Raw genomic sequence first — 72,089 nt, 5'->3', positions numbered from 1 at the left:
GAGAGGAGCCCTCGCTCACCACAACTAAAGAATCCAGAGAAAGCCAGCACAGCAACAAAGACCCAGTGTGGCCAAAAAAATAAATAAAAGCTTTAAAAATGTATATAAATATTAATAAAAGAATTAATCATGCTTCCATAGCATTCTTTATCCTAAATAAAGATCTTTTGCATATCTGAGTGAATGTTTAAAACTTTTAATTATGGAAATTGTCAGACCTACATAAAAACAGGGAGATTCGTGTAAGGAAGCATATGTGTCCAGACCCACCTTCCACAAGGAGCAACATACCATCTTATTTTTAACTGAGCACATTCAATCCGATGTCCCATGTCCCCAGCACCTCTGGTCATGTGATAGTCAGGACAGCACAGAGCCAGTCCTTCTGCAAAATCAGACTTCTTAAGGAGCAAAAGCTTTTACTTTATCTGAGGAGGTAGGAATCTAGCCCTTACAGCAAATATTTACTCTCAAGTATCATTTTTCACATTTTTAAATTTAAAATATATTCTGCCTCTTGATAATTAAAGAGACATAAGTCACTTCAGTTGTTTTTGGTCTTGGCTGTGCTCCCAAGTGTCAAATACTTCTGCTCCCAACAGATCAAATAAAAGTTCAAAAACCTCTGATGTCAATAGATCAAGTACAGACTTCTTTTAAAAAAATTTTTGGCTGCACCCCACAGCATGTGGGATGTTAGCTCTTCAACCATGGATTGAACCTGCTCCCCCTGCATTAAAAGGCGAAGTTTTATCCACTGAACCACCGAGGAAGTCCCCAAGCACAAACTTGTAATGGTGGCCTTGTATTTCTTCACCAGTGCGTTTGTCACTAGTCACCAAGACACCCACATCCTCAGGGACAGAGAACCAGACCTAATAGAGGCCTCAGGCTTTGTCATCTCATGACCATCATAGAAAATGTAATGTTTCAAGCACACTGGGAAACAGATGGGGATGCTCATACCCAGGTGTTGTTCAGTCACTCAATCATGTCTGACTCTTTGCAACCCCAGGACCTCAGGCTTCCGTGTCCTTCACTATCTCTCAGAGTTTGCTCAAATTCATGTCCATTGAATCAATGATGCCATCCAACTATCTCATCCTCTCCAGCCCCTTTCTCCTCATGACTTTAATCTTTCCCAGCATCAGGGTCTTTTCCAGTGAGTCAGCTCTTCCCATCACGTGGCCAAAGTATTGGAGCTTCAGCTTCAGAATCAGTCTTTCCAAAGAATCAGTTCAGTTCAATTTAGTCACTCAGTCCAACTCTTTGCAACCCCATGGACTGCAGCACACCAGGCTTCCCTGTCCTTCACCAACTCCCAGAGCTTGCTCAAACTCATGTCCATGTGTGATGACATCCAACCAGCTCATCCTCTGTCATCCCCTTCTACTCCTGCCTTCAGTCTTGCCCAGCATCATGGTCTTTTCCAATGAGTCACTTCACATCAGGTGGCCAAAATATTGGAGCTTAAGCTTCAGTCCTTCCAATGAATATTCAGGACTGACTTCCTTTAGGATTGACGGTTTGATCTCCTTGCTGTCCAAGGGACTCTCAAGAGTCTTCTCCAACACCACAGTTCAAAAGCATCAATTCTTTGGTGCTCAGCTTTCTTTGTGGTCCAACTCTCACAACCATACAAGACTACTGGAAAAACCATAGCTTTGACTACATGCACCTTTGTTGGCAAAGTGACATCTGTGCTTTTTAATACACTGTGTAGGTTTGCCATAGCTTTCCTTCCAAGAAGCGAGTGTCTTTTAATTTCATGGCTACAGTCACCATCTGCAGTGATTTTGGAGCCCAAGAAAATAAAGTCTGTAACCAGGTACCTGGAACCAGTAGTTCTGTCACTCATGTGAAGTCTATATATCTGCAAATATGTTGGGAAGTTGTAGACCACAGCAAGTGCTTTATAGGTACGGACTCATTTAATCCTTACAACTGCCCTATGAAGAAGGCATGATCGGTCTGTATTCAGGGTTGAAGAGCCTGAGTCACAAAGGTGTACAGCAGCTTGCCCAAGATCACACAGCCACAAAGTGGCAGTCAGCATTGGGAGGAGATTCTGTATAGCCTCTCGAGTAAGCCTTCTCTGATTATCTCGTGTTTCCTCCTTAGCCAAACCATGACACGCACGAAAAACGCAAATGTATAAGCATAGTTTTTGTGTGCATTTTCACACTTCCTCTGTGTCATCTTCCTTATGAGATTTCATGCTAGATTCCAAACTGCTGGAGAGCATGAACAAAAACAAAACAAAAAATGAAAACCTGAGCACAGAGCGATACTCAAATACCTTCCAGCCAAATGGCAATCACATCAAAACTATGTAACACTTACGGACACTCAAAAATTTGATGATGATAAAAATGTGGGAAAAGAAACAAGTCAAGGTTTGTGACAGGTAATTAATATCCTGTTTTATCAGCATCTGATGGGTCAAAGGAGCCTAGAAAAGAGTGATGTCTAAGCTCCTTACTTTTACAAAATGCCAACTTTGAGTGTTTTCACTTTCTTGTACTTTTCTACTCTTACACACTGGGAACTTCTTATTCCTTCTGGCACCTTTCAAATCTGTGTTTTGATCTCTGTGAATACCTGAGAATACAATCACATTACCTAAGTCACACTTTAACTGCCTTCAGACAAATATGCAAACAAACAGCTTCAGAAAGCTCAGTAATTACCTGAAATCTATGCCAGTGTAGACTGACATCGTGATCAACACAGAACAGGCTGCTGAAATGAGGCAGTTACCGTTTTGCTCAAATCTTTCTTTTAGTTGAAATGAATCACCTAAGTCAGAAAGCAAAGTGATTTTAATAAGTAATAATCACAGTGACACATCTTATTGTAATATTTACAAAATGTCCTTGACATCATTAAGGCCACGCCCTTGGAAAGAGGAAGGAGGAACATAGAGAGTGAAAACATAGTCTGGGCCCTTGCTCTATGACAGGCAATCCCATCCACAGGCAGAGAATCTTGGGGAAACTGGTGTGGTGATTTTTGATTTCCAGCTGAAGAAAGAGACTCAGAGCAATTCAGGAATGTGCCTCAAATCACACAGCTAGAAAGGGAGCATGCAAAGATTAGCAGGCAGTTCTGCCCAGCACTCAACCCTCTGCTGCCTCTCAGAGTTTCCTGGGAAATCTTTTGAGAAATTATGTGGATTAATTAATTTCCCAAAGATTTGATTCCATTCCTATGCCTAATCAGAAAGTAACATTTTCTCAAGATTCAAAACTTAATAGAGGCCCTATTGAGGAAAAGTGGAAGGCAATCAACAGGTCTGAGTTGTCAGATCGTTCGCTTTAATGACTGGTGAAGATGTATGACCTCAAGATTCTCATTCTCTTCTGCACCCTCATTTAGATGGTGGAAGTTTATATTCACAGTAGTCCTTTCCTCCCAGATATAAATGGATTAAACTCATAAGTTAAAAGGCAGTCATACTGGGAGAAGCTCTGCCTAAGAGACAACTAAAACTAAAGGATGTGGAAAAGTTGAGATTAAAAGGACGAAAAAAGATACACCAGAAAAATAGTAACCAGAGGAGAATTGGCACACCTTCATCAAAATCACACACACAAAAATGAACTTTAAGACAAAAACTGTTACTAAATCATGGAAAAAATTTCAATTTACCAGGAAGACATAAGAATTCTAAATGGATACACACCCAATAAAGTCTCACACCATATAAATCAAAAATTTATATGTACTACTATAAATTAGTAGTATAGGGAGAAATTGACAAATCAAACAACATCTCTCTCTCAATTATTGGTCAGTCAAGCAGCAAAAAAGAATCAATAAATAGACAATTTAGACAATTTGATTAAAAACCTTGATATAATGGACACAGGTAAAATCCTGAATATAACAACCATTTAGAGGAGATCCGTTTTCTCTAAGTACATATGAAACAGGTACAGAAATTAATCAGGGGACTTCCCTAGCAATCCAGAGGTTGTTAATCTGTGCTTCCACTGCAGGGGGGTCAGTTGTAATCTCTGGACAGAGAATTAAGATCCCACATGCCAAATGGTGTGGCAAAAAAATAAAGTAAAGCACATCTCCACAAATTTCCAAAAACAAATCACATACCCATCACATTCTTTGAACACAACGTAATTAAGTAGTGAAAGCGTGAATGTGTTAACTGCTCAGTTGTGTCCAAGACTCTGCAACCACGTGGACCATAGCCCACTAGGTTTCTCTGTTTATGGAATTTTCCAGGCAAGAATACTGGAGTGGGTAGCTATTCCCTTCTTCAGGGGATCTTCCCGACCCAGGGATCAAACCCAGGTCTCCTACATTGCTGCCAGATTCTTTACCATCTGAGTCACAAGGGAAGCCAAGACCTAATTAAGTAGAGTCAATAACAAAATGATAAGACGTTTTATACACTAGAACTTAAAAAACAGAATTCTAAATAATTCATGACTCCAAAAAGAAATTAGAATGAAAATTTAGAAATGGTTGGAATAATCATAAAAACTCATACTGCCCATGAGGTTCTCTAAAACTTGTGTATTATAGTAAAAACTGCACCCAGAGGGAGTTGCATGGTCTTAAATACTTATATTTGCAAAGAATAAAGGCTGACATTTAATGAGGAAACTCCTAACTAAAAATGTTATGGCAAAAATCACAGCGAAGATCTAAAGGAAACAAAAAGAGAAGATCATAAAGAAAAGAGCAGGAATCAATGAGTAGAAGAAATATCATACAGTAGAAAGAATCAAGAAAGCCTAATGCTGGTCCTTTGAAAAGACTAATAAAATAGACCAATCTCTGGTGATATTGATCAAGAAAAAAGAAAAGACACAAATATTTAATCACCAGTCGAGAGTATTTAACTACAAATACAGCAGAGATGAAAAACATGAGAGACTCTTTCTTGGTGGTCCAGTGGCTGAGAATCCTCCTGCCAGCACAGGGGACACAGGTTCAATCCTTGATGGAGGAAGTTCCCACATGCCTCGAAGAACAACTAACCACTGCAACTGCTGAAGTCTGCATGCCTAGAGCCTACGCACCACAATGAAGGGTGGCTCTGGTTCACCGCAACTAGAGAGAAAGCCTGAGTGCAGCAACGAAAACCCACCACTGCCATTAACTAATTAATTTAGAAAAAAGCAAAACTTGAGAATACAATGAAGTTTTATGCTGATTTATTTGACAATTAGATGAAACAGACAAATTTCTAGAAAAATATAATTTATTAATTGTGACTCAAGAAGAAATATTAATAGAAAGCTTGAAGAATCCTATCATTTTTTCTTTTTTAAATTGAAGTGGTATTAAAACACCTTCCACAGAAAAACACCAGACAGTGTTTTACAGGCTTGTTCCTCAAAATTTCAGGAGACTCATCATTCCAACCCAACAAAAATTCTTTTAGCACACAGAAAGAATGAAAACATGCTCTCCAACTTATTCTATGAGCTCAGTATAACATCAATTTTAAAAATCAGGCAAAGTCAGTAAGAGAAAAGAAAAATACACTAATCTCATTCATAAACATTGGTGTAAAATTCTTTTAAAAATTATCAAAATGTATCCAACCATGTTTAAAACAGATGATGTTTTATTTTTCCAGGAATGCAAGGTTGGATTGAAATGAGGAAATCTGTGAATGTCATTGTGTAGTGAAAAATTAACTTCGCCCAAAGACAGATCTGGCTTCTGTCCCAGATCCTGGGAGGTAACCTTTAAACTCTTGAAATTTCCTGAGTAACAGGAGTGTCTTTGTTATTCATGGTGGGCCCCTTGTGACACACCTGAGAGTTTATGCTAATAAGATGACTCAGGGTGGGGACTGGCTGCACCAGAAAGACCAACTAGATGATTAGAGAGTTGGGACTTTGGGGCACTTGAATCCAGCCTGACCTGGGGAGAGGGAGAAAGTTGCTGGAAATTGAAGTTAACCACACAGGCAATAATTTAATCAGCAGAACTTCCCTGATGGCTCAGTGGTGAAAAATCCGCCTGCCAGTGCAGGAGACACAGGTTTGATCTCCGATCCAGGAAAATTCCACATGTCGCGGAGCAACTGAGCCAAATTTGTGCTACAAATTTGAGCCTGTTGTCCTAGAGCCCAGGAACCACAACTACGGAACCTACATGCTGCAACTGCTAAACCCCTGCTAAACCCCTAGAGCCTATCCCCTGCAACAAGAGAAGCCACAAAAATGAGAAGCCATGTACTACAACTGGAGAATGGCCCCTACTCGATGCAACTAGGGAGGGCCTGCACAGCAACAAAGACCCAGCACAACCAAAAATAAATAAAAAAATAAAATTGGGAAAAGAAATATGGACAGCAAAACTTAGGGGAGCTGTGTGGGTTGACAACACTCTGTGTATTGCCATGCACTGATGCTGAAAGGGCTGTGCATCCCTGAGGACACAGAAGCTTTGTGTCTGAAACCCTCCCAGTTTCATATTCTGCCTTCTGTATCTCTTCCCTTGTCTGGCTCTGTTTATATCCTTGAGTTTGAGTGAACTCCGGGAGTTGGTGATGGACAGAGAGGCCTGGCGTGCTGTGATTCATGGGGTCGCGGAGAGTCGGACACGACTGAGCGACTGAAATGAACTGAACTGAACTGAACTATAGTAAGACTAACCGTTACATATGTCATGTCCCTGAGCCTAATGAATTATTCTAGTGACCCTGAGAGAGTTCAGGCCCCTGAATTTGTAGCCAGATGCTCTGAGCAGAGGTGGCCTTGGAGACCCCGCCACTTGAGAATGGTGTCAGAAGTCTCAGGCCAACTTGGTAGTCTGGAGGACTGTGCCCATCACCTTGAGTTTGGCTAACTTTTAGTAGTCGAATGAATGAAAAAAAAATTGGGTAAACTCAATGGAAGCAAAAAAAATTAATAAAATTATCTAATTATTTAGATTAAAAAAAAGACTTTAGTAAACTAGGATTAGGATAAAACTTCTGTAGCCTGATACGGAGAATATAAATAAACACTATAAACATAGAAATGTTCAAAGTTTTTTTTTAAAGTCAGGAGCAAATCACAAATGTCACTATTTACTGCTCTTTCTCTAAATTTACTGGCATTCTAGAGGATATAATAAGAAAAATAAGTTTAAGGCATAAATCATTGCTGCTGCTGTTGCTGCTAAGTCGCTTCAGTCGTAACCGACTCTGTGCAACGCCATAGACGGCAGCCCACCAGGCGCCCCCGTCTCTGGGATTCTCAATTTACTGGCATTCTAGAGGATATAATAAGAAAAATAAATTCAAGGCATAAACATTAGAAAGGAAGAATTAGGACAGTTATTATTTGCAGATTATATGATTTTCTACAAATATAACTCAAAAGATAGATAAATATTTTAAAATAGTAAGATAATTTAGCACAATGGCTACCTGTAAGAAATCAGTTGCCTGTCATATGATAGATTAACCCTAGAGACAAAATTCTAAGGGAAAAATAAGTCCCAGAAGACCTACTGAAACATAATGCCATTTCTAAAGAGCTTAAATGCCAGCAAAACTAAATAATAAACTATCATAAATACACTGGAGACAAATGTCTTTATATTTTAAAAAACAATAAGATACACAAAAAAGAATACCTAGTATCATTTGTAACAACCTCAAACTGGAAGCAAACTAAATATTCATCAACAAATAAATGAGTAAGCAAAGCATCATATTGTTACTGTTCAGTCGCTAAGTAGTGTTTGCGACTCGAGAACTGCAGCATGCCAGGCTTCCCTGTCCTTTATCATCTTCTGGAGTTCGTTCAGATTCATGTTCACTGAGTCAGTGATGCCATCCAACCATCTTGTCTTCTGTTGTCCCCTGTTGTTGTCATACAATAAAATATTCCACAAGAAAAACAAATATATTACTGTAAATACTCTCAAAACCATGGGTGAAACTCAAAAACTTTATGCTGAACAATAATTTTTTTAAAACTGTCTACAAAAAAGTAAACATTGCACGATTCCATTGATAAGGAATTCTGAAACACGCAAAACTAATTTATGGAGAGAGAAGAAAGAATAGTGGCAGCCTTTGGCAGGGAGAGATTATCGGTTGGAAGAAGATACAAGGGACTTTCTGGGGAAATGGAAATATATTTTTTGAATGGGATAGTGGTTCCACGGGTGTAAACATTTTCCAAATCTCATCAAACTGTACCCTTAAAATCTGCACACTTTTCATATAAATATTATATTTCAAATTTTTAAAAAACAGAATATAGAGTGAAATTTTATAACCTAAAAAATAAGCAAAGACTTGGGACTTCCCTGGTGGTCCAGTGGCTCAGACTCTTGTGTTCCAAATGCAGGGGACCCAGATTTGAATCCTGGTCAGGGAACTAGATCCCACATGCCACAACCAAGACCACAGCCAAATAAATAAAAATTATTTTTTTTAAGTAAAATATACAACTCCTAAGCATTTTGTTTTGTTTTTTGAATTAGAGCTTTTATTTATATTAGGGTTTCATGACCAAACTTATTCATATGTAAAAGAATTCTTTCCCATTAGAAATGAATTCATATAATTCATCTCAATGAGAGATTAACAGAATTTGAACTAAGTGAAAAAGTATATAACCAATCCAACATGCATAAAGGCATTTGATAAAAATCAAATATCTACATTAAGGAGGAAGAGAACAGATTTGATTTGTTCTCATTGACGTGCATTGTACTCTTTCATATGAACCTATCACATACACTGATCTTTTGAAGAATATTAAGAAGCAATGGTTACACAAGTTGTGAATATGTTCAAGACTACTGAGTTGCATATTTTTTTTAAGATTTTTTTATGTGGACCAGTTTTAAAGTGTTTATTGAATTCATTACAAAAAAGAAGTTTCTGTATTAAAAAAAAAAGCAATGATTAGAGTATGTCCCCTACCTATGAGTGAGCTCCGATCCGAGAGTGTGTTCCTTAGCCCAGTTTCTTCGTAAGTTAGCCAAGGTACCCAACTAAAACAACTGGCTATACAGTACTGTACTGTTCAGTTCAGTTCAATCACTCAGTCGTGTCTAACTCTGTGACCCCATGGACTGCAGCACGCCAGGCTGACCTGTCTGGCACCAACCCCCGAAGCTTGCTCAAACTCATGTCCCTCCAGTCAGTGATGCCATCCAACATCTCATCCTCTGTTGTCCCCTTCTCCTCCTGTCTTCAATCTTTCCCAGCATCTGGGTCTTTACCAGTGAGTCACTTCTCCACATCAGGTAACCAAAGTATTAGAGCTTCAGCTTCAGCATTAGTCCTTCTAATGAATATTCAGGACTGATTTTCTTTAGGATTGACTGGTTTGATCTCCTTGCTGTCCAAGGGACTCTCAAGAGTCTTCTAAACACCACAATTCAAAAGCATCAATTATTTGGCATTCAGCTTTCTTTGTGGTCCAACTCTCACATCCATACCTGACTATGGGAAAAACCATAGCCTTGACTAGATGGACCTTTGTCAGCAAAGTAATGTCTCTGCTTTTTAATATGCTGCCTAGGTTTGTCATAGCTTTTCTTCCAAGGAGGGAGTGTCTTTTAATTTCATGGGTGCAGTCACCATCTGCAGTGATTTTGGAGCCCAAGAAAAGAAAGTCTGTTACTGTTTCCATTGTTTCCCCATCTATTTGCCATGAAGTGATGGGACTGGATGCCATGATCTTCATTTTTTGAACGTTGAGTTTTAAGCCAGCTTTTTCACTCTCCTCTTTCACTTTTGTCAAGAGGCTCTTCAGTTCCTCTTTGCTTTCTGCCATAAGGGTGGTGTAACCTGCATATCTGAGGTTATTGATATTTCCCCCGGCAATCTTGACTCCAGCTTGTGCTTCATCCAGCCTGGCATTTTGCATGATGTACTCTGCATATAAGTTAAATAAGCAGGGTGACAATATATAGCCTTCACGTTCTCCTTTCCCAGTTTGGAATCAGTCTGTTGTTCCATGTCCGGTTCTAACTGTTGCTTCTTGACCTTCATACAGATTTCTCAGGAGGCAGGTCAGGTGGTCTGGTATTCCCATCTCTTGAAGAATTTTCCAGTTTGTTGTGATTCACACAGTCAAAGGCTTTGGCCTAGTCAATGAAGCAGAAGTAGATGTTTTTTCTGGAATTCTCTTGCTTTTTCGATGATCCAACAGATGTTGGCAATTTGATCTCTGGTTCCTCTGCCTTTTCTAAATCCAACTTGAACATCTGGTAGTTCTTGGTTCACATACCGTTGAAACCTCACTTGGAGAATTTTGAGCATCATTTTACTAGCATGTGAGATGAGTGCAATTGTGTGGTAGTTTGAACATTCTTTGGCATTGTCTTTCTTTTGGATTGTAATGAAAACTGACCTTTTCCAGTCCTGTGACCACCACCGAGTTTTCCAAATTTGCTGGCATATTGAGTGCAGCACTTTTATAGCATCATCTTTTAGGATTTAAAATTGCTCAACTTCAATTCCATCACCTCCACTAGCTTAGTTCTTAGTGATGCTTCCTAGGGCCCACCGGACTTTGCAATCCAGGATGTCTGACTATAGGTGAGTGATCACACCATTGTGGTTATCTGGGTCATTAAAATCTTTTCTGTATAGCTCCTTTGTGTATTCTTGCCACCTCTTCTTAATATCTTCTGCTTCTGTTAGGTACTGTACTGTAGTAGGTTTGTAATAATTTTCACACAAATAATACATAAAAAACAAGCCAACAAACAAAAATATCCATTTTAATCCTACCCAGTATAGTACCTTGAAAAGGTATACAGTAGTATAGTCCAACAGCTGGCACACAGGGGCTGGCATCAAGTAACCAGGCAAAAGTGTTACTGGACTGGAGGAGGGAGCGGAGGTGGGAGATGGTAGAGTTGAAGGATCATCAGCAGTAGGAGTTGGAGGGCAAGCTGCAATGTCCCTCACAACTGACATTGATGAAATGTATGTTCACATCTTTGAAAGTTTGCAACTTGGGGGTTCGTATGTAGGGGGCTTACCGTACTGTTGTGTGTGGGTTTTAGGATAATGTATATTTTCAGTTTTGAGGTAATCACTAAATTGTTTTCCAAAGTGGAGTAGTTCTATAATCCCAAAGTTAAGCATAAAGTTTATTTAGATAATAATGCCAAGGGGATTATGTTCTAAACATTTTTTATTACAACTTAAAGCTTGTGAGTGAATGTAGAGTTGTTTGACCTTCTTTTAATGCAGGGCCAAATCAAGCTTTCTCTCTGCACATGGATCTGTTATTAAAGGTCAGTTGGGTTTTGCATGGACCCCCAGTGCTGTATCATCTACAGAGTCCCTGTGGCTACACGTCTCCGATGGACATCCATTCAGTCTAGAAATGCCCCTGGGTCTGCTTTCCCAGGTGGCACTAGTGGTAAAGAACCCACCTGCCAATGCAGGAGACATAGGGACTTGGGTTCAATCCCTGGGTTTTGAAGATCCCCTGAAGGAGGGCATAGCAACCCACTCCAGTATTCTTGTCTGGAGAATCCCATGGACAGAGGAGCCCAGTGGGCAACAGTCCGTAGAGTAGCAAAGAATCGGACACAGCTGAAGTGACTTAGCACACACCACGGTGCTTTCCCAGTCTTCAAGACAAGCCTCCTGCACTCTCCTTAATCAACTCCATTCTTTCTCCAAGAGGAGCCCAGGAAGCCAGCTTCAGCATCACCTGAGAACATGTTAAAAATGCTCAGGCTCCGCCCCAGACCTGCTGAATCAGGAACTCGAGGCGGGGTGGGCAGGAGGGCAGACTGTGTGGCTCAGCTGGTAAAGAATCCACCCACAATGCAGGTGACCTGGATTCGATCCCTGGGTTGGGAAGATACCCTGGAGAAGGAAAAGGCTACCCACTCCAGTATTCTGGCCTGGAAAATTCCGTGGACTGTAGAGTCCATGAGGTGGCAAAGAGTCGGACACGACTGAGTGACTTCCACTCACTCCACTCACTCCTGTGATTCTGAGTCACCCTAATATTTGAGAACCACAGTTCTCTACTCCAAACTCTCCCTCCCTTCCAACAGAGCATCCTTTCTCAATCTTCCCTGAGAAAACAAAAACAAGTGAAAAAAAAAAAACCAGAAGTAAATGAACTTCCCACAGCAGGAATCACCACCTTCCCACGTACCACACTCTCAATTCACACTCACATTGTGAGGATAGAAATGATCCTTTCATTTTCAACTTCCAACCCTCAATAGAGTCCTGTTAGTCTGAAGCCTGTCCCAGTCACCCACATCTGCGGACCTCCTTGCCTGCACTCCAGTGGGAGCCAAGATTCTTTTTTTTTTTTAATATTTACTTATTTATTTGGCTGCATCAAGTCTTAGTTTCGGCATTCAGGATTTTCAGTTGTGGCATGTGAAGTCTTAGTTTCAGCATGTGGGATCTAGATCCCTGGTCAAGAAGTGAACCTGGGCCCCCTGCACTGAGAGTGTGGAGTCTTAGCCACTGGACCACCAGGGAAGCCCTGAAGCCAGGATTCTGTAATAATCTCCTCCCTGCTCTCACCATACCTACCACCAACACTCAGACTCCATCCTTCACCAGTATCTAGGATACTCTCTTAAAGTGTAAATTGAGGGACTTCCCTGGTGGTCCAGTGGTTAAGACTTCATCTTCCAAGGCAGGGGGTTCAGGCTTGATCCCTCCCATGTGCCTCAGGACCAAAATCCAAGAAAAACAAACACAGAAGAAGTATTGTAATAAATTCAACAAAGACAAAAAAAAATAAAGGGTAAATTGGATCAATCTCCCTTCTGATGGCTATTTCACATACTGGGAGTAAAAGTCAGACTCTTTATCTAACCCTAAAGGTCCTCTGTGACCTGGCGCCTTCCCATCTCCCCACATCCCTTGTGTCTGGTCTTGGCACTCCTACTTCCCAACCTCCAGCTACATTGGCTTTCCAGAAACATGTCAGGCTCATTTCCACCTCAGGGCCTTTGCACAAGCTATTCCTTCTCCCTTAAAGACTCCCCCTCAGCTCTCTGTGTGACTGGATTCTTTTGGTTATTCAGATCACAGTTTAAAAAACGCAGAGCCCGGAGACCTTCAGGGTCCAGTTGGCCAGCTCAGCATCTAGAGCAGAGCATGTATTGTGCGCTCAGAGTAAATGATGAACAAATTTGAGGGGAGAGGTGGGAAACCTGATTCAAAATGGTTCACTGTGTAGGTTGTGTTGTCTGATGCTCTCTGCCATCTGTTCAAAAAGAGCTTGAATGTAACAGATGAGTGTTTCTCTTGAAAGCCTCGTGACCTTAGGTTTGTGCTTCTTCTAGATGCATCCCTGGGCTAAAAGGTTTATCCACGTTACATTTTATTGAGAATTTCTAGAAAGCTATTGCTCTCCACGGCTTCTCTGGGGGCTCAGTGGTAAAGAATCTGCCTGCTAATGCACGAGATGCGGGTTCAATCCTTCGGTCGGGAAGATTCCCCCAGAGAAGGAAATGGCCACTCCAGCATTCTTGCCTGGGAAATCTCATAGACAGAGGAGCCTGGCAGGCTCCAGTCCATGGGGTTGCAAAAGAGAGGGACACAACTTGGTGACTAAACAACAACTGCTCTCCACAGATACTGACATACAAACAAGCCCTCCAAACTCTTTGGATCTGGATGGACTTAGGATTAAAAGGAATTCTTTCATTTGCATTCTCAGAGGCCCACAATTATATGCCCTTCTAAAAACCTCTACGTCCTTGCTTATAGATTCCTGCCCTGTCCCTAGCTCCCTTCAACCTCTCCCTGTCTCTGCTCTGAGGCTCTTTTGCCTTGGTGCAGCCCGACACCACTGCTGGACAGGAGTTCCCCATGACTGCAAAGGAGCCTTTGAAAACACGCATCCATCACATCAGGTTCCCAAAGAAGAGCTCCAGCAGCACCTCTGCCTGGAGACAAGTCTTGGAGCCACACAACTCTGTGCCCGCTGGTGCCTTTGCAAACCTGCTAGAGCTCCACACCGTGCCCCCGCCAGCCGGCTCCAGGGAACTCCTGGCTGCTCTTTCCTCCCTCCCTGTCCCTGTCTGTCACTTCCCTTCCTTTTTATTGTTTTTGGCTGTGCTGGATCTTTGTTCCTGCATGGGCTTTTCTCTAGTTTCAGTGAGTGGGGGCTACTCTCTAGTTGTGGTTGTGCGGTCTTTTCTCATGGCAGCGTCTTCTCTTGTTGCAGAGCACGGGCTCTAGGCATGAGGGCTTCAGTAGTTGTGTCTCCTGGGCTCTAGAGCACAGGCGTAGTTGCTCAGTGGCATGTGGTATCTTCCCAGACCAGGGATCCAATGCATGTCTTCTGCATTGGCAGGCAGATTCTTTACCCCTGAGCCACCAGGGAAGCCCTCCCTTTCTTTGCTGATGCTACCTACAGAGCCCCATCCACCTGTGAGGCTGGCGTGTCCTGGCTCAACTTGGCTCTGGTGGTTAAGGCAGCCTCCGTGCAAGGAGCCAGATTCAGGATAGCCACCATGCCAGGCACAGTCCTGGGCCTTTATCTGCTCTTCTCATGGAGTCTCCCAAGAAAGAACGCTGCCATGATGCTTCAGGTGAGAACACCGAGGCTTGCTTCAATAAGGTGCCCACCACTGGGGGATGGTGGAGCCTGAGGTACACAACCCTGACATCATCACCTTAGGCTGCCTACAGCAGAGTTGGGCATTGGATGCCAACTCTTGGTTGAGCCCACCTGGAGCCTGCATCCCAGTACCAAGGTGACACCTGCTTGTGTGGACTCAAGGTTCACCATATGCACCACCTGATCATCTCTGCAGCTTGCCATTCTGACTCTGGAGGAGAAAGTAGGGGACAAGTCCCTGTCCTGGAGCCCCTCCCTCTGCTCTGAGCTAGAACAAAGATTGGATGACATGGATGGGACAAGGCAGACTGGCCACCTTTCATAGAGGGCCGGATGTGCAGGCCTGCATGGCAGGCAGCCACTCCACGTGCTTGGCAAGGTTGAATCTGAACAGGATGAAACTTTGGCCTTTGTCACTTTTTATTTTATTTTTTTATGTTTTTAATTAAATTGCCTGGGTCACTGACACCCTGCAGAGATGGTGAAACGCAGCCTTGCATTTTGTTAATGATACACCATCTGTTTGTTCACACTGTGTGATCACATGATCTTTGCTCTGTAGAACACCCCGTCCCACTGGCCTAAACCAGTTTGTGGGTGAAATGCCTGGGAAGAGTGCCAGACTCTTCCTTCCTTCCTTTCCTTCTTTCTTTTTTCTTTCTTCCCCCTCCTCCCCTCCCTACCTCTCTCTCTTCCTCATACCCTCTCTTCCTTTCTTTTCTTCCTCTCCTTCCCTTGCTCTTCCTCTTCACTCCCCGCTCCCTCCCTCTCTTTCTCTCACCCATTTTAAGACTGCCCACTGACCCCATTGGTGTTACTGCTTACAGCACCTGATCCCCCACTTCCACTGCAGTATTTTATCCTGACTTCTGGAAGGGGCCAGTGGAGACCAGATAAGGTGGAGACAGCTCAGACATGAGGGGGGAAGGCCCACAGGGGCATTTGAAGGCAGTACAACCTGCCTATAGCTCAGAGGTTGCAGAGGAATCAGCCGGGTCCCCCACACCTCGCCCCAGGGTAGTAAAGCCTGAAGCTGGAGAGCCCCTCTGAACTTACCAGCAAGTGCCACCGCCTACTCACCTTCACCTGTTAGATTCGTGCTAACTCATCACACACGGTAATTATATCAAGTCCCTGAAGAGGGTGGAATCCCAGGTATTTTAAAGAGCTTTAAATTTTCTGTCTTTCCATGAAGACTGGCCCTCACAAAGAAAAAGGAACGGAGGCACAGACTCTGATCAGCTGGTGGCAGTTCCATCAGAGAGACAGAGAGAGCCAGAGGATTTGAACGTGTGGTTCATGGGCACACGGGGAGCCCCCGTAAGACTCAGACACTGACCTCGAAGAATTTGGTGTTCCTGGGACAGAAGATGAATGGCCATGAAGTATGACTTATAAAACATTCAGAACTTTGGCAGCTGCAAAGCGTTGCAATGTCTGCTCTCAGACACGCACCTTTGTATCCTAACTCTGAAAAGCCATGGCTGTGTGAGATTGTGTGACCAGGGGACCCACCACCCCGGTAAGGGAACTTGTCCTGTAAGAGGGTCACCTCTGAAGGGCCCAGGTGACAGGAGCAGCAGGGAGGCTGTGGGGAGGGAAACCAGAGGTGGTTCACCCCCCTGGCACTTAAATCCTGGGATGTACACACACATACAGAATCACAGCTACACATCTGCCGATGATTCCTGTCACATACCCTCCATGTCTTGGCTCCTTCTGATGAGTCCCTTGGGGCTGCCTTCTTTCCTCCCTTCTATCAGATCTCACTTTCTGATTGTAACTTGAGTTGGGGTAGAGGGTGGCACACACTAACTGTCTGATTGCACCACTTCCTCAGGGGCCCTGACTACCAGGTTGAAGGTGTGCGTGTGTGTGTATGTGTGTGTGTGTGTGTGCACACGTGTTTACATCAGTTGTTGTTGCTATTCAGTCAACAAGTCATGTCTGACTCTTTTTGACCCCATGAACTGCAGAATATCAGGCTTCCCTGTCCTCCACTATCTCCCAGAGTTTGCTCAAATTCATGGCCATTGAGTCAGTGATGCCATCCAAACATCTCATCCTCTGTCATCCCCTTCTTCTCCTGCCTTCAATCTTTCCCAGCATCAGGGTCTTTTCCAATGAGTCAGTTCTTCACATCAGGTGGCCAAAGTATTGGAGCTTCAGCTTCAGCATCAGTCCTTCCAATGAATACTCAGAGTTGATTTCCTTATGATTGACTGGTTTGATCTCCTTGCAGTCGAAGGGACTCAGAAGAGTCTTCTCCAGCAGCATAGTTCAAAAGCATCAGTTCATTATCGTTCAGCTTTCTTTATGGCCCAACTCTCACATCCATACATGACTACTGGGGAAACCATAGCTTTGACTAGATGGACCTTTGTTGGCAATAGATAGATTTTTTTGTGCAGAACATGGCTCATGAGGATGATTCATCCTCAGCTGTTTCACACTTGGGGCTTAGGAAATCCATGTCCAATCAGCGGAGAACCAATGACCCAGAAGTTCTCTTATCAACTTCTGATAGGAGTTTGCAGCCCATAAAACTCAGCTCGCACACTCCCTGCAGAGAAAACACCTGCACCTGGGCTTCTTGGCCCAGCAGTTTGTTATTTAGTCACTGGTGAGTAAAGGGCACTATTGTTCCTCCCCTCCCCTGTCACTGAAGAAAAACAATCCAGCTCTAGCAGCGGGCAACTTGCTGGGGACCCTCACTGGATGCTCCTCTGATAGATCTTACAGCCCATGAGAAAAGGAGTGATGACAGGTTTCCTGGACGAGCAAGGAGTGAGGCTGTTATGGTGTTTCCCTGAAATCCCATCAACACCTGTATGCTGACACCGTTTTGGTAAATTAACTCTTCCCAGCACTAAAATCATTCATGTCATTATTTCTAAATAACAAGACTCATGAAAGTGACAGAAAACAGTGATGTATGACCTGCAACAAGAAAGCAAACATGGAACACTTTTCAAACTGCAGTTAAGAATTCCAGCCCGGATTTGAGTCTGTTGTAGTGAGGTGGATGAACCTAGAGCCTGTTATACAGTTAAGTAAGTCAGGAAGAGAAAAACAAATATAATATGTTAATGCACATACTCCTCGGAGAAGGCAATGGCAAGCCACTCCAGTACTATTGCCTAGAAAATCCCATGGATGGAGGAGCCTGGTAGGCTGCAGTCCGTGGGGTTGCTAAGGGTCGGACACGACTGAGCGACTTCACTTTCACTTTTCACTTTCCACTTTCACACATTGGAGAAGGAAATGGCAACCCACTCCAGTGTTCTTGCCTGGAGAATCCCAGGGACGGGGGAGCCTGGTGGGCTTCCGTCTATGGGGTCACACAGAGTCGGACACGACTGAAGTGACTTAGCAGCAGCAGCAGCAGCACATACTCCTATCCCCTATCATGCTGAAGCTGAAGCTCTAATACTTCGGCCACCTGATGTGAAGAGTCGACTCATTGGAAAAGACCCTGATGCTGGGAGAGATTGAGGGCAGGAGGAGAAGGGGGAGACAGAGGATGGGATGGTTGGGATGCATCACTGACTGAATGGACATGATCTTGGGCAAACTCTGAGAGACAGTGAAGGACAGGGAAGCCTGGAGTGCTGCTGTCCATGGGGTCGCAAAGAGTTGGACATGTCTTAGTGACTAACCAGCAACAACAACAGCACATATATACGGAATCTAGAAAAAAAATATGGTGCTGATGAATCTATTTGCAGGAGAGCAATAGAAATGCAGAAGTTAGAGAACAGCTTGTGGACATAGTGAGACAAGAAGAAGGTGGGACAAACTGAGAGAGTAGCATTGAAACATATACGTTACCACATGTAAAATAAATAGCTGGTGGGAAGTTGCTGTATAACACAGGGAGCTCAACCCAGGGCTCTGTGACAACCGAGAGGGGTGGGAGGGAGGCTCAAGAGGGAGGGAACACATATACTTATGAGTAATTCACACTGTTGTACAGCAGAAACAGCACAGCATTGTAAAACAATTATCATCCAATCAAAAAAAAAAAAAAAAAAAAGAATTCCAGCCCAGCTTCACCAGTGAGTCCTTGATTTTAGAAATAAAACAGACCATATGCCACCATCACCCAGACTCATGAATGGTGCTTTGGACCACAGCACGATCCCGTAAGAGAGGTCCTGACTCTTGCTACACTGGCTGCAAACACTCCTGCTGTTTCATCTCTCCTTTGACCTGCATGCCAGAATTGGATAACTTTGTGAGCCAAAGAGAGCAGAAATATTTTACTGACGCCTCTGCTCTGAAGTAAAATAAGATGCAGAAGGAAGGATCGGTGTGTATTCACCCACAAAGTATAAATGTGCACTGATGGAATCTCTTCCGAGGAAGGGACGTCGACAAAGTGGCTCTAACCCTGGTTGGAAAACAAGGTGTTGGTGGCGGCGGGGGAACAGAGTCTTTGTGAGCAGCAGTCTCAGCTGAAACCGTCCAGGGGCAGCACATCCCTCCTCGAGTCCTCTCTGGCACTCTGCCCACCCCTGCCCCACTCATCCTGTATGACCTGGATCAGCACCACCTCTGACAGCAGCCACTCCAGACACTCCTGTGGGGGAACTCCCATGGACGTGGGATTTGTGTCAGATAGGAGAGGCTAGGTCAGGCCATAGTCCTGTGCGACCTCCAAGTCCTATGAGACATGTCCAGCATGGTCTGGAAAATTCTGATCTGCAGACTCATCCAGGCAGAAGGAGGTTCTACTGGCCATGTGCTTCCACAGCCAGTGCGGGATGGAGAAGGAAACAGGACAGTGTTCACCGGTCCTTCAAGGTCTCCCTACCCCCTAATGACACACGTTTCTTCTGCGCATGTTTCATTGAGTCAAACAGCCTCCCCAGCCACAAAGAGGGAGGTGCCAGCCCATCAAGAGCCTAGAAAGAGGAAACCCGAGGTTCAGGTAAAGAGCACTGGTGACTTCCCCAGAACTGGATCATTACAGGCGGTACCTGCTTAGCTAGCACCTGGAGACCCCTGGCTGGAGGGAGGGGAGCCCACATGCCAGTCGAGGCCATGTGTCCATGTGACAGAGGCTGCAACTGGCACGTTCAGTTCCATGGGGACACAAGTTTCTTTCCCGTCTACGGTTGCAACCCTGCTGCCTGCATGGGGCCTGGCACAAGGAGGCAGTCAGCAAACACTGCTGGGACTTCCCCTGTGGTCCAGTGGTTAAGACTCTGTACTTTCAATGCAAGGGGCACGGGTTCGATCCCTGGTTGGGGAACTAAGATCCCACATGCTGTGCAGTATGGCCAAAAAATAAGAAAAATTTGATAATAATAATTTTTAAAACCTCAATTAAAAAAACTGCAGGAGGCACGAATGCCTTGGCAGCTTGTCATAGACTTCAGTGCAAGCTGTGTCACCCCATGAGACATTCAGCTTTCTGAGAGCAAGGGTTTCATCTTGTCCTTCTGTGTCTTCACTCCTTCAATAAGCAAATGCTGTGCTCAGCACTCAGCTTGGAAAGAAAGATGAGAATCAACACACCAATCCTGATCTCTGTCCTCAAGGGTCTTAGATGCTAAAAAACATAAACAGTGTACTGAGAGTCAGCATCCTGCCAGAGGAGGTGTTTGCCAAATGCATGGAAAGGCAAATGGGAGTGTGAAGACAACCTGGAAACTTTCCCCAAGAAAATGAGATTTTCCTCAGGTCTTAAAGAAGAAGAGGGATTTCCCTGGTGGCCTAGTGGTTAAGAAGCCACTTTCCAATGCAGGGGATGTGGGTTCGATCCCTGGTTGGAAAACTAAGAAACCACATTCTGTGGGGAAACTAAGCCTGTGTGCCGTGATGAAGACCCAGCCCAACCAAAAATAAATACAATTAGAAAAAGTTTTAATTAAAAAAATAAAATGTACATATTTTTAAAAAGTGGAGGGAGAAGGCATCTCCCAGGTATAAAAGGAAAATGCTAGCATTCACGTGTGGGAGACTGGTGAGCAGAAACATGTAGAGTTTTGTAAGCATTTTTTTCCTGCAGGCGAGAAGTCTGCAAGGATGGTCAAGGTGACAGGGCAGACAGTAAATGTTTAATTAAGGCTTTGTGGGTCACATACCATCTCTGTCACATTTTCTTCCTCTGTGTGTGTGTTATAACCCTTTAAAAATAGAAAAACTATTCTTAGCTTACAGGCCATAGAAAAACACAAACAGGCTAAGGCACACCCACAGGATGGCTATCATCAAAAAGATGGAAAACCCAGGCTGGTGAGGATGTGGAGTAACTGGAGCCTGTACCCTGCTGGTGGGGAGATAAAAATGGAGCTGCTGCGGTGGAAAACAGTCAGGCGCTTCCTGAAAAGGTTAAATATAGAGTCACCATATGACCATGTGGTTTCACTCCGAGGTGGACCCCTGAGAGAAATGAAAACATACGTCCACACAAACGCTGGCGTGTAAACGTTCACAGCGGTGTTATTCCTAACGGACAAAAGGCAGGAACAATCCAAAGGTCCATCAACTGGGAACAGATGAGGAGTGTGCGCTGTGTCTGTACAATAGAACATATTTAGCAAGAAGAAGAAATGGAATTTGGATACAGGCTACATTGTGGATGAATCTGGAAAACATCCTGTGACATAAAAGAAGCAGATACAGGAAACCACATATTGGATGATTCTGTTTACACAAAGGGCTTCCCCAATGGCTCAGCAGTAAAGAATCTGCCTGCAATGCACCAGAAACAGGAGACATGGGTTTGATCCCTGGGTCGGGAAGATCCCCTAGAAGAGGAAGTGGTAACCCACTCCAGCATTCTTGCCTGAAAAATCCTGTGGACAGAGGAGCTTGGCAGGCTACAGTTCAAAGTGTTGCAAAGGGTCAGACACAATTGAGTGACTGAGCATTCATACTAAACGTCCAGAACAGGCAAATCTACAGAGACAGAAAGCAGATGAACTGTTGCCTTGGGCTGGAGGAGTCAGGGAGAGACAAGGAATGACTGCTAATGGGGGCAGAGTTTCTTCAGGGGGTGATGAAACTGCTCTCAAATTAGATTGTAACGATGTTTGCACAGTTCTGTGAATATACTACAAGCCACTGAATTACATATTTTAAAAGTGTGAATTCTACGGTTTATGAATTATATTTGTCTCTTCCCTGGAGAATGAAATGGGAACCCATTCCAGTATTCTTGAGTGGAAAATTCCACGGACAGAGGAGCCTGGTGGGCTTTAGTCCATGGGTTTGCAAAGAGTTGGACATGACTGAGCGACTAAACAACAACGGCAGCAAAATAGAACCTTCCCGAGTCTGGGGAAGGAGGGCACAGGGTCTGGCTGTTGCGACGCTCCTGCCGCTTCCCCCAACTGCCAAGAGAAAATGGGGAGCCAGGCCCCCCCAAAAGGGGGAGTGAACAGAGTGGGGGTTTGCCTCACACAAGAGTCCCAGTGTGCCCATTAGAAGCATCAGGATGTGTGATTATACACTATATTGTCTCAAGTGTGAATTTAAACAGAATCACACACTTGGATATGCAAAAAAAGACAGAGAGACGGTTATTGTGTCAGCCTGAGCAGGCTGTCCTGTCCAGGTATCTAATCAAACACCAACTGGAGTGGTACCTTAAAAGTATCTTGTAGATGTGGTCAATTTCTGCCATCAATGAATTCGAGGAAATGAGAGGACCCCTGATGATGGGTTTGGGCCTCACCCAACGTCAGAGGCCTTAAGGGCCAACACTGAGGTTTCCTGGAGAAGGGATTCTGCCTGAAGATGGTGGTACTGGACTGGTCAACTTGGGGTGCTCCCCACTCCATCCCATCTTCTTTCCTTATCCTGGATGGGACTGGGATTCAGGGGAGGTTTACACAGTATCTGAGTGTCACAGAAGGATGGCACAGCTGGTCCATGGCCCTCTGCCCCGGCTGCTCCTGAGAGTCACTTGTCCACCAGGTCTCGGGCTCTGCCCTCCATTCCTGTGGCCCTGTGATTGATGCCTATGATCTGTTGGGGCCTCCAGTTGTCAGATGGTATGTTCTTTGTTCTCAGTGGCCAAATGTGAGGTTTCCTCTTGCCTACCAGTCCTCAAAGTCACTTCTGTGCCCTTCTCAGGCTGAGGGATCACCCCTCTCTTCCCGCCCAGTCATACTGAGTGTGCAGGTCTATGTCAGGCTGGCCCAGAGCCCATCTAAAATAAATTAATTAATAAATTTAAAACTATAAAATTCTAAAAAAAAAAGAAACTAATTTTCTAGATTGATGCATGTTAATATAACTTACATAAAATAAATTGTTCAACTACTTAGTCATGTCTGACTCTTCGTGAACCCATGGACTGCAGCATGTCAGGCTTCTCTGTCTTTCACCATCTCCTGGAGCTTGTTCAAACTCATGTCCATTGAGTCAGTGATGCCATCCAACCGTCTCATCCTCTGTCTTCCCCTTCTTCTACTGCCTTCAATCTTTCCCAGCATCCAGGTCTTTTTTTAATGAGTTTGCTCTTCGCATCAGGTGGCCAAAGCTTCAGCTTCAGCATCAGTCCTTTCAGTGAATATTCAGGGTTGATTTCCTTCAGGATTGACTGGTTGGATCTCCTTGCTGTCCAAGGGACTCTCAAGAGTCTTCTCCAACACCACAGTTCAAAAGCATCAATTCTTTGGCCCTCAGCTTTCTTTATGGTCCAACTCTCACATCCATACATGACTCCTGGAAAAACCATAGCTTTGACTAGATGGACCTTTGTTGGCAAAATAATGTCTCTGCTTTTTAATATGCTGTCTAGGTTTGTCATAGCTTTTCTTTCAAGGAACAAGCATCTTTTAATTTCATGGCTGCAGTCACCATTTGCAGTGATTTTGGAGCCAAGAAAATAAAGTCTGTCACTCTTTCCATTGTTTCCCCATCTATTTGCCATGAAGTGATGGGACGGAAATAAATAAATTTCAGTAATTAAACCAGAATAAATACAAATTTCTTATAAGTAATACTTATAATTTATTTATATTAAATATATACATAAACCAGAATATAGTTGCCAAGTGAACTATCTTTATTCTCACCACCTCTGACATCAAATATGTGGTTTTTTTCGTGCACCAACATAAACCGGGTGTCCAAGAGCTCAGTTCAATTCTGACCTTACCCATCAGGCCCACAGTTAAGGTCTCGTTCCCACAGGACTATCCTCACTTCGGTTGCCAATCTCACATCCCCAGGCCAATCATCATTCTGACAGATGAGCAGATAAGCCAGGGGCTCCCCTATGATTTACCCAAACCCTCCTCAGGTTTGATAATTTGCTGCTGCTGCCAACTCACTTCAGTTGTGCTCGACTCTGTGCGACCCCATAAACGGCAGCCCACCAGGCTCCCCCGTCCCTGGGATTCTCCAGGCAAGAACACTGGAGTGGGTTGCCATTTCCTTCTCCAATGCATGAAAGTGAGAAGTGAAAGTGAAGTTGCTCAGTCGTGTCTGACTCTTTTGTGACCCCATGGACTGCAGCCTCCCAGGCTCCTCTGTCCATGGGATTTTCCAGGCAAGAGTACTGGAGTGGGTCACCATTGCCTTCTCCTGACAATTTGCTAGAATACCTCAAAGAGTTGTGTGTGCTAAGTTGTGTCCAACTATTTGTGACCCCATGGACTGAAGCCCGCCAGGCTCCTCTGTCCCTGGGGTTCAGTTCAGTTCAGTTCAGCCACTCAGTCGTGTCCAACTCTTTGCAACCCCATGGATTGCAGCAGGCCAGGCTTCCCTGTCCATCACCAACTCCCAGAGTTTGCTCAAACTCATGACCATTGAGTTGGTGATGCCATCCAGCCATTTCATCCCCTGTTGTCTCCTTCTTCTCCTGCCTTCAATCTTGCCCAGCATTAGGGTCTTTTCCAGTTAGTCAGTTCTTTGCATCAGGTGGCCAAAAGATCAGAGCTTCAGCATCAGTCCTTCCAATGAATATTCAAGGGCTGATTTCCTTTAGGATTAACTGGTTGGATCTCCTTGTAGTCCAAGGGACTCTCAAGAGTCTTCTCCAACAACACAGTTCAAAAGCATCAATCCCATGGGATTACCCTGGCAAGAATACTGGAATGGGTTGTCATTTCCTCCTCCAGGGGATCTTTCCAACCCAGGGATCGAACCAGCATCTCCTGTGGCTCCTGTATTGGCAGGCAGATTCTTTACCACTGCACCACCTGGGGAGTCCTCAAAGAGCTGAGGAAAGAATTTTGCTTATTATTACTGCTTTTATGATAAAAGATACAGCTCAGGGACAGCCAGATGGAAGAGACACATACACAAGTCAAAGTCTTTTGGAAAGATGGGGAGCTTCTGTGCCCTTTCTGGGAGTACCACCCTCCCAGAACCTGGACGTGTTCACCCACCCCGAGGCTCCCAAACTCTACCATTGAAGGGATTTACAGTGGTTTCACTACAAATGGATGATTTATGAAATCTTTGGCCATTGGTGACTAACTCAATCTCCAGTCCCTCTTTCTTTGCTAGAAGTTGGTGTGTACATGTGTATGCTTGAGAGTTCATGGGTGCTGCTGAGAGTTTAACTGTCTAATCACGTCTTGATCGTGCTGACAACCAGCCCCCAACCTGAAGTTACCTAGGGGCTTCCTGCCAAGGGTCATCTCATTCAAAAGAGTCATCATTCCAGAGATGCCAAGGGTTTTAGAAACTGTACTCCAAATACAAAGACAAAAACCATTTATCTATTTCCCATTGCACTACACTGAGTATACTGAATATTTGTGTTAATCACTCTGCACCTCCATTCCTAACAGAGAAACCTAACCCTGTCATCCAAGTGGATTTCTGTTGTTGCTCAGTTTTCTAAGTCATGTCCGACTCTTTGTGACCCGGAGGACTGCAGCATGCCAGCCTCCTCTATCCTTCATTATCTTCCAGAGTTTGCGCAACTTCGTGTCCATTGAGTCGGTGGTGCTATCTAACCACCTCATCCTCGGTCTTTCTTTTCTCCTTTTGCTTTCAGTCTTTCCCAGCATCAGGGTCTTTTCCAGTGAGTCAGTTCTTCGCATCTGGTGGTCAAAATATTGGAGCGTCAGCCTTAACATTAGTCCTTCCAGTGAATATTCAAGGTTGATTTCCTAGAAGATAGACTGGTTTGATCTCCAAGGGACTCTCAAGAGTCTTCTTCAGCACCACAATTCGAAAGCATCAGTTCTTCGGTGCTCAGCCTTCTTTATGACTACTGGAAAACTATAGCTTTGAGTAAATGTACCTTTGTTGGCAAAGTAATGTCTTTGCCTTTTAATAGACTGTCTAAGTTTTTCATAGCTTTCCTTCCAAGGAGCAAGTGTCTTTTAATTTTATGGCTGTGGTCACCATCTGCAGTGATTTTGGAGCCCATTTGAAAAGAAAATCTGTCACTGTTTCCACTTTTTTCCCATCTATGTGCCATGAAGTGATGGGACCAGATGACATGATCTTAGTTTTTTGAATGTTGAGTTTTAAACCAGGTTTTTACTCTCCTCTTTCATCTTCATCAAGAGGCTCTTTAGCTCCTCTTCACTTTCTGCCATCAGGGTAATGTCATCTGCGTATCTGAGGTTGTTGATATTTTTCCTGGCAATCTTGATTCCAGCTTGTGATTCATCAGGCCCTGCATTACATATGGTGTACTCTGAAAATAAGATAAATAAGCAGGGTGACAATATACAGCCTTTCCATACTCCTTTCCCCATTATGAACCAGTCTGCTATTCCATGTCTGGTTCTAACTGTTTTTTCTTGACTCACAAACAGGTGTCTTGGGAGACAGGTGAGGGGATGTGGTACTGCTCTGTTAATATGAGAAAAGTCTGAGATTTTCAGAAAAGCATCATTGACTTAGAGATAACAGAAGGGACCTCCCCTCCACCAGAATGAACTCAATCTCCAGATAAGAGTCCTCCACCATACAGCAAAATAAATGTCTATCAATTGTCGAGGTTGAAGGCCCTGGCATAAAGGACTGAGGCCAGTCAGGCTAGCCAAGGGGAAGACCAGGAGAGGCAGCTGCTCTGAAGGCCACAGGATGGAGGCAGGGTGACTGGAAGGAGGAGCTTGGAGAGGCTGTCTGGCCCTTGAAAGACCAGCCCACACTGCAAAGCACACTCCAAGGACCTCCTGTGTTCCTTCCCTTCTGCTCCACCAACCATACTCCTAGAGAGGCAGGTGGAGGCTGAAACAATTTTCTTCTGTCAAGTCTGGGTGGAAAATCTAAACAGACATTTCTCCAAAGAAGACATACAGATGGTTAAAAAGCATATGAAAAGATGCTCAGCATCACTAATTATTAGAGAAATGCAAATCAAAACTTGAATGAGGCCTCACCTCACACTGGTCAGAATCAGTTCAGTTCAGTTCGGTTCGGTCGTTCAGTCGTGTCTGACTCTTTGCAACCCCATGAATCACAGCACGCCAGGCCTCCCTGTCCATCACCAACTTCCGGAGCTCACTCAAACTCATGTCCACAGAGTCGGTGATGCCATCCAGCCATCTCATTCTCGGTCGTCCCCTTCTCCTCCCGCCCCCAACCTTTCCCAGCATCAGAGTCTTTTCCAGTGAGTCAACTCGTTGCATGAGGTGGCCAAAGTATTGCAGTTTCAGCTTTAGCATCAGTCCTTCCAATGAACACCCAGGACTGATCTCCTTTAGAATGGACTGGTTGGATCTCCTTGCAGTCCAAGGGACTCTCAAGAGTCTTCTCCAACACCACAGTTCAAAAGCATCAATTCTTCGGCGATCAGCTTTCTTCACAGTCCAACTCTCACATCCATACATGACCACGGGAAAAACCATAGCCTTGACTAGACAGACCTTTGTTGGCAAAGTAATGTCTCTGCTTTTTAATATACTATCAAGGCTGGTCATAACTTTCCTTCCAAGGAGTAAGCGTCTTTTAATTTCATGGCTGCAATCAGCATCTGCAGTGATTTTGGAAAAAAAATAGTCTGACACTGTTTCCACTGTTTTTCCATCTATTTCCCATGAAGTGATGGGACCAGATGCCATGATCTTTGTTTTCTGAATGTTGAGCTTCAAGCCAACCTTTTCACTCTCCTCTTTCACTTTCATCAAGAGACTTTTTAGTTCCTCTTCACTTTCTGCCATAAGGGTAGTGTCATCTGCATATCTGAGGTTATTGATATTTCTCCCAGCAATCTTGATTCCAGCTTGTGCTTCTTCCAGCCCAGCGTTCCTCATGATGTACTCTGCATATAAGTTAAATAAGCAAGGTGACATTATACAGCCTTAACATACTCCTTTTCCTATTTGGAACCAATCTGTTGTTCCATGTCCAGTTCTGACTGTTGCTTCCTGACCTGAATACACGTTTCTCAAGAGGCAGGTCAGGTGGTCTGGTATTCCCATCTCTTTCAGTATTTTCCACAGTTTATTGTGATACACACAGTCAAAGGCTTTGGCATAGTCAATGAAGCAGAAATAGATGTTTTTCTGAAACTCTCTTGCTTTCTCCATGATCCAGCGGATGTTGGCAATTTGAACTCTGGTGCCTCTGCCTTTTCTAAAACCTGCTTGAACGCCCCCCAATATTCACTGCAGCACTATTTACAATAGCCAGGATATGGAAGCAACCTAAATGTCCACAGAGAAATGGATACAGGAGATGTGGTACGTGTATGCAATGGAATATTATTCATCCATAAAAATAATGAAATAATGCCATTTACAGCACCATGGAGGGACCCAGAGATTATAACACTAAGTAAGTCAGACAGAGAAAGACAAGTATCACATGATATTACTCATGTTTGGAATCTAAAAAAAAGGTTACAAATGAATTCATCTACAAAACAGAAATAGAGATAAACATGTAGAAAATAAACTTATGGTTATGGGGCAGTCAGGAGTAGGAGGGGATCGATAAATCTGGAGATTGGGATTGACACATACACACTATATAACACTACTATAACATAAAACAGATAACTAATAAGGACCTACCGAATAGCACAGGGAACTCTACTCAATACTACGTAATGACCTATATGGGAAAAGAGCATAACAAAGAGTGGACATATATATATATATATATATATATATAGTATAAGGCTTCCCAGGTAGCACCAGTGGGAAAAAACCCACCTGCCAATTCAGAAGACGTAAGAGACAGGATTTGATCCCTGGGTCAGGAAGATCCCCTGGAGAAAGGCATGGCAACCCACTCCAGTATTCTTGCCTGGAGAATTCCATGGACAGAGGAGCCTGGCAGGCTACAGTTCATAGGACTGCAAAAAAGTCAGACACGACTGAGCGACTAAGCACACATGCATGCATATATAGTATAACAGATTCATTTCGCTGTATGCATAAAATTAACATAACATTGTAAATCAACTATACCTCAATAAAAAATTTAAAAAAACATAGAGAACTCAAAAAATTTAAAAAGAAAAAGAAATGGCAGATCTCAAAGAGCAAAACATAATCACATCCACCTTTGTTTCCTAGATAAAAATGAAGTTTATATTTCTCACTTTTGACCATAGAATTATTTCACATGTAGTGTGGATTTTGTCTTCACAAAATGACATTTGTATTTATGTATGGCCTGCTTTCTCTGGGCTGTCCGTCCTAGGATAGAGCCAGCAGCTCCAATAATAATTCCTGCACAGAGTCCACGGGGTCAGTGGGCAGAGAAATGCCACTCATCCATCAATCCTGGCAGCTCAGCTCCCCAGAGGCCAGAGATGCTCCTGAAAAGTTCTTTGTCCTCAGGGATGGAAAAAATCCCAGGCTTTGTTTACCCCAGAGCCACCATCCACAACAGAATCTGCCATCATTGTATACTACAATAGCAGGAAACTTAGAGAATCGGCATTCTTTATTGGGTTTGATTCATTAAACTTAAGATTCATTTAATTTAATCTTTACCACTTCTTAGTTACAAAAAAAAAAAAAAAAGGTTTGAAACCAGCATCAATCTGGAAGTGTCTCCAGTGGGGTTTCTCCCCAGCCAGGCAAAATAAACACACCCACCAGGGCCATCAGCACTGGCCACCGGTGGCAAAGACCCAAGTCACAGCAGCTGGGGTTCTGCTGACAGAGTTGTGGCTCCTCCCTGTCCACACTCATGGCATGAGGCCAGCAGGATGTGTGACAAGATTTTCCTTTCAGGTTGAGTGGTAGAAAGTCATCGTTTCAGCTGAGGGGTGCAGGGTGTTAAGAGGGTCAGGAGATCAAAGTTTCCTAGCCCTGTTCACAACTATAAGCTGACAACCATCTCACCACTCCTAGGTCTGCCACCATCTGGTGAAACGGGGTTTTCTGTGTGGCTGCTCAAAACCCTGCAGCCCAAAGAGCTCATGTCTTGGAGCGGGTAGCTGGCTGGAGTAGGATGGTGGGCGGTGCAATGGCAATCAGGCAGCTTGTTTGCAGGCAGTCACGTGCTCTCCTCCTCCTGCGTGGTGTCCACGCCCACATCATGATGAATGCCCTAGAATCTGGCCCGACCCAGAGCAGTAATTTCCTGTGAGTGGAAGGGTCAGGCATATCACTTAACTGATATCAATCTGGATCCTGGAACCAGCTCTGCTGGTAACTAGCCCTGTGCCAATGAGCAAACCATTTATACCTGTCTGGGTTCCTTCATTTGTAATAGTGGGGGGCAGGGAGGTCCTTGATGGGCCAAGTCCCTTCCGTTCTAACCTCTACGGTATTGTGATTTCCTTTGCAGAAGCAAGTAAAGGAGCAAGGGGATTATATTATGAAAGACTAAGTCTATCATAGCAAGAACACTGCTTGTGTGTTGATTTTTAAAGCAGCCCTTTTAAAAAAACAGTTGAGCAGATAAGGAAATGTGTGTGCATACAAAACCGTGTGGCTCAGCCTTGACTCAGCTTAGAAGCTGAGGGCAAATGGGTATTCATAAGATGGGATCATAGTAAGCATTCACCCAGCAGAAGAATATTTCTGTTCTCTACTCCACTTGGTCTCACAAATCTGCCTTTATTAACTACTATGTGACATCAGACACTCCGGGACGTTTTTTTTTTTTTAATCAGGGGGTTGGTATAAAATGTCTAGTAATACTCCTTTGTATGTATGTACCACAACTTCTTCATCCATTCATCTCTTGATGGACCTCTAGGTTGCTTCCTTTTTCTGGCCGTTGTAGATAGTGCTACAATGAACACTGGGGTACATGTGTCTTTTTCAGTAATGTTTTTCTTAGGGTATGTGCCCAGTTGTGGGATTGCAAGTGCAGGGAGAAAATATCAATAACCTCAGATATGCAGGTGACACCACCCTTATGGCAGAAAGCAAAGAGGAACTGAAGGGCCTTTTGATGAAATGAAAGATAAGAGGGAAAAACCTGGCTTAAAACTCAACGTTCAAAAAACTAAGATCATGGCATACAGTCCCATCACTTCATGGCAAATAGATGGGAAAACAATGGAAAGAGTGATAGACTTTATTTTCTTGGGCTCCAAAATTACTGCAGATGGTGACAGCAGCCATGAAATTAAAAGGCACTTGCTCCTTGGAAGAACTCTGACCAACCTAGACAGCATATTAAAAAGCAGAGACATTATTTTGCTAACAAAGGTCCATCTAGTCAAAGCTGTGGTTTTTCCAGTAGTCATGTATGGATGTGAGAGTTGGACTATAAAGAAAGCTGAGTGCCAAAAAATTAATGCTTTTGAACTGTGGTGTTGGAGAAGACTCTTGAGAGTCCCTTGGACAGCAAGGAGATCCAACCAGTCAATCCTAAAGGAAATCAACCCTGAATATTCACTGGAAGGACTGATGCTAAAGCTGAAACTCCAATACTTTGGCCACCTGATGTGAAGAAGTGACTCACTGGAAAAGACCCTGATGCTGGGAAAGATTAAAGGCAGGAGAAGAAGAGGAAAACAGAGAATGAGATGGTTGGATATCATCACAGACTTGATGGATATGAGTTTGAGCAAGCTCTGGGAGTTGGTGATGGACAGGGAAGCCTGGTGTGCTATAGTCCGTGGGAGAGCAAAGAGTCAGACACGACTGAGTGACTGAACTGAACTGAACTGATGGTAGTTTTATTCCAATTTTTTAAAGATATCTCCATACTGTTCTCTATAGTGGCTGTATCAGTTTACATTCCCACCAACAGTGCAAGAGGGTTCCCTTTTCTTTATACCCTCTACCTGATTAACCTATTCGCAAGGCAGGAATAGAGATGCAGACATAGAGAACAGACTTGTGGACACAGCAGGGGAAGGAGGGTGGATGAATTTGGAGAGTATCATAGAAACATATACACTACCATGTATGGAATAGATAGCTAGTGGGAAGTCGCTGTATAGCACAGGGAGCTCAACCTGGTGCTCTGTGATGACCTGGAGGGGTGTGATGGGGTAGAGGTGGGAGGGAGGTTCCAGAGGGAGGGGACATATGTATACTTATGGCTGATTCACATCATTGTATGGCATAAACCAACACAACACTGTAAAGCAATTATCTTTCAGTTAAAAATAAATTTAAAAATTTCTATGAAATCCCAATCAAGGTCATCCCCCCATTATGTTGTTTGTCTCTTAAGAATAAATTCTTCTCCAAGTCTATCTGTCTCACCTGACAGACTAGTCCATTTCCTCTTTGTAGACAATACGCTGTGCAATCCATCCTTTTCTTGTTGGAGAATTCAGAGTAAAGGTCAGTGTTCAGTTCAGTACCTTTTCTTACCCTGAGTCCTTCATTGTAATTTTACCTGTCATTTGACTCTTATTTTAATGATTTTTGGGTTTCACTGAGGTACTAATTCTTTGTTAATGAATTCATTCATTCATTCAAGCAACTGTTTAGATTTATAGAAAAGCTGCACAGAAAGTACAGAGAATTACCATATCTCCCCTTCCTCTCCTTGTATACAGTTTCCCGTATTATTAACACCTTTCATTCATGGTACACTTACTACAGTTGATAAGCAAGTAATGATACATTATTATTAATTAAAGCTTATAGTTTATATTAGGGTTCACTCTCTGTGCTGTGCTCTAAGGGTTTTGATAAACACAAAATATCATGTGTCCACCATCGAAGTATCATGCTGAAAAATTTCACTGCCGTAAAAATCCCCTGGCTCCACCTATTCATACCCTCTCCCTTCCCTATAACCCCTGGCCACCCTTATCTTTCCACCATCTCCCTAGTTTTGCTTTTCCAGAAAGTCATGCAATTGGAATCATACAGGAGGTATGTAGCTTTTTCAGACTGGTTTCTTTCACTTAGTAATATGTATTTGAGGCTTCACCATACCTTTCTGTGGCTTGGGAGCTCATTTCTTTTTATCACTGAATAATATTCTATTGCATGGATGTGCCACAATTTGGTTATCCATTTGCTTACAAAAGAATATCTTGATTGCTTTTAATTTTTAGTGGTGATGGTTTAGTCACGCTAAATTGTGTCTGACCCTTGCGACCCCATGGACTGTAGCCTGCCAAGCTCCTCTGTCCATGGGATTTCCCGGGCAAGAATACAGGTCACCATTTCCTTTTCCAGGGGATCTTCATGATCTAGGGATCAAACCCACATCTCTGCTTGGCAAGTGGATTCTTTGCCCCTGAGCCACCAATTTTTACCGATTAGTAAGAAGAAGAAAGAAACTGATTTTTACTGATTTTCATTACTGTCACTTTATTGTAAGCTGCCTCTAAGTAAATAGGAATACAAGTTTGTATTGAAATATGCATAACAGTTCATACTACAAAGTTCACTTTTTAAACCTTGCCAAGTAGAATCAGGTTTACCACAGATCTGGCTAACAGAACCAACTTGTGGGATGACTCTCTTGCCTCCAGCTCTGGGAATCTAGAGCATCCCACGCACTTTCTAAGTACGATGTGGACCAAGCGTTGCTGTGTCAGGTAGAGAACTCAACAGGGGTTTACCTCAACATGCATGAAAATTACAGACACCAAATTTTCCTGCTTCCTAGCTGGGATAAAATCCAAACTGCTGTTCATCAAGACTCCTAGATGCAGAGAACAGACTTGTGGTTGCCAAGGGTGGAGAGGGGTTGGGGAGGGGTGGAGTGAGACTTTAGATTAGCAGGTGCAAGCTATTCTATAGAGAATGGATAAACAAGGTCCTACTATATAGCACAGGGAACTATATTCAATGTCCTGTGATAGATCATAAACAGAAAAGAATATGAGAAAGAACACATACATATGTATAACTGAGTCACTTTGTTGTACAGCAGAAATTAATAACATTGTAAATCAACTACAATAAAATCAAAAAATTTTTTAAATAACTGCTTATCAAAAATAAGCAGACAGAATTGTACTTTCTGCTAGCCAAGACATTGCAGAATTCTTAATACATAGCTAATTGTTTTTATTCCTAACAATACGTTGGAATTATGCAGGTAGAGTATGCACAGCTTGGTTATAAGTCAGAGATTAAAAAGACAGTAGAAGTTCTTCTTGGGGGTGTATATTGGGTTACACTTGCCTTCTCTGAGATCTGGGCAGGAGATCAGAACTGAATATACCCAAACTGTTTTTCCATTTTTATTAAGGTGAAACATGGGTGGCTGGTTTGGGTGTGTGTAGGCTTATCTCGTCAAACAGTGTTAAAAGGCTCATTACAAAACCAAAATAAAAGAGTGATCACTTGCCCCATTTAATTTCATTGGATACTTCCAACCCCTGTAGGTCTTTCCCCCCACCTACACCTTTTTTTTTTTGTTCTCTCCTATTGCAATTTTGTTCTCTTCTCCTCAGTGTTATGTTTGGATTTCTTTGTCTTTTGTGTGTGTATATCTATTCTAGATTCTTGGTTTGCAGTTGCCATGACGTTTTTGGATAGCAGTCTCTATAGATATGTGGTTGTTTTCAGTTGCTAATCTCTTGATTTCAAATGCATTTTCAAAACCCTGCGTTTGTACTCTCCTCCCCAGAAGAGGATTGTTTTTGATATCATGTCTACATCTAATTTTTTGTGTGTGAAAAGTGAAAGCGTTAGTCACTCAGTCTTGTCTGACTCTTTGTGACCATATGGACTATAACCCACCAGGCTCCTCTGTCCATGGGATTCTCCAGGCAAGAATACTGGAGAGGGTTGCCATGCATTCCTCCAGGGGACCTTCCTGACCCAGGAATTGAACCTGGGTCTCCTGCATCACCGACTCAATGGACATGGGTTTGGGTGAACTCCGGGAGTTGGTAACGGACAGGGAGGCCTGGCATGCTGCGGTTTGTGGGGTCACAAAGAGTCGGACACAACTGAGCGACTGAGCTGAAACTGAAACTCCTGCATCACGGGCAGACTGTTGTGTGGATACTTCTAATTCTTAGCAGATTCTTCTGATAGTTATTTCCCTACTTTTAAGTACAGGTTTACAAGGGTTTCCCTGGTGGCTCAATTGGTAAAGAATCTGCCCACAATATGGGAGACCCAGGTTTGATCCCTGGGTCCAGAAGATCCCTTGGAGGAGGAAATGGCAACCCATTCCAATATTCTTGCCTGGAGAATCCCATGGACAGAGGAGCCCGGCGGGCTACAACCCATGGGGTCACAAAGAGTTGGACATGACTGAAGCCATTTAGCATGTTGTTACAATGCTTCCCAGTTGGTGCTAATGGTAAAGAACACATCTGCCAATGCAGAAGACTTAAGAGATGCAGGTTCGATCCCTGGGTTGGGAAAATCCCCTGAAGGAGGAAATGTCAACCCATTCCAGTATTCATGCCTAGAAAATTCCATAGACCCAGGCGCCTGCAGGCTATAGTCCCTGGAGTCACAAAATCAGACACAACTGAGCAACTAACACACACACACACACACACACACACACACACACTTCTACAGGCTTCCAGGTGGCCCTAACAGTAAAGAACTCACCTGCCAGTGCAGGAGATATAAGAGATGCAGATTCAATCACTGGGTCAGAAAGAAGGAAATGGCCACCCACTCCAGTATTCTTGCCTAGACAATTCCATGGAGTGAGGAGTCTGGCAGGCTACAGTCCACGTCGTCCCAAAGAGTTAGACACGACTGAACGACTAACACTTTCATTCTTTCACAGTTGATTTACAACTCTGTCTTGACTAATCCAACTTAGATACCATCTACTGTCTTCCCATTATGGTAGCTGAGAATTTAGTGCTTTGACACCCAATTATAGTTACAGCATTACTTTTGGTTAAATCAGTCTTTAAAATCTATACTATTAAGACCATGTGAAACATTGTTCACTGCTGAGTCAAGTAATAAACTATGATTATAGTTTCTTTCTTTTGCAACTTCTTGTTTGTCTCAAAGTTAATAGTTTCCTTATTTTCTTCCTTTCTTCTTTTTTTGGCCACACAGCATGCAGGATCACTGTTGCCTGATCAGGGATCAAACCAGCATCCCTTGTATTGGAGGTGTAGTCTTAACCACTAGACTGCAAGGCAAGTCCCTTTCCCTTTTCAAAAATAGTTGCCTTATATTTTGGATTTCCTTTGTTTTATTCCTATCTGTACTTTCTCCCCTCATCCCTTAACTTTCCTTCTTCCCAACTGATAATCAGTTGGTTCCATTTTTGTCTCCAAGGGACTCCTTCCTGGAACCCAGGCTCACTGATTGTGGCTAAACTTCGTTCCCCTGGCAAGTGCCATAAATTTGTCCTTGGACTTCCCCTCACCACCACCCTGGAAATTCTCTTTGCTCCTCTAAGCCCGCCTTCCTGGGACTTCCTCTTCCTCGTTCTTGGCTATTCAGGTTCCTCCCTCCCCTTCGTGGACCACATCTTCCAGCAGCTTCCTGAGAAAGCATACAGAGCCAGCTGAAAGGTGGGTGCTGTAGTAAGAGAGATGGAGATCAGAACAGCAGCTTTCTCACTGCCAGGCCTGTTTGGAGGAGGCGGCTCCCTGTCTGCCAGCCAAGGGCGCATCATCCTTCTATACCCTAGAATTAAGTGCACTCACCCAGCTGTGCCGGAAAGCGGCAGCCTCCCCAGATGGGCGAGACCGATGGGACATCTGCTCTCCGCAGGCTGGCAGAGCCTGAGGAGCAGAGAGGGAGGGGAGCATGATGGAGTCCAGATCCTTCTCCCCAGTGTCCCCAGCCATGCAAGTCATAATCCCAGAGAGGTGGCGTGAGTTGGGGAGCGAGGGGAGAGGGTTGTGGCTAGGCCTGAGCATCAGCGTTTTTAAAGTCCCTTGGGTGATTGGATGTAGCCAGGGCAAGAACCTCTGGCCTAAGCAGAAGTGAGCAAGTTGGAAGAAAAAAAGGACTACCTTGGTGATTCAGTGGTTGAGACTCCACACTTCCACTGCAGGGGGCACAGGTTTGACCCCTGGTCAGGGAACTAAGATCCTGCATGCCCTGCAGTTCAGAAAAAAAAAAGAAAGAAAAAAGAAAGTGAGCAGGTGGAGAAAAGAAGGGAAAGAAAGGGACTTCCCTGGAGGCCCAGTGGTCGAGATTCTGTGCTTCCACTGCACAGGTATGGGTTTGATCCCAGGTCAGGGAGCCAAGATCTCACATGCCACAGGGTGCAGTCTAAAAAGACGTGAGCAGGCGGTTTTCAAGGGCTCCTGTCTTCTCCCCTTCTCACCTGGCCTCCCCTCTACTCCACAGGCTTCGGGCTCCTTGCCTCCATCTGCCCTCCTCCCCCTCTATCACCAATCCTGCCCACCCCCATCACCAATAACAGCTCAGTTGCATGTTTCTCTCCTGTTTCAACTAGGACTGAGTTTGTGTTTTGGTTTTGTGTTCTTCTTATTTTGAGAGAGATTTCCACCAGTGGATGGAGGGAGAATAAAAGATACTTTCTGCCATCTCAAAAACAAACCATGGGGCACAGCCCAATTGAATGACTTCTTTTACCAAGAGTTTTCTTACAATTTTTAGAAATGACTCAGAGAGATAACGAATGGGTCTATGTCTTTGAAAATATTTCTTGTTTTGAAAGGGAGTAACAGAGAAAGGATCTGAGGATCTGAGCATCTGCTGCCAAGAGTGGATGGGTTTTAGGTCACCAGTGATGGAGGTGCCCGGACTGCAGGCATTGGTGTAGTGGGGAGGGGAGCACAGCCAGACTCTCTCCTTATGGAGCCTCTTTAAATGACATGACACAGTTCAGTTTATTATGGCAACTTCCCCCAATAACCCCTTTAATCAGCACCACACAGCATAATCATTCATCTTCCCCTACGTGAGCAGGGAGTCTAGGTTTGGGCACTCACCAGCAGCTACATGATTTTGGCCAAGGCTTCAGCCTCTCTTAGCCTCACTTTGGAGAAGGCAATGGCAACCCACTCCAGTACTCTTGCCTGGAAAATCCCATGGACAGAGGAGCCTGGTAGGCTGTAGTCCATGGGGTCGCGAAGAGTCGGACACGACTGAGCGACTTCACTTTCACTTTTCACTTTCATGCATTGGAGAAGGAAATGGCAGCCCACTCCAGTGTTCTTGCCTGGAGAATCCCAGAGACGGCGGAGCCTGGTGGGCTACCATCTATGGGGTCGCACAGAGTCGGAGACGACTGAAGTGACTTAGCAGCAGCAGCAGCAGCCTCACTTTTAGCATCTCTGAAACAGACAGATTTTATGTGTGCCATATGCCTCTAAGAGTTAATATGAGGTACCAATTTGATCACATATGGTGAGTTAAAAGGCATTTATCAGAGGTATTACCATTATAATTCACCCAATCCTTTTTCCTTCAAGTCCAGGGGGAAGTCTCAACTGGGTGGCAGCCTTGCCCATGACGTATCCTTCTGCATGACCTAAATAAATAAATTAAATGTTTCATTCTACTTTCACATTCAAATAACAATTGCCAGGGTATCAGAAAAAGCAAAGTCCAAACATAAAATAGTCTATATTTTTGAACAAGTGGTGCACCTAAATTTCTATACAATATCCTGGGAAGGGAGAATTTAGGGGATCATGCCAGATGGTGCTAGTGGTAAAGAACCCACCTACTGATGCAAGAGACTTAATAAGAGACTGGGTTCCATCCCTGGGCCAGGAGGAGGGCGTGGCAATCTACTTTAGTATTCTTGCCTGTAGAGTGCCATGGACGGAGGAGCCTGGCAGGCTATAGTCCATGGTCACAAAGAGTTGGACACACCTGAGGCAACTTAGCACGCACACATGCACCACATTTAACTTAGAAATGAACTGGGGGCAAACCACACTGTAGCAGTCTGCTCCAGCTTCCATGACACAACACGGCAGACAGCAATAGAAATTATTTTCTCACAGTTCTGGAGGCTGAAGGCCCAAGGTCAAGGTCCAGCATGGTCAGGTTCTGGTGCGAGCACCCTTCCTGGCTTGCAGATGGCCACCTTCTGGCTGTGTGCTCACGAGATGGGGAGAGAGTTAGGGTGTCTCTTCCTTTTCTTATAAAGACACCAGTCCTGTTGGATTAGGGCCCCACCCTTATGACCTCATTTAACCTGACTTCCTTAAAGGCCCTATCTCTGAATATAGTCTTATTGGGGGTTAGAAATTCAACTTATGGATTCAGGGGGACACAATTCAGTTCTTCCTCTCACATGTGGGTTCTATCTTCCTGAAAGAGCAGTGATAGAAAAAGTGAGTGTCTGGGACTGTAGCCAGAGTCTAGTCTAGACCAGAAGTAGAAATAAACTGAAATTTCCAGAATTAAAACTGTGGATCATGTCCAAGCTGATCTCCCGGGCTTGGGGGAACTTTCCAGACTCTGGGATATCAATATGAACTGTCTCCTGAAAGCCCCAATGTCTGCTCCCTGCACATTAATGCTTGTGGAAATCAGCTGAACCCTTGTAAACGTTCAACCGCTGTTCTGAAGCATAGCTGCCTTCACACTGATGATTCTGGAAGCATTTCCCTTTGATAATTCATTGGAGGAGGGTGATGGAAATACTGCATTTCTGAATCTGAAACCGCAAGAAAATTTAAGTCTCTGCGTGTTGGCGGTGAGGTCAGAGAATCTGCCACCACGGAATTCAAAAGTTCTTTGTGGTTTGACATAATAGCTACCTATTAAGTTTGCCTTCTGCTTGACCTGTGCAACTGCCATTTAGGAAAGGGAAAGCTGTCATCCATCATGTGTCTTTATAAAGAACTTCTTTAAACTTTATCTTATGAAACTGTTTTCATAATTATTTAGCTTCGCTCCATTTCCAGAGCACTGCACAAGATGTCCAAAAAGAGAAAAAATGTGATCCTTTAGGATCAAGCCAAAAAAATCTTCCAAACTAACAAGAATAAAAGGGGTTGGTAATTTTTTTTTTCTTGAAAAGAACATAAATCATATCATGGGGATTCCCTGGTGGCTTAGATGGTAAAGAATCTGCCTGCAATGCGGGAGACCCAAGTTTGATCCCTGGGTCAGGAAGATAGCCTGGAGAAGGAAATGGCAACCCACTCCAGTATTCTTGCTTAACATATCATGAAATAAGCCCAAAATAAAATCTACTTTATTAAAAAAATCAATAACAAAACTGCCAGATTTTGTTCTGGTGTTCCTTGGGTGATCCATTCAGTGTGCATCATCCAATGTCATTACGTCCACACCCCTCTACAATGATATCTAATGCTCAGAACGCTGATCGCAAGGCCCAGTACACCCTGAGTCATAATTCATGATGAACTAATTTGCAGTGGAAAACTGAAAAGAACACCAAAATATTTGGTTTCTTGGATAATTTGCTGACTTTTAAGTCATATAAAAGCCGTATCTTTATGCATATTTTTTGAAGTTCTTTATGAAGTATACTGTCAAGGTGAGAGAATGGAACATATTTTGTTTAACAGCTTGTACACTTGATTGATAATTTAAAAAACTGGGCATAGTATATAGGCTTTGTTTGTACTTTTGCCAAGGCCCCACAAAGGTTAGAGCAGGCCTACCCTTCACAACATGCCACTCCAGACTCCTTTTATCTTTATGTTCTACCATCCTTAGCATGTAACTTTCAGCTTTGTGGATTCTTACCTCATGGTTCAAGGTGGCTGCTCCAGCTCCAGTTTCATGGCCATATTCCAAGGAGGAAGATGAAAACAAAGAGGAAGAGGATAAGGCGGAGGTGTATCACAAAAGCAAAGTATTTAGATTGCAAAGATAATTGTGGTTTCAGGCAGTGAATTTTAAATCATTAAAACTAGGTTCAAATCTAGTTTTAGATCTTTATTAACCAAAATAGGAACCATTATTATCAACACATTTTTGCCAAGGAGAAATAAGTTTGCTTATTCCTGTAGTGTAAAGATCCATGCTTTGGGATTCAACGAACTGTCGGAAAGCATTTTCTGCATCCTGCTGGTTGTGAAGGGTTTTCCCTGCAAAAAGTTGTCGAGATGTTTGAAGAAGTGGTAGTCAGTGAGAAGTAAGGTGAATATGGAGGATTCGGCAAAACTTCATAGTCTAAATTGTTCATCTTTTAAAGTCATGATTGTGCAATGTGCAGTCAGGTGTTCTCATAGAAAAGAATTGGGCCCTTTCTGTTGACCGTTGCTGCCTGCAGGAATTACAGTTTTCAGTACATCTAATTGATTTGTGAATTAGAATGAAGAGACATCACTTTGCCAACAAAGGTCCGTCTAGTCAAAGCTGTGGTTTTTCCAGGAGTCATGTACGAATGTGAGACTTGGACCACAAAGAAGGCTGAGCACCGAAGAATTGATGCTTTTGAACTGTGGTGCTGGAGAAGACTCTTGAGAGTCCCTTGGACTGCAAGGAGATCAAACCAGTCAATTCTAAAGGAAATAAGTCCTGAATATTCATTGGAAGAACTGATGCTGAAGCTGAAGCTCCAATACTTTAGCCACCTGATTCCAAGAGCCAACTCATTGGAAAAGACCCTGATGCTGGGAAAGATTGAAGGCAGGAGGAGAAGGGGACAACAGAGTATGAGATGATTGGATGGCCTCATGGACTGGATGGACATGAATTTGAGCAAGCTCCAGAAGGTGCTGAAAGACAAGGAAGCCTGGTGTGCTGCAGTCCATGGGGTCACAAAGAGTTGGACATGACTGAGCAACGGAAAAACATTAACAACAACATTGATTTGCTGAGCATACTTCTCTGATGTAATGGTCTTGCTGGGATTTAGAAAGCTGTAATGGATCAGACAGACAGCAGACCACCAAACAGTGACCATGACCTTTTTCTGGTGCAAGTTTGGCTTTGGGAAGTGCTTTGGAGCTTCTTCTCTGTCCAAATACTGAGCTGATCATCACTGGTATTCACATAAAATCCATTTTTCATCGCCCATCACAATCCAATGGAGAAAAGGTTCATTGTTGTTGTGTAGAATAAGAGAATAAAACACTTCAAAATGACATTATTTAAAACTTTGTGGTCAGCTCATGAGGCACCCACTTTTTTACCTTGCCAGTTTGCTTCAAATGGGGAACAACCCTAGAATGGTCAACACTGAGTTCTTTGACAAAGACTGGTGCAGGGAAAGATGAAGGCAAAAGGAGAAGGGGAATGCAGAGGATGAGATAAGGTTAGATAGCATCACTGACTCAATGGACATGAATTTGAGCAAACTCCGAGAGATGGTAAAGGACAGGGAAAACTGGCATGCTGCAGTCCACGGGGTCTGAAAGAGTCGGACACTACTGAGTGACTAAATAATAACAGCAATTAGAGAAAAGGAGATAATGGTTATTAAATAGGCAAGTAACAGTGTCTGCCACATGCAAGGGCCAAAAGCAATGACTCCTAGGGATGCCTGGTCCCAGGATTCATGAGTCACGTGAAGTTGCCTAATCACGCCTGAGTGACTGTCCACACCAGATGCTGTTGACAAGTCAAGGTTCAGATGGACCTGAACGTGGAATCTTGGGTAGAGCTGAGACCACAGACAAGGGGCCATCAGGGAGCCCAGCGTGGAGCAGCGACGGAAGGAGGAGGCACATGGGCCAATGCACAAGGTTTCCAAATTTGTTCTAGAAGTCCACCTGGCAACTCATCTCAAAAGCTTTGAGAAAATGGGAATTTGCACTTCTGAAGAGGCTGATTATAGCTCAGCTCAGATTATAGCTCCACCCAGGTCCTGGAGTTATTCTGAGCCCAGGTGACTCAGATTGTTTGCCCATTTTTTCGAGCTCCCTCAGGACCACCTCTGGACATGAGTTTGAGCAAACTCTGAGAATTAGTGGAGGACAGGGGAGTTTGGCATGCTGCAGTCCGTGGGGTTGCACAGTCAGACACGACTTAGCAATTGAACAATAGGACCACCTGTGCCTTTGTGCCTCCATCAGCCAGAGCTGGTTTGAGTGGCAGTCTCAGATCTTCCATGTGAAGGGCCTGCTGGGCAGCATTCTGGCAGACAGTGAGATGAAGCGACACAGCAAAGTTGCCGGGCAGGATTTGCACAGCAAGGTGATAGCATTTGCAGGTGATTTTTTATTTAGGTTGCTGGGATGGTAGTGGGGGGATTAATGGTAAATTTCAAACACAATCACAGAATCTCAACTTATATTAACAATATTTATTTAAATTTTATCACATTTAAGGAACGACATACTCTTTAGTCATGTCCTACTCTTTGGGAACTCATGGACTGTAGCCCACCAGACTCCTCTGTCCAAGGAATTTCCCAGGCAAGAATACTGGAGTGGGTTGCCATTCCCTTCTCCAGGGGATCTTCCCAACCCAGGGATCAAACCTGGGTCTCCTGCATTAGGAGGCAGATTCTTTATGGTCTGAGCCACCAGGGAATGCCACACAAGAAGTTAAGTTCCAACTGAGAGTCCCAGGGATTGAACCTGGAGCCTCATGCTTAATTTACTCTAAAGGAATTCCTTTAGGAAAAGTATAATTTATCATTAAATTTTAAAGCAATATATTTTGTGGCAAATGTAGATTCAAAGTTAAGTATGTATTGATGGCATCAAAAAAAGAACTGATTTTTATGGATTATTTGGAAATTTTTGCATTTTTAAAACTGGGTTTTAATAACTGAGGTTTTTATTTATAGATAAATCACACTATTTTTGCTTCTAAATGACAAATGGGAAGGTTCCAGACTACCAGTTGAAAGTACCCCTGAGTAAAAACACGACCTGGGTGTGCATAATCTTTATTCCTAAAAAATGGCAAGCAAGATTGGACGTCATTGTCCTATATTTTTGGCTTATAATTTTGGAAAATTTTAATTTGGATCTGATGAAAACAACTAAGAAAGCTGGGAAACCATATTATAGCCAATTTGAGGAAATTTTATCATTCTGGTGGTGCAGTGGTAAATAATCCACCTGCTGATGCAGGGGACACAAGAGAGGTAGGTTCACTCCCTGAGTCGGGAAGATCCTCTGGAGAAGGGCATGGCTACCCACTCCTCTATTCTTGCCTGGAAAATTTCATGGACAGAAAAGGCTGTCAGGCTACAGTCCATGGGGTCACAAAGAGTCAGACTCGACTGAGCACACACACACACATACACATACATCTTGCCATTTAGCCTTTTTTCGTCATCATCAGTGTTCCTTAAGCTTTCTTTAATCTGAGAGGCATTATGGATAGAAATTTAAAAATGGGGACTTCCTTGATGGTCCAGTGGCTAGGAGCTTCCACTGCAGGGGCACACGTTCTATCCTTGCTCGGGAGCTAGGACCCTGTATACCATGTGGCACAGCCAAAAAATAGAGTAGAATAAAATCTGTTCTAAAAAAAGAAATTTAAAAATGAAAATGATTTCTGTGTACCAGACTGAGGGCCCAAGGTGTTGATACCACTCAGGGCCCAGATAAAACCAACCAAAGGTTAAGTTTAGTCACTGTCTTACTTTAAATAATAGAAATGGAAGCATGTCACTTTGCTGTCTTTAAGGATGTAAACCTTTGGGTCCACCATGACAAATGTCACTTCCTACCAACTGTCTTGCTGATATCTCAGATCCTTGAGCTCAGGGCCCATCTTTCCAGCCCGCTCTGTCTAACTCTGCTCAGATGTCCTGTAATTTCTGTGACCAGAGAAGATATTCAGCCGTGCTGTCCCTCGGCCAAGATGAACTAAGCCTGCGCCCCCAGAGAGTTGGTAAGACAGCAGCTGTAGAAACATACAGTTCTGGGTTTCAACATGCAAACGACCACATTTCCTTGACCCTGGGTGTCCTTGGAAACATTCCCCACCAATGAGTACAAATTCTGCTCTTGGAATGTGGTAAATTGAGAAATTCAACACAAACACCCCAATCTGACAGCCTTCCTTCTGGTCTTTCATGGCATTGTTTATGAAGCTAGATTTTCGCAAATGCATTCCTTTAGGTTCAAGGTTTTAGACTTTTTTTCTTTTTTTCCTTTAAGCCCAGAACTAAATTTATTCCTAAGAGGAAGCTGGTCGTTGTTTTCTTGCTTTACGGTACGGGCGAGTGGACTTGATCAGGTTTCAGTCTCCCTGTAATCTTCCTGCCATCCTGATGGCCGATGAACTTCCTTTTATGGAATTGCTTCTTCCCCTTCAGGGCAACCTGATGGGACTGAAAACCCTGGCTCAGGCCTCCCATTGAGGGTTTGAAGGGACATGCTTCCAGGGCTCCCAGAACCAGAACTGGAACTGCATCATTTCCATTCCAAACCCAGGGCCCACACCGCACATCCTTCTAAGAGCCAGTGTGGCCCTTCTAATGCATTCCCTTTTGCTTAAACTCAGTTCTAACCAGTGCTGCTGCCATGTGCACGCTCAGTTGTGTCTGACTCTTTGCAACCAAGAGGACAGTAGCCTGCCAGGTTCCTCTCCATGGGATTCTTCAGCAAGTATACGGAAGTGGGTTGCCATGCCCTCCCCTGGGGATCTTCCCGACCTGGGGATCAATTCCATGTCTTTTATGTCTCCTGCATTGGCAGGTGGGTTCTTTACCAGCTGAGCCACCTTTTCCAAGTGACCCCAGTATAAACCACAGGAACCCATCCCTGTCTGCTCCAGTCAGAATTCTGGTCAGAAATTAGCTTTAGCTCAAATATTGATATATATTGGAGTAGGAAATGGCAACCCACTCTAGTACTGTTGCCTGAAAAATCCCATGGACAGAGGAACCTGGTGGACTACAGTCCATAGGGTGAAAAAAAAGTCAGTCACTACTGACTGACTGAGCACGCATTGACATGTATTCTCTGTCAGAAAGCCTGTGAACCTGTTAGGTGCTGATGAGATATGCTCAAACCTCCTGGAAGTCTGTCCCAGAGATGCATCCTCACACAGCCAGTTGTTTTTACTAAACTATTTTAATTACTTTCTTTTCCACGAAAATCTTCAAAGGATTAATGCAATCTTCTTACAATGGGATTATGGGCCTCACACCAAACTCTGCATGAAACATTCATTTTAAGGAGCATTCATCCAGAGTCCTGGGGTCAATGCTGGGAAACGTTGGGCATCTGGAACCAGAGCTAGAGTTCACGGAAACCCAGGCACCAACTTCAATTTCTCTTATCCAGTGAGGACGTGACCTGAGACTGAGTTTGGTTCAAGAAACAAGAGAGTCCAACGTTGATAAGCACTTTCTTGAACACCACTGTGACTGCTGGAACAAGCTCTTCTTCAGTGAGGATAATGAGCCCAGGGTATAAAAAGTTCAAGGACATAGAAAGGAGCAGGGACTGTATTGACAGGCCCCTTCGTGTCCATGGGTTTCCCTGATTACGCAGTTGGTAAAGAATCCGCCTGCAATGCAGGAGACCCTGGTTCGATTCCTGGGTTGGGAAGATCCTCTGGAGAAGGGATAGGCTACTCACTCCAGGATTCTTGGGCTTCCTTGGTGACTCAGCTGGTAAAGAATCCACCTCCAATGCAGGAGACCTGGGTTTGATCCCTGGGTTGGTAAGAACCCCTGGAGAAGGGAAAGGATACCCACTCTAGTATTCTGGTCTGGAGAAGTCCATGGACTGTACAGTCCATGGGGTTGCAAAGAGCCAGACATGATTCAGTGACTTTCACTTTCACTTTGAGTCCATGGAGGCGTCCATTTTGGTCCCTGGGAATTTACTCTGAGTTGTATCTCAGAATACAGTATGTCCCCTACATACAAACCTTCAAGTTTTGAACTTCCAAAGATATCAACATGCGTTCCATCAGTGTCAGGTGTGACTGACATTGCAGCTTGTCCTCCATCTCTTACTGCTGATGATCCATCAGCTCTGCCATCTCCCACCTCTTATTCCTCCCCAGTAAATAACTTTTCTTGCCTCTTCATTCGATGGCAGCTCCTGTGTGCCAGCTGTTGGACTATACTATTGTACTTTTCAAGATACTGTACTGTAAGATTTAAAATGTTTCTTTTATTTTTTGTGCTTTTTATGTATTATTTGTGTGAAAAGTATTATAAACCTATTACAGTATAGTACTATATAGCTGCTCCTTGCTCCCTGGAAGGAAAGCTATGACAAATCTAGACCACAAATTAAAAAGTAAAGACATCACTTTACCAACAAAGGTCCATACAGTCAAAGCTGTGATTTTTCCAGTAGTCATGTATGGCTATGAGAGTTGGACCATGAAGAAGGCTGAGTGCTGAAGAATTGATGCTTTCGAATTGTGATGTTGGAGAAGACTCTAGAGAGTCCCTTGGAAAATCAAACCAGTCCATCCCAAAGGAAATTAGTCCTGAATATTCATTGGAAGGACTGATGCTGAAGCTGAAGCTGAAGCTCCAATACTTTGGCCATCTGATGCAAAGAATGGACTCACTGGAAAAGACCTTGATGCTGGGAAAGATTGAAGACAAGGAAGAAAAGGGGATGACAGAGGATGAGATGGTTGGATGGCATCACTGACTCAATGGACATGGGTTTGAGCAAACTCCAGGAGGTAGTGAAGGATGGGGAAGCCTGGCACACTTCAGGCAACAATTATATAGCTGATTGTGTTAGTTGAGTATTTAGGCTAATTTGTTGGACCTACAAAAGCACTCTCAAAATGGAGCTCATTCATATGTTGGGGTCTTACTGTACATCTGTTTCCACCCTTGGGAAGGAAAGGCTGCCCTACTTCCTATGAGCTTCAATAGCCTTTGTTCAAAAAATAGGGACTTTAACCTAATCTTATAAAGAAGGCATGTATGTGGGCTCTTCCCACTAGATGCTAATCCAACCAACATACCAAGATGGTGTCAAAAATGAAATGGGCATCACCATTCTTACAATATTCAGCTAGTTGAAAGAAGAACCAGTGAACTAACTATTGCCAAGATGGAAACAGATGAGCCCACGGTGTGAGGCCAGGGGTGGTTGAAAGAATTATACCTGTAGAGTTTCCCCAGTTCCCTAGAGGAGACCATTCATGACCAGTGATGACTCAAAGGAAGCTGACCTAGGATAGAGTAGCCCACTGACTGCTTCCTGGCTTTCCCAACCCTATCAGTCTGGGATGTGGGACAGCTCTGGATCTCAGAGTGAGTCAAAAACCTAAGGAACCTCAGGTCATTTTGCCAAAACAGAACAAGAACAAAAGCCAGAACCCTCTCAAGCTTCTAGACCTCACTACCATGATCACAGGAGGACGGGATCAGCCAAATTCCAAATGTGGGGACTTTCTTTTTTCCCCCAAACTTTTAACTGTTTATTTTGTATTGGGGTAGAACTGATTAACGATGTTGTGGTAGTTTCAGGAGAACGGTGAAGGGACTCAGCCATACATACACATATACATATACATGTATTCATTCTCCCCCGAACCTTCCTCCCATCCATGCTGCCATGTAATGCTGAGCAGAGTTCCATGTGCTATACAGTAGGTCCCTGGTTGGTTATCCATTTTATTTATTTATTTTTAACTTTGAAGCTTCAGTATATTTTTCATCAGTTAATTATATTCAGTTCAGTTCAGTTCAGTTCAGCCACTCAGTCATGTCGACTCTTTGCAACCCTATGGAGTGTAGCACACCAGGCTTCCCTCTCCATCACCAACTCCCAGGGCTTACTTAAACTCTTGTCCACCAAGTCGGTGATGCCATCCAACCATCTCATCCTTTGTTGCCCCCTTCTCCTCCTACCTTCAATCTTTCCTGGCATCAAGGACTTTAATTAGATTGGCCATTGTCTTACTGTAATATCATTCATTTTTTAAAAATTGTTGCAGTCTTTTTTTTTAACACCAATAACATTTTGTGTTGGGGTATAGCTGATTAATAATGTTGTGATAGTTTCAAGTGGATAGCAGAGGGACTCAGCCATACGTATACATGTATCCGTTCTCCCCCAAAACCCTCTCCCACTCCCACTGGCAAATAACATTGAGCAGAATTCCATGTGCTATACAGTAGATTTTTGTTGGTTATCCATTTTAAATATAGTAGTGTGTACATGACCTTCCCAAAGTCCCTAACTATTCCCTCCCCCCAGCAACCATACTTTCCTTCTCTAAGTCTGTGAATGTCTTTCTGTGTTGTAAGTAAGTTCATTTGTATCATTTCTTTTTAGATTCCACATACAAGGAACATCCTTCTCTGACTTATTTCATCCAGTGTGACACTCTAGTTCCATTCATGTTGTTGGAAATGGCATTATTTCATTCTTTTTAATGGCTAAGTAATATTCCATTGTATATCTGTACCACATCTTCTTTATCCATTCCTCTGTCGATGGACATTTAGGTTTCTTCCATGTCTTGGCCATTGTAAACAGTGCTGCAATGCACAGTGGGGTGTGTGTATTCTTTTGGATCATGTTTTTTCTCCAGATGCATGCCAGGAGTGGGATTATAGGATCACAAGCTCTATTTTTACTTTTTTAAGAAACCTCCATAAAATGTGGGGACTTTCTACAGGACAGACAACCCAGGTTCTCCAACAAACAAACATCATGGAAAAAAAGAAGGAGGGGGTTATTTCAGCTTGAAAGAAGCATAAGAGATCAAACAGTCAAATGCAATATGTAGATATTGTTTGGATCCAATTTTGAACACATAAACTGTAAAACCCCATTATTGAGACCCTGGGGGAAATTTGAACTCAGTTGGGTATCAGATGATTGCAGCAGTTTGTACTGTGTCATCCTGGCCAAGCTGGATCTGTATTTCTGTAGATACCTTTCTTGAAGTAGTTCTGGGTTAGTAGAGGCCAAGAGAGGAATTATCACCAGACTTGGGAGACAGAGGCTCTCCAAGGTTATGATGATGCCATGCAGGACAGAGGCACAGAGCAATCAGTGGATTCCAGCTTGTCTTCCTCTGTCCCCACTCAACACTTCTCCCAGTCCACCAACTCTGCCGGCCTACGGTGGTCCTGATCCCATCCCAGATGCTTGGCTGTGGTTCACTCTGACCTAAGCAGTCACTATTTTACAGTTCAGTTCAGTCGCTCAGTCATGTCCAACTCTTTGTGACCCCATGGACTGCAGCACGCCAGGCATCCCTGTCCATTGCCAACTCCTGGAGTCTACTCAAACTCATGTCCATTGAGTTGGTGATGCCATCCAGCCATCTCATCCTCTGTCATCCCCTTCTCCTCCTGCCTTCAGTCTTTCCCAGCATCAGGGTCTTTCCAAGGAATCAGTTTTTCGCATCAGGTGGTCAAAGTAGTGGAGTTTCAGCTTCAGCATCAGTCCCTCCAAAGAATATTCAGGACTGATTTCCTTTAAGGTGGACTTGTTTGATCTCTTTGCAGTCCAAGGGACTCTCAAGAGTCTTTTCCAACACCACAGTTCAAAAGCTTCAATTCTTCAGTGCTCCACTTTCTTTATAGTCCAACTTTCACATCCATACATGACTACTGAAAAAACCATAGCTTTGACTAGATGGACCTTTGTCGGCAAAGTAATATCTCTGCTTTTTAATACGCTGTCTAGGTTTGTCATAGCTTTTCTTCCAAGGAGCAAGTGTCTTTCAATTTCATGGCTGCAGTCACCATCTCCAATGATTTTGGAGCCCCAAAATATAAAGTCTGTCACTGTTTGCACGGTCTCCCCATCTGTTTGCCATGAAGTGATGGGACCAGATGCCATGATCTTAGTTTTCTGAATGTTGAGTTTTAAAACAGGTTTTTCACTCTCCTCTTTCACTTTCATCAAGGGGCTCTTTAGTTCTTCACTTTCTGCCATAAGGGTGGTGTCATCTGCATATCTGAGATTATTGATATTTCTCCTGGCAATCTTGATTCCAGCTTGTGCTTCATCCAGCCCAGCATTTTTCATGAGGTACTCTGCATATAAGTTAAATAAACAGGGTGACAATATACAGCCTTGACGTACTCCTTTCCCGATTTGGAACCAGTCTGTTGTTCCATGGCCAGTTCTAACTGTTGCTTCCTGACCTGCATACAGGTTTCTCAAGAAGCAGGTCAAGTGGTCTGGTATACCCATGTCTTTAAGAATTTTCCAGAGTTTGTTGTGGTCCACACAGTCAAAGGCTTTAGCATAGTCAATAAAGCAGAAGTAAATGTTTTTCTGGAACTCTCTTGTTTTTTACTATTTTACAGGTATTTTGTTAATTGTGTTAGGTTGACAATGGTGTTGCCCTCAGAAAGACTGAGCACAGAAGAACTGACGCTTTTAAATTGTGATGCTGGAGAAGACTCTTGAGCAAGGAGATCAAACCAGTCAATGCTAAAGGAAATTGACCCTGAATATTCATTGGCAGGACTGATGCTGAAGCTGAAGCACCAATACTTTGGCCACCTGATGCGAAGAGCCTACTCACTGGAAAATATCCTGAAGCTGGGAAAGACTGAAGACAAAAGGATAAGGGGACAGCAGAGGATGAGATGGTTAGATAGCATTACTGACTCAACGGACATGAATTTAAGCAAACCCCAAGAGACAGGGAAGCCTAGCATGATGTAGTCCATTGGGGTCACAAAGAATCAGACATGACTCAGTGACCGAACAAAAACCACAGAAAAAAGAAAAAGTCTTCTTCTGTCCAGGCACATAACGAAGTGTTAATGGGTAAAATTATGTCCCGTGTGCAGGATGATGAAACAGCATTGAGAAACAGCGATGATTAATAAACTGGATGGGGGGGGCCTGAAATATTCATTGAAAGGACTGATGCTGAAGCTGAAGCTCCAATACTTTGGCCACCTGATGCAAACAACTGACTCATTGGAAAAGACCCTGATGCTGGGAAAGATTGAAGGCAGGAGGAGAAGGGGATGACAGAGGATAAGGTGGTTGGATGTCATCACCTTCTCAATGGATGTGAATCTGAGCAAGCTTGGGGAATTGGTAATGGACAGGGAAGCCTAGCATGCTGCAGTCCTTGGGGTTGCAGAGTCAGACATGACTGAGCAACTGAACTGAACTGACTGGGCCTTGCTTTATTCACTGTGTGTATCTGGTTTGTTTGAAAGGGCTCATGATAAAATTTGGGGTGGAAGGGGGAGTTAAGGAAATGGAAAAGACCCTGAAGACCCTCCCAAAGACCCCCCTTCCCAGACTATGAAAGTATAAAATGGGGTGGTGGGCAGGGTTGGGTGAGAGCTGGCCAATTCTTCAATTCTTCTTAAGGATTAAAAAGAAAGAGAAAAAAACTAAGAGGGGCAGGAATCTGATGAACACACTCACATTCCAGAAAAGCAAAGAAAACTACTTAAATCTTCCTATTCCTTTTAAACTGTAGTACATTTTAACACGTGTAAGCTGGTCTGGCTGTTCTTACAAAGTTTAAGAAATCTGTGACCTTGGAATTCTGAGACGTGTGTCAGATATTGAATCTTTTTCAATGGTGGTTGGAGGACTGTGTTTCAGACATCAGCATGTACTTTTTCAAAGGTATATTCTATACTGAATTCTTAAATATTTGAGATACAGAATTTTTTTTTTAAGGAAAAAATGTAAAAATCCGCATCGTCTCAGAGGCATTGTTTTGATTAGGAGGAAAGATGACAGGACTGCAGCCAACCAAAGCAGAAAGGCGGAGGATGGCAAGGGGCCTGCGGTTTTGTTCACAAACGCTCTTCTCCAAGGCTGAACTTCTTGGAAAGGGGTTTATTTTGTTTCACGCTGACCCAGCTCCACTTCTAGGTCATTTTAGGATCTCAGTTGGTGGCCACAGCTTTTGAGGTTTTTGAGCCAAGCTCCTTCTTTAAAAGAAGGGGGACAGGGATATTATTTAAGTATGAGGATGTTATATGGACAATATTAAACAGAAGAAAATAGATTTTTTTTTCTTGGAAAACTAAATTCTCAGTGTTTGTAAAGTGTGTCAAGTCAGTGAACTCAGACACAATGTGCATCTGACAGAAACAACGTCAAGAGGGAAAATACTGCACAATGTTTTTAAAGTGATAAAAGCCATTCCTGGAGCCCCAGCTCAGGATGTGAGAGCAAGGAGGGAGGAATTTGGAAAGTCAGACCAAACAGGGTGCCCCAGGCAAGATGGAGGGAGCAGGATGCAGACTCAGAGACACAGACAAGGAGATAGTCAAGATGCAAAATGCCAACCCCAGAGGAGGCACCTGCTCTGTCCTCCAGGCTGGCATGAGGCTCCTGTAACTCTGTGTCCCGTGATCAAGTGACAGTAACATGGGTGGGGAGCTGAGACACAAAGCCTTCGAAATTCAGTTCCTGGTGGTCTTCCCTGGGAAGGAGATCAGAATTCACCACCCCAAAATCTTCCTCTTTGACATAAGAATTATTTTGAGTTGAAAGCAATTGAGAATCAGCAAATGCAGGAGAAGCTCTCTGCTCTCCCCTTAACAGCCTAAGAGCAGGACACACATTTGCAAGTGTGAAAGTGTCCTCTGCCCCCACTCCCACTTTCCAAATCCCACGGTCCCACCCCACCCCTGTACCAGAAGAGGAGAGAACTCATGACCGAGATGAAGAGTGACACCAAGACAAGATGGCATAAACAGACCTGCCTGGGGACTACCTTAGCAGTCCCGTGTCTCAGACTCTGTGCTCCCCGTGCAGGAGGCATGAGTTTGCTACCTAGTCAGGGAACCCCGCATGCTGAAACTAAGACCTGGTCTGTGTGTGTGTGTATGCACGCGCGTGTGTGTGTGTGCGTGTGTGTGTGCGCGCGCATATGCTGGGCTCAGTCATATCCAACTCTTTGCAAGCCCATGGACTGTAGCCTGACAGGCTCCTTTGTCCATGGGATTTTCCAGGCAAGAATACTGGAGTAGGTTGCCATTTCCTCCTCCAGGGTATCTTCCCAACCCAGGGATCGAACCAGAATCTCTTGTGCCTCCTGAATTGGCGGGAGGATTCTTTACCAGCTGTGCCACCTAGAAAGACCTGGCACAGCCAAATAAATAAATCAATATTTAAACAAACATGCAACAGCCCTGACTATAAGAACCTTTATCTTCCATTAGTTCCCCCATATATTTTTTCCCCAGGATTTATCGTGTCTTGAAGCCCAAACTCTCCTTCCTTGGTTAAAAATGATATCTTTTATGATATCTCCAAATCTACTGATTCTTTGAGTTCCACTTTGTTCCTGTGAACCCTCATCTACGTAAATGTTTTTTAAACGTGCATATTCTGCCCCCCTTCCACTGTCTTTTTTTGTTTAATTCTAAGCCCCTCAGTACAGAACCTAAGAGGGTGGAGGAAACATTTTTTTCTTCCCCAACACCTGCATGCAAGGACTAATTAAAATTAAAACACAAATCGGAGCCCTCTGTTTAATTCCCAGCTCCCATGAAAAAAACTCACTGAAGGCAGTTAAGATCGTGAGGCCATCGTGACCTGGCAAAAGAATTTATTTCTATAATAAATCACTGGCCCAGACTCTTCCCAGGTCCAAACAGAAAGCCCAATATCAGGTTGACCTGTTCAGATTTTGACAGAGCTAGCAATGGTAGTACAGGTTTCTACCATTATTGTGTACAATATTTTTTAAAGAGTTTTATTAAGACATAAGGGCTTCCCAGGTGGTGCTGGTAAAGAACCCACCTGCCAATGCAGGAGATGTAAGAGACTCAGGTTCAGTCCCTGGGTTGGGAGGAGCCCCTGGAGGAGGAAATGACAACCTACTCCAGTAGTCTTGTCTGGAGAATCCCATGGACAGAGAGGAGACTGGTGGGCTAGTCCATGGGGTCACAAAGAGTCGGACACGACTGAAATGACTTAGCACACACATTTTAAGGCATAAAGTAGACAAAAAATAAAGCACACATTAGGAAGTGTACAATTAGGGACTTCCCTGATGATTCAGTAGCTAAGACTCCACGCTCCCAATGCAGGGGGCCCATGTTCCATCCCTGATCAAGGAACTAGATCCCATATGCCTCAACTAAAGATCCCGCATGCCTCAACAAAGACTGAAGAGCCAAGATCCCACAGGCTGCAACTAAGACCCCGAACAGCCAAAATAAAAATTTTTGGAAATGTGTGCAATTAGAAAAGCTTTGCGTGTTCATACATCCATGAAACCATTGTTCTAATCAAAATAGTGAGCAGTACCATTACTCTCCTGAAGTCTCCTCACTCCCTTTTGATATTATAGTATTTTTAGGTACTGAATTATGTTTGTGAATGTAACATCATTGCATTTTAGACTTTTTTGGCAATTAGCTTAGCCTTTTGACTCTTCAACCCTTCTCCTCTGAATCCTTCCCGATATCCACCCAAGCTGGACATCTTTACTCCAAGCTCTCCCAATCCTTATCACCACTTACCACCTGCACCTCCCCACCAAGTCCTCTTACCACCATCCTAAGACAAATCCCCCCAACTCAGGGACAGTGGTTAGGGTCTGTGATCTGTGAGCTCACAGGGCTCCAATGGTTGCTGGGGAGGGGTGTAGATGTGAAGGAGGTGCAAAGCCTGGACAAATCAGACTCCAAGAGATGGAATGCTTATGGAGGTTCAGTTTTCATCTCCAGTTATACCATCTAATGAATTTGAAAAACTTTAAATAGAATTCTGATGTCATTTAAAAAATGGCATTTCATATTACTTGAAATAAATACTAAAATTCCAGCACTGTCATTTTCCTGTGACACTGACAAAAGCATATGTCACTGGACTGAGTCACCAGATTACCCTGAATAAGATAATTCTTATCTTTGAGGTCTTTGAGTTCTGAGGTGCTCATATAATCCACGCATGAGGATCGTTCATATTAGATTGGATGTTTATATTAGAACTTTCTGTAGTTGTCCTGTTCTTACTTCTATTTTAAAAATCCCTAAGATGTAGCACTTCTCAAGGCAGATGCAATGTAAAATTCAATTTTCAACTGAAGTATGTTATAGCTTGAGTTGTTCTGAGGATTTTTTTTGTTTTGTTTATTAATTAATTTTATTGGAAGCGGACATTAAATCTTGATTAATTAAAGAAGGTTGAATCTTCTTGAAATGTTATACTTAAATTTAAGGAGTACCTTTAGACTTTCAAATTCTTGGTATTAACTGAGTTGTATTTTTCTGACATTCTTAATTAGCTTTAGGAAATTTGAACTGAGCAATACTGAGGTATTGAAAACCTATTTAAATGACAAAATTATCTGAATAACAAACAATGGTGCTAACTAGCATTTTAACAAGTGAACAAAACATTAAAGGATATATTTATCTGCCTTTTCCCTTTCAGAGATATGATCTCATAATTGCATGGAATTACACCTGAGATATCAGATGTCCTATGCTTACCTTCTACGTGCTCTGCTGGAGGGAAGCTAAGATCCTTCACTCTTTTCAGACAACTGGTTCTTCAAAGACGTTGACAAACCAGATAGTCCAGAACTGCACACTCTGGAGCTAATTCCACGAGTGGCTAAGACCAGGACGGATGGATCCTTGGATACAGATAGGGAAGTAGAGACAGGAAAGGAGAGGCTTCTGAACCAGGAGCACTTGTGCAAAGTAAACATGAATTCTGATGTGATGATAGATAACACAGTACTTTAAAGTTGCAACCAAGGAAACGGAAGCTAAAAGCTTATAAGTGGCCCTTCCTGACCTCCTTCACGTGTCTCCCCTTTTCTTTCCTTTTTTTTTCTCCCTTTTTCCTTCCCCTAGCATCTTGTCCCTTTCTCAATAATTAAGTCCCAAACTCATGAAGGTCGATAGAACAAAGGAGGTGTGTGTGAGGAAAGGTGGCCCAGAGAGGGGACTCAGAGCTCAGAATTCTATGCATATTTTAGATCCAGATGGGGTGTCAGAGCCTATAGAGGGAGGAAGTCCACATGGGGGAGGAGGGGTGGAGACTGATTCTATACAGGGCATGGATCAAATACATAAGAAAGGAATTGCAAATATGGAAAGAGAGAAAATGAGAAAGAGCCCTATGATATTGGGTGAGAATTGAAGGTGTTGGTGTGAACTCAAGGGTGTCAATGAAAATACACATAGAAATGAATGTGTGTGTGTTGACACATTCATGTATTTTCTAGCTCTGTCTACCAAGAGGCGCTTGGTGCAGCAATAGCTCCATAGCCATGAGCACACCTAGTGTCCAGATCTTGGTTTCTAAGTACCATTCTCCACTAAAAGCTCCTTGGAGAAGCAGCTGGTTCTAGGGCTAGGACAGGGTATGTAGAAGTTGAACCTAGAGCATCTATCTGTGTCAGAAGAAAATATGGAAATTCTCAAAGGATGACAGAGAAATGTCACAAAGACACAGAAGTCAGCTTCAGTTCAGTTCAGTTCAGTTCAGTCGCTCAGTCGTGTCCGACTCTTTTCGACCCCATGAATCACAGCACGCCAGTCCTCCCTGTCCATCACCAATTCCCGGAATTCACTCAAACTCATGTCCACAGAGTCGGTGATGCCATCCAGCCATCTCATTCTCGGTCGTCCCCGTCTCCTCCCACCCCCAACCTTTCCCAGCATCAGAGTCTTTTCCAGTGAGTCAACTCGTTGCATGAGGTGGCCAAAGTATTGCAGTTTCAGCTTTAGCATCAGTCCTTCCAATGAACACCCAGGATTGATCTCCTTTAGAATGGACTGGTTGGATCTCCTTGCAGTCCAAGGGACTCTCAAGAGTCTTCTCCAACACCACAGTTCAAAAGCATCAATTCTTCGGCGATCAGCTTTCTTCACAGTCCAACTCTCACATCCATACATGACCACGGGAAAAACCATAGCCTTGACTAGATGCACCTTTGTTGGCAAAGTAATGTCTCTGCTTTTTAATGTGCTGTCTATGTTGGCTATAACTTTCCTTCCAAGGAGAAAGCGTCTTTTAATTTCATGGCTGCAATCAGCATCTGCAGTGATTTTGGAGCCCAGAAAAACAAAGTCTGACACTGTTTCCACTGTTTTTCCATCTATTTCCCATGAAGTGATGGGACCAGATGCCATGATCTTTGTTTTCTGAATGTTGAGCTTCAAGCCAACCTTTTCACTCTCCTCTTTCACTTTCATCAAGAGGCTTTTGAGTTCCTCTTCACTTTCTGCCATAAGGGTAGTGTCATCTGCATATCTGAGGTTATTGATATTTCTCCCAGCAATCTTGATTCCAGCTTGTGCTTCTTCCAGCCCAGTGTTCCTCATGATGTACTCTGCATATAAGTTAAATAAGCAAGGTGACAATATACAGCCTTGACGTACTCCTTTTCCTATTTGGAACCAGTCTGTTGTTCCATGTCCAGTTCTGACTGTTGCTTCCTGACCTGCATACAGGTTTCTCAAGAGGCAGGTCAGGTGGTCTGGTATTCCCATCTCTTTCAGAATGTTCCACAGTTTATTGTGATCCACACAGTCAAAGGCTTTGGCATAGTCAATGAAGCAGAAATAGATGGTTTTCTGGAACTCTCTTGCTTTCTACATGATCCAGCAGATGTTGGCAATTTGATCTCTGGTTCCTCTGCCTTTTCTAAAACCTGCTTGAACATCTGGGAGTTCATGGTTCACATATTGCTGAAGCCTGGCTTGGAAAGGGGCTCAAATATAACACAATTTGAGCATAAAAATAATTGTAACAGATTACAACCCATCGAGGGCTTCCCTGGTGTCACTAGGGGTAAAGAATCTACCTGCCAATGCAGGAGATGCAAGAGACTCAGGTTTGATCCCTGGGCAGCCCACTCCAGTATTCTTGCCTGGAAAACCCCATGGACAGAGGAACCTGATGGGCTACAGTCCACGGGGCCACAGAGAGTCAGACACGATGGAGCAACTGAGCACACACATAACCCATTGAATAAAACAGAAAATCATGAATCCATACTGAATTAAGGACTTGATGAGAAATGGGATGTTCTTCAGTTCCTCCCACAAAATACATATTGAGAGTTCCCTGGTGGTCCAGTGGCTGGGACTCCAAGCTCCCAGCAAGGGGGTATGGGGGCCTGGGTTCCATCCCTGGTTCCATCTCTGGTTCCATCCCTGGTCATAGAACTGGATTCACATGCTGCAACTGGGAGTTTTCATGCTGCAGCTTCAAAGCAGGGCCTGGCACAGCCAAATAAATAAATAAATATAATTTTAAAAATACATATTAATCGCAGAGAGCAAAAGAGTGGCTTCATGGTGAAGAAACCTAGCAAATGCCATTTTATCTAATGATGGTACAATTAAAAATCCTGCACCACATGTGATGATACCATAAAGAACACAACCTCACCTCTGAGATGTTTCTCCTAAAGATGCACAATTTAAATCTAGCCATAAGGAAACATCAGGTTTCCTGGGTGGTGCAGTGGTAAAAAATCCTCCTGCTAATGCAAGAGACGTTAAGAGATATGGGTTCAACTCCTGGGTCATGAAGATCCCCTGAAGAAGGGAATGACAACCCACTCCAGTATTCATGCCTGGAAAAATCCTGTGGACAGAAGAGCCTGGTGGACTGCAGTCCCTGGGGATGCAAAGAGTTGGAGACAACTGAGCACACACACGCAGATGAATGAGGAAACATCAGACAAATGAAAATGGCAGAACATTCTACAAAACAACTATCCCATTCTCTTCAAAAATAACAAGGTCGCAAAGGTCAAGGAAAGAGTGAGGAAGGGTATATGACACAATCAGTACATGAGCATGAACCGGATCCTTTCACCGTAAAGGCCATTCTTAGGACAACTGACCAAACTCAAGTGGTGTCTGAGGGTATGGTGATGGTGATGAGTCACAGCTAATTTCCTGATGCTGATGGTCGCATGGCAGTTATGGAGGAGGACGTCCTTGTTTGTAGAAATACCCGCTGACGGATTTGGTTTTGATGGGTCATCAGATTGGCAACTTACTCTTAAATAGCTCAGGAAAAAAGTTTTTTTCTACTGCATTTGCAACTTTTCAGTCTATCTGTGTGGTTAGTAAAAATATATCAAAAATTTAAATAAATAAGGCATCGTATTATTTTCTCTTAAATATATGTCTTACAGGAGTTCATTCACCACCTCAAAGAAGTCAGTCTAGAAGGAAACAGACAGTAGGAGGGAGACCTTCCCTGGTCTGGATGAATCATTCCTTCTTTCTGCCTTTCCCAACCAAAAACCCAGGACAGAAACTCCTTGGGAATTTTTGCATGACCCTCGACTTGGCCCGTCGCTGCTGCTGTTCAGTCGCTAAGTCGTGTCTGACTCTTTGCGACCCCATGAACTGCAGCACTCCAGGCTTCCCTGTCCTTCACTATCTCCCGGAGTTTACCCATCAAAGCATTTATCAAACTCTAATTGTCACTGCCCATTTTCTTATAAATTCTATGAGACTGAGCACATTGTCTGACTTGGTCACTACTGTATGCCCAGTTGTTGTTTTTTAGTCGCTAAGTCATGTCCAACTCTCTTCGACTCTGTGGACTACAGCACACCAGGCAACTCTGTTCTCTGCTGTCTACTGGAGTTTGCTCAAATTTATGCCCACTGAGTCAACGATGCTACCTAACCTGTTCATCCTCTGCCACCCCCTTTTCTTTTTGCCTTCAATCTTTCCTAGCATCTGGGTCTTTTCTAATGAGTTGGCTCTTCGCATCAGGTAGCCAAATTATTGGAGCTTCAGCTTCAGCAATAGTGTATGCCCAGAGATTAGGACAATTCCAGGTTGTTTAGGAAAAACACACTGTTTTCCCCTACTCTAACTTCTTCACTCCTGACACCAGATGTGTGTGGGTTTTCCCACACCAGTCAATAGTCCAACCCTCCTGCAGACACCAACTGCATGTTCTATGATTCAACTCAATTGTGTTCTGTCCCAAAGGGCAAAGACTCAGTCCCACAAGACATCCCCCACTCCAGACACCAGCTGCAAATCCAGGTTGTCATCTGTGCTTCTGACTGGCTGGTTATGTATCAGGATTCCTACACTCCCCTTCTTGGATTCGAGCAGATGCTAGAACGACCCACAGATCTTAAGCAAACACTAACATTTACTGGTTTATTATACAAAAAAGGATAACGTGTACAAGTGAAGAAGTACACAAGGTCCCAAGGGTCCCCAGCCCAGGAACCTACTGTGCCCATGGAGTTGGGGGTGAGTGTGTCACCATCTTGGTCAGAGGGTGTGTTCACCAACAAGAAGCTCTCTGAACCCTGTACTTTGGGGATTTTTATGGAGACACCATTATGGCAGCACGATGAATCCTTAAGTCATTTTCCAGCTCCTCTCTCTTCTCTAGAGAATGGGAAGCAAGGCTGAAGGTGCCAAGCTTCTAATCATGGCTTGGTCTTCTGGTGACCGACCCCTATCCTGGAGCCATCCAAGAGCCACCTCTTGAGAACAAAAGGTGCTTCTCTCACTCAGAAAATTACAAGGGTTTTTAAGAGCTCTGTGTCAAGAACCAGTCAAAGATAAAATGCTGGAACCTGGGGCAGAAACATACACACACACACACAGACACACACACACGGTATGAATTAAAAAAAATAGTTCACCCTGACCCCAAAGAAGTCTTTCCCTGCAGTTATGGAGCTCTTTTTTTCTTTTTTGAAGTTAAGTGTGTAGTCGCTCAGTCGTGTCTGACTCTTTTGACCCCATGGATTATATAGCCCACCAGACTCCTCTGTCCATGGGGTTCTCTAGGCAATAATACTGGAGTGAGTAACCATTCCTTTCTCAAGGGGATCTTCCTGACCCAAGAATTGAACTCAGTTCTCCTGCAATTGCAGGCAGATTCTTTAACTCAGATTCTCTGAGCCACCAAGGAAGTCTTTTTTTTTTTTACTTTTATTTATTTTGGGGGATAGGGGTACCATGCCACGCAGCATGTCAGATCTTAGTTCCCAGACCAGGGATCAAACCCATGTCCTGTGCATTGGAAGTGAGGAGTCTTAACCATTGGACCACGAGGGAAGTCCCTATGGAGTTCTTTCAGTCAAATAATTAAAAAATAAAGACCAAGGGACACTACCGAATTGGTTCTGCTGGAGCCCTTTGCCCTCCATCATGGAACCATCCTGAGATTTTGCAAAAAGACTCTTGTGTCTTGGCCAAGGAGGACTGGAGAGGCCTGGCGTGAGTCATCGCCATAGATCACCATGACCTTGTTCTGTGAAGGGCTCGCAGTAGGGAAACCTAAAAGGGAAGAAAGTCAGAGAGCTGCCAAGGGCTTCTGAGCAAGGGGTCTCGGATTACAGCATGGTCACTCAAGTTTCAGACTTTCAGTAATGAGGTTATTGAGTGATGCGGATCTTCGTAGAAGGATGCCAGGCCTGAAGCACTCGGAAGGACTTCCTTTAAAGACAACTGTTCTATGTGACCCAAGGACACTGCAGCCCAACCCCTTCAAAGTCTACACACTTCCCACAAAGCAAATCTCCCTGGATTTTCTCCCTGTGAAACCGGGCAAACTCGAGGGCCCGTGGCAGAGCTGACTTCTTTGGTTCAGCCTTTCCACTAGGAAGAATTTGTGTAAAAAAGAAACCAGTATTCCTTCCACAATGGGGACAATTGTTCCCAGTTACCACATCCCCTTAAATGTTTACCTTTTTTGTTTCACAATCTCACAGGAAATGAGAGGGTCAAGGGTGTTTGAGTCCCCTCTTCCCTTCTGCTCAAGACTTAAGGAGATCACTGTTTTCGCAGTTGCTCAAAAAGGAAATGGTAACAGGTAAGAAATGAACACTTCACCAAAGTCCCTGGATGACAACTATGGGTTTCAACCTAATCCCCCAGCAACTGCGTGAAATGTTTCACTGGAATGACAGAGGGATGAAACTTGGTTGACCTTTTCCTGCTTTCAATGTGCTTCTGGGGCATTAGCAAATGGGGCTGAACATTTTAACCATTTCTGTTGATCTATCGTATGCCATTGCAGGATGAAAAGCTGGCCAGAGAGATGAGGCTCCTTACTCACCAAATGCACATGGGGTGGTGATACAATGCTGTGAAGAATTGGAAAGGAGGCATGGGGACTTCACAACACTCCCCTCTTCCGTTTCAGACTCATTCCTCACGATCAGACTGCTGCCAGTTTGGTTTTTTGGCCAAGTCAGTACTTGCATGAAGATCCATCCTTAGGATGGTCCAGCTGGTACAGAAATGGGAATGTACCTCTACCACAGAAAAGCAGAGGAAAACCTCTGTGAACTAGAGTCTCTTAATACACCAGTTCAGGGACTTCCCTGGTGGTCTGGTGGCTAAGACTCTGAGTTTCTAGTGCAGGGAGCCCAGGTTTGCTCCCTGGTCGGGGAACTGGATCCCACATGCCACAGCTAAGACAAGGAGCAGCCAAATAAATAAATACATATATTTTTTTAATGTGTGAGTTCAAGTTATAGAGTTGAATACCTTTAAATAAGACTCTTGAGAGTCCCTCGGACTGCAAGGAGATCCAACCAGTCCACCTTAAAGGAGATCGGTCCTGGGTATTCATTGGAAGGACTGATGCTGAAGCTGAAACTCCAATACTTTGGCCACTTCATGCGACGAGTTGACTCACTGGGAAAGACCCTGATGCTGGGAGGGATTGGGGGCAGGAGGAGAAGGGGACGATGGAGGATGAGATGGCTGGATGGCATCACCGACTCCATGGACATGAGTTTGGGTAAACTCTGGGAGTTTGTGATGGACAGGGAGGCCTGGCGTGCTGCGATTCATAGGGTCGCAAAGAGTCAGACACGACTGAGCAACTGAACTGAATTGAAGGACATTTGTAGCTTTTTCATTGCCTTGAAAAATAGCCCAAAATTATTTCCAAACCTTAGAAATTTATAATTCAGTTTTAAACAGAGTCATCATGACAACAAAATCAATGGTTTTCGATACAAAAAGAGCTCTATCTCTGAGCTTACAAACTTGTGTGCGAGCCTTCTCTCTGCCACCAGTTAGCCGAGCGGTCCCAGGGCTAGCTGCTTGCTAATTCCGTGCCTCATCTGGTGAATAGGGGAAGTGGCACTTTGTGTTTCCTAGGCTTTCATGAGGGTGGAAAGGGGTAATACAAGGAGAGCAGCACCTGGTGCACAGTAAACACTCAGTAAACGCTCACACGCCTCATAGTTGTGTTGTTCCGGCACTTTCAGAAAGTATTTTGTGTTTGGGAAAGAAACTGAATGTTTAAAAAAACGAGAAGAGAACCGACAAAAAAATTTTAAAGCCACCAAAACCCTCAAATGGACAAATCCTCACATAGACCAAAATGTGCACTTTCAAGTTCGAAATAATTTTTTTAATGAACATTGAAGTTTGGCCTGCATTTTCAGATCACAAGGGGGAGTCCACTATGGCTTTCCTAGTGGTACTTTCAAGACTCTTCCCATTGTCAGTGATGCAAACTGAATTCAAACTAGCTTAGTAAGAGGATGTCTGGGCAGCCCCAGGTAAGCACACTGCAGAAGGCAAGAATGGAGTTTGTCTTAAGAGGCAGACAGGATCCATGGCTTCTGAATGTCCCCTCACTCTCACCTACCAAGCCATCAGTCAGACAGCCTGGCTTTGAAGCTACTTAAATCTCCTCTCTCTACTGATCCTCTCTCTCCAAGTAGCAGGATCTCTGGTTGCCAGCAGCTTCCAGTCCCATATCCTAGTAACTCCGAAAGCATGGAAGAAAATTGATTTTCTCTCTCAGATTCACGCAGCTTGGAAAATCTTGAGGAAGAAGTAAGGTTGATGTACTTTGGGTCACTCACTCCTACACACGGAGGTTCTCAGCCTCTCAGTTGTGTCCAACTCCTTTTCAACCCCATGGACTGTAGCCTCCCAGGCTCCACTGTCCATGGGATTTCCCAGGCAAAATTACTGGAGCAGGTTGCAATTTCCTACTCTTGGGGATCTTCCCCATCCAGGGATCGAACCCATGTCTCCTGTGTTTCCTGCATTGGCAGGCATGTTCTTTACCACCTGAGAAGCCCACCTAACCCTACACCAAGTCTTCAAATCTGGCTCTGAGAGAGAAGAAGATGGGAAGAGACTGATCAGAGTAACAAGAGAAAAGGAGAGGAACGAAAGCACCAGGTGTCCACAGTGACCTCAACGACTCTTGGAGGACCAGTCCCACTTTTATAAGTGCTTTATGAGTCAGAGTGCCTTTGAATTAAAATGATTTTAAATAATAAGTTCATTTGTATCATTTTTTAGACACCACAAATAAGTAATATATGATATTGTCTTTCTCTGTCTTGACTTACTTCACTTCATATGATTATCTCTAAACCCATCCATATTGCTGCAAATGGCATTATTTCATTCTTTTCTATGCCCAAGTAATATTTCATTATGTATATACCACATCTCCTTTATTCATTCATCTGTTGATGGACGCTTAGGCTTTTTCCCACAGACATAGAAAATAATCTTGGTTACCAAAGGGGAAGGAGGAAGGAGGGGTAAATTAAGAGTTTGGGATTAGTATATATACACTACTATATACAAAATAGATAAATAACAAAGACCTACTATATAGCACAGGGAACTGTATTCAATATCTTATAATAACATTAACTTATGGAGCTGGAGAAGACACTTGAGAGTCCCTTAGACAGCAAGGAGATCAAACCAGTCAATCCTAAAGGAAATCAACCCTGAATATTCACTGGAAGGACTGATGCTGAAGCTGAATACTTTGGCCACCTGATGTGAGGAGCCAACTCATTGGCAAAGACCCTGATGCTAGGAAAGATTGAAGGCAAAAGGAGAAGGGGGTGGCAGAGGATGAGATGGTTGGATAGCATCACTGACAAAACATACATGAGTTTGAGCAAACTCTGGGAGATAGTGAAGGACAGGGAAGCCTGGCCTGCTGCAGCCCACAGAGTTGTAGAATTGGACACAAGTTAGCAACTGAACAACAGCTATAACTTATCATGGGAAAGAATCTGATAAAGAATAGGTATATATGCATAACTGAATCACTTTGCTATACACCTGAAACTAACACAATATTGTAAGTCAACCATCAGTTCAGTTCAGTTCAGTTCAGTCGCTCAGTCGTGTCCGACTCTCCGCGACCCCATGAATCACAGCACGCCAGGCCTCCCTGTCCATCACCAACTCCCAGAGTTCACTCAAACTCATGTCCACAGAGTCGGTGATGCCATCCAACCATCTCATTCTCTGTCGTCCCCGTCTCCTCCTGCCCCCAATCCCTCCCAGCATCAGAGTCTTTTCCAGTGAGTCAACTCGTCGCATGAGGTGGCCAAAGTATTGGAGTTTCAGCTTCAGTATCAGTCCTTCCAATGAACACCCAGGATTGATCTCCTTTAGAATCCATACTTCAATTTAAAAAAATTTTAAGGATTTTATAGCAAGAAATCATATTCATGATCAATAGCATGTATCAGGCTGTCCTGGGGACAGACTTGTTCGTGACCATCCATCCCTTCATCATTCTTGAGAGGCCCACTGGATGTAAAGTTCTGTTTATCCAACAACCAAGGGTACTGCCCTCCTACCAGGCCCGGGGCAGGCACTGGGTGTAAAAGATAAGCTGCCAAGTGGGGGTGGAGGGAGGAGAGTCTCAAAAGACAGAGACCCGCAGAGAAGGAACAGCTGGCCCAGTCCTCAAGGAATGACTTCATTACTGAGCTAGAAATTGATGAAAATAAGCATTTCAAAATCCACTTCAAACCCTTGGATTTCAGTGACTTTGTAAAATTTCCACTATCTAATGCAGTTGTAAAGTTGGGTTAAATGTGTTTTTTTGGTCTAGCTCCGTCCTCTGACTTCCTCACACTTTCAAGTTTGTTTCTAGTCCCTCAGGTCTGTCTGGAAGTTCTAAGAAAGATCTTTTTTATACATTTTGCTCAACGATTCAGAGGAACAGTTTGTTAGGATTTGTCATGAACTGACACAGGCCCACCTCCAGGTCTCTGGGGAACCATATGAGGCATTTTCCAGAGTTATTTCCAGAATAAACAAGGCTGGAAGGAAAGGCCGGCCTCGCTTCACCATGGCCGCAGCCTCACGTCTCCACTCAGGGCCAGGGGAAAGAAGAAAGAACTCCTTGACCTTCTGTAAATATTTCAACACAGTCAGTTCTCCGAGGAATTCGAATTTGTATTTTTTTTTCTTTTAGTCCACTCTGAAACATCCATGAAAAAGGCACCTTTTTTTTTTCCTATTGCCATGAGCTCTTTAGTGATGTTGAAAATTTCCACCATGATATTTTACAGCTATTAACAAAGGAATTCAACAGCCAAAATTCTCAAGAAGAACACTCACAAAAGAAGCGTGGAAATAAGTATTACCCTGAGTGGCAATGGGAAGAGTTCAGAAACATTCTATGTGACTGACAAGTATTTCTTGCCACCGGTGCCACCTGCTAAGTTAGAAACACCCAATGCCCTGAACATGGAACTTAAAAAATGAAAATACAGTGATGGTATGAAGACAGAATGTTACCTACATATTATAAGTATTTGTACTACCAGTCTGTCATTGACGTGCATACCTGGGGACATGTGGTGGCCTGTGCTCCAAAAGGGATTCCTAGGACTTCCACTGGCCCCCTCCCTGTCTGCACACACGAAGGAAAAACAATCTTTAAATTCACTCTTATGGGAAAAGGACTCCAAAGGTATTTTGAGACTAGGTGTGTTGCCAAAAGTGGGAGCTTGAACTCATCTTTCCCTTGGTTGCTTGTTTCAGGAACACTTGATGAACCCAGAGTTATTCAAACAGAAAACCCAGGTGTAGATGGTGTTAGTGTCCTGAGGTCAGGAAGGCTATGGGACGAGGAGGGGACCATGATAAACTAGAGAGGACAGGTCTGCCTTCAAAGACAGCTCTGTTTACCTCCAGACAACTGGTGCCAATGCTCTAGTATCCTGGTCCCTTCTCGTGTTTTAAGAGAAAGCCGAAGTCTCCAAATTTTAAATTTTGAAAACGAATTAAGGACTTCCTTGGTGGCTCAGTGATAAAGAATTCGCCTGCCAAAGCAGGAGACACAAGTTCAATCCCTGCAATGCGTGCACTACCAGGAAGGACCCTGACTCAGAATGATTGGCCAAAGACAGTCCGGAAACTAATCCCATCACCAAAAGACCAGAGACTGTGAGCCACTTGGCAGAGCAGTTCTCCTGGATTCCCTTACCCTACTGTTCTCCGTCCGGGCCCCTTTTACGAATAAAGTCTCTTGCTCTGTCAGCATGTGTGTCCCCTCGGATAATTCATTTCTGAGTGTTAGACAAGAGCCCACTCTTGGGCTCTGGAAGGGGTCCCCCTTCCTACAGCAATATGAAATATATTTGGTCTTTGCCCCCTGTTTCTGGCACAGAGTTCCTAAAACCCTTGTACTTTCCTGAGCCATGGGAATGTCTTTTGCCATTCATTAACAAAAGGTGTCAGCTCCTTTTGGTCGCACTTGAGTTTTTGTTAAAAAGGTGAGTCTGGGTGGGGGCCCTGGATTGCCTCTGATGGAGCTGGTCACCAGAGGACCAAATGGTGTGTGCATAGTGGGGAAGGGAGGGAGGTGAAGATTAAACACTATAAAAACTCTTGAACAACAAGTTTTGATGGTGAGATGGTTAATATGGGGGGAACCTGTGAGAGTTGTGTGCACAGAGAGGGCAGCAGCAGCTCCCAGCAGCCACCCCTCACTCACCATTCCCTCAGATCTTGCCTTGGGCATCTCTGCTGCTGCTGCTGCTGCTGCTAAGTCACTTCAGTCGTGTCCGACTCTGTGCGACCCCATAGACGGCAGCCCACGAGGCCCCGCCATCCCTGGGATTCTCCAGGCAGGAACACTGGAGTGGGTTGCCATTTCCTTCTCCAACGTGTGAAAGTGAAAAGTGAAAGTGAAGTCGCTCAGTTGTGTCCAACTAGTAGCGACCCCATGGACTGCAGCCTACCAGGCTCCTCTGTCCATGGGATTTTCCAGGCAAGAGTACTGGAGTGGCTTGCCATTGCCTTCTCCGTGGGCATCTCTATCATTCAGCATTCCTGAGTTGTGTCTCTTATAATAAACTGATAAGCATAGGAAAAGTGCCTTCTTGGGTTCTCGCAAATAATCAAAATTTAGGAGGGAGTGGTGGTGAGACAGGAAGGGGGCAATGTACAATCTTAAGAAAAATGACGCTGCTGTTGAGAACACGACATAAACTGGTTAGAACTAATTAGGGCCAAGATTAAACCAGTCAATCCTAAAGGAAATCAACCCTGAATATTCACTGAAGGCCTGATGCTGAAACTGAAGCTCCAATACTTTGGCCAGCTGATGTAAAGAGCTGACTCATTGGAAAAGCCCCTGATGCTGGGAAAGATTGAGGGCAGGAGAAAAGGGGCAACAGAGGATGAGATGGTTGGATGGCATCATAGACTCAATGGACATGAATTTGAGCAAACTCTGGGAGATGGTGAAGGATAGGGAAGCCTGATGTGCTGCAGTCCATGGGATGGCAAAGAGTCAGACCTGATTTAGTGACTGAACACATGCATAGGTCCAAGATGGTGCCTGAGTCAACTACCTGACCTGGGGTGGCAAAGAGTCAGACACGACTTAGCGACTGATCATGTATGCTCAGTATGTGCCATTGTCATATATCAGCAAGCTGAATAACACACCCACAGGCACCATGACAGGCCAACCATAAAAGGCCAAAAAGTGGGTGGTGGCCTAATTCTTTGGAATCCCCATCCCTTTCCCAAAATAGTTGGAATAATCCTCCTACTCATTAGCCTATGAAATTACCCAGTCCTATAAAAACTGACAACACTGTACCCTGATGTCTCTCACCTTCTGAGATGGCCCACACTCTGTCTGTGGAGTGTGCATCTCCCTGAATAAGCCTTCTTTCACTTTACTATGGCTTGCTCTTGAATTCTTTCCAAGAATTCAAAACCAAGAACCCACATTCAGCAGCCAATCCCAAGACTAGACTAAGCCCTGAGACGTGACTGACCTCTCATGCCCCACTTTCTCTCCTGCAACTGTGGGGCCAGTTGGTCAGAAGTACAGGTGGCCCAGGACTTGCACCTGGCTTCTAATGTGGGAGCCATCCTGTAACACAGTCCTTAAGTTGTGGCGTTTGCATTAACTTCAGGCAGTTAGTGTCTGAACTGAATTGAATTACAGGGCTCCCAGTTGGTGTTGGAGAGTTAAAGAAAGTGTGATTGACACCAGAACACTCTAGAGCACCCAAATCTCAAGACTTGGGCCTCATGATCTACAAGTCAATATATCTGGCATCCAGTTTTAAGTTCCCTAGTATCATTTTCTGTTACATCAAAGTTTTGGCAAACTTTCTTTGAAAGGAATAGCCCAGTCTTTGCAGGAAGGGTGTGAAAAGTGATGAAGGTGCCCAGCAGGAATGTAACAGGTGAAGCCTGGAATCATAGCCTGATGGCTGACTCAAATGGATTTATTTGTACACAAGTTACGATCTTGTGGAGAGGAATGTGGTGACAAACAGGTCAAACAGAACTTCCTGCGGTCAGGCACGTACCATTACCAAACTCAGGTTTGGCTGCTTGTGGCTTAAAAGTCGATACTTGAGAGGCACGTATTGGTTGGTAAGGAAGTGACAGCTGCTCAGTCGTGTCGAACTCTTTGTGATCCCATAGACTGTAGCCTGCCAGGCTCCTCTGTCCATGGAATTCTCCAAGCAAGAACACTCAAGTGGGTAGCCATTCCCTTCTCCAGAGAACCTTCCCAATCCAGGGATCAAACCCAGGTCTCCTGCATTGCAGGCAGATTCTTTACCATCTGAGCCACCAGGGAAGCTCCTGGAAATTTTCCTTTATTTAGAAAAATAACATGGGGAGAAGGTTGACTTGTGTCCAAAAACAAACTCTGAAGATTCTGCTCAACCATGAACTTTTTAAAGGGAGAATCATTTAGGGAGAGGGTCAGAATCTTTGCATCTTCCTCTACATGTGGACTTTCCCCTAGTTGTTTAGTGGTGAGGTAACAGGGTGGTGCTTCAGGAATCTTGTGTTCAGACTGAAGTTACCATCCTCCACCTGGATGGGGGCCTTAGTTCCTACTGAAGAACTCAAAGATACTGTTACGTCTATTCCTTTAGGAGAATCAAGGACCCTGCCCCCTGTTTAAATTTTATTTAATTTTAATATATTTAAATAATAAAATACTGTGTTCCATAAACATAAGGATAGTTTAACATCAGAAAACCCACTATTGTAATTCACTATAATTCTGGTTTAGTGAAGAAAATAATACTATAATTTTAATAGATACAGAGAAAGCATTTGATAATGTTCAACAACTTTATTATTTAAAAATGATTTATTGATAAGGTTGTATACCAAGGACATAAAACAAATATTATGCCTAATAAAGAATTTGAAATCCAACAAGTCTATTGTAAAATATATAAATACACACGTACACACATATTTGCAATCTCACTGTGGTTGGCAGAATTCTAAGATGCAATCTCCCACCTAAATTCCAGGCTCCTGGTACATACATGCCTTCTTCCAGCTATTCAGTCAAATACTGGGCACTGCCAGGGAGAGGATTTGCAGATGTAATTAAGGTACCAAACTAGCTGGCCTCAAAATAGGAAAAATATTCGAGTAGGCCTGACCTAATCACATGAGCTCTTTAAAAGCAGGATTTTCTCTGACTGGTCACAGAAAAGGAAGTTAGAGATTTGAAGCATGGAGGGTTCACTGCACCATTGCTGGTTTGAAGATGGAGTGAGTTCCATGGCAAGGAACATGCGCAGCTTGTAAGTATTGAGAAGAGCTCACAGTTGACAGCAAAGAAGCAGCGCCTCAGTCCTATAAGCCCAAGGAGCTAAAAAAAATTGCCAACAAGAAACAGATTATGTCTGTAAGCAGATGTTCCTGTTGAGTTTCCAAACAAGAAGCTCATATCTTGATTTTAGCCTTGTGATACCCTGTGCAGGAAACTCAGCCACACCATGCCAGACTTCTGACTTACAGAAACTTGAGTTAATAAACAGGTGCTGTTTTACACTGCTAGATACATAGTGATAGAAAATAAATACTCCCTCTACCCCAAATTTTTTCCAGGCCACTTATGCATGCAGCGAATGTGCATGTTTTCCTTTTACAAAATGAAATCTTATTGTATGTATTATTTTACAACCAGCAAAATGTTCAGTTTGCTAAATTCCACCAAATCAAACACCTTGTTGAAATTTTCATTGGAATAACATTAAATCTATAGGTCGCTTAGGGGAGAATTGGTATTTTAACAGCTTATGGAAATAAGTCAGACAGAAGAAGACAAATATGGTATGATATCACTTCTATGTGGAATCTTAAAAAACCAAACTTGTGGAAACAGAGAGTAGAACGATGGTTACCAGGGATTGGAGGAGTGGGGAAGATGTTGGTTCAAAAGTACAAACTTTCAGTTAGAAGATGAATAAGATCTGGCCATCTAATGTACAGCATTGCAATGACAGATAACAATGCTGA

The 72,089-nt window shown here is 43.7% G+C and overlaps 1 long non-coding RNA gene across 8 annotated transcripts; it reads right to left on the bottom strand.

Annotated features, from left to right (window-relative positions):
* Positions 1-28,247: 28,247 nt before the first annotated feature.
* On the bottom strand, positions 28,248-56,213 carry LOC129551488 (uncharacterized). Of its 8 annotated transcripts, XR_008685087.2 has the most exons (8): positions 56,019-56,212; positions 40,466-40,491; positions 38,744-38,835; positions 38,173-38,264; positions 37,723-38,067; positions 36,775-36,862; positions 36,463-36,540; positions 28,248-30,029 (listed from the first exon to the last, which is right to left on the bottom strand). It is a non-coding gene; the product is annotated as an uncharacterized LOC129551488 (long non-coding RNA). The 8 variants fall into 8 exon arrangements; XR_008685085.2 differs by having other exon boundaries at positions 36,463-36,862; positions 56,019-56,213; XR_008685089.2 differs by lacking the exon at positions 36,463-36,540 and having other exon boundaries at positions 56,019-56,211.
* Between the last annotated feature and the right edge of the window lie 15,876 nt (positions 56,214-72,089).

This window comes from Moschus berezovskii, chromosome 17, assembly GCF_049115385.1.
Source record: "Moschus berezovskii isolate FMDL1 chromosome 17, NW_MosBer_1.0, whole genome shotgun sequence".
In the NCBI taxonomy this organism is placed as follows: Eukaryota; Metazoa; Chordata; class Mammalia; order Artiodactyla; family Moschidae; genus Moschus; species Moschus berezovskii.
Note: the sequence above shows the minus strand (reverse complement) of the source record. Positions and strands in the feature narration are given on the sequence as shown.